We start from the raw sequence: 62,984 nt of genomic DNA on the forward strand, positions 1-62,984 counted from the left end.
TCGTCATTAAGGCAGGTAGACAACATTCCACGTATAAACATAACAACAAGCATTCATTTAGTCACGTAATACATGCGGTAACGGTTAGCGTTTAAAATGTTGCGTAGTGTGTTCGATGTGATTTCGTATAAGTAACGTATGTAACACCCAAAAGTGCTGAAAGCAAAAAGGGATCGAGTATACTCACAGCGATTGATGGATTGAAGGGAGCGCTTGAGAGTAGGGTTAGACTGAATAGTTCGATAGAATAACGATAAGTAACACTTATAATGGAAAACAAGTGTTGGAGAGTCGGACAACTGGTCGATCGGACGGTAGTCCGATCGGACGGCTGACCGTTCGGTTGACAGTCCGTTCGGACAGCTGTCCGGTCGGTCGGTAGGCCGATCGGATGGCTGTTCGAGTGGATTGTTTCTTCCTTAGAGTAGGATGTGTTTGTGTATGATGGTTTGACTTTTGAAGTTTTTGTTGTAGCATTTGAAAGCATTGAAGTATCTTTACCTTTCAGGTCGTTCGATCGGCCGGCAACCCGATCGGCTAGGTACTTTTAAAAAAACAAGTTCTCAACAGGGTGTCACCTGATCGGACGGCTGTTCGTTCGGGTGGCACTCCTAGTGCATCGAACATGTTGAAAAATTCGATTAAGTGTTGAGGTCAAGTATCTCATGATCCGAAGAGTAACCAATCGGACGGTAGTCCGATCGAACAACAGTTCGTTCAATACTTAACTTCAGAGAATAAATTGATTAAGTGTGGGACCATTATGCTAGTCGATCGGTTGACTGTCCGATCAGCTGGTTGTCCGTTCGGACATCAGTCCGATCGGTCAGCAGTCCGATCGGTCAGCAGTCCGATCGGTCAGCATCCTGACCTGATCAGCCTATTCGTCTAACACTTGGTTGTTCTGATTATTTGTCGTTTTATCGAGGTATTTTGACAACGAGTCGAACCATAGAACCCTCGTCTTTACTTGGTTCCCCTGATCGGACAGGAATTACCCAAATCCGGTCGGTGAACTGTTCGAGACGTAGTTTAACGTTCAACCAGAAATCGGTGATCCTCGCGGATAGAATCTGGATCTTAAGCCATGCAACCACCGAGTGATTTGCAAGTCGGCACAAGCTCCGTTTCTATCGGTTGGAAGGCATTTGAGTGTAAAAGAGTTGAAAGAAAGTTGGAAAATCCATCTTTCAATCCTTTTCACCGTGTATATGTTTAGATCTATGAAAGATCTTTGTTTGTTTATGTGGAAATCGGCTAGATCCAAGTGATTCTTGGTGGATTGAGGCCATAACATGAAGTTCTTCAAGAGCACCATGATGTCATCATCCTAGAACACTTGAATCTTGATGATTTCACGGTTAGAAATCAAGATTTAAAAGATAGAAAGGTGTAGGAGTGCGTGTAGATCAAGAAAGTACATGATTTAGGACGAAATCTTACCGGAATCGAGAGAAATCTGAGAAAAGGATGAGCTAAGCGTGCTGGTCGGACAGGGGTTTCCAAAAGTGGAAAGGATGACAATGACAGGGGTATTTATAGGATGCCAAATGAGGAAAGTGCTGGCCAATCGGCCAGACAGCTCGATCGGACAGCCCGTCCGATCGGACAGCAGTCCGATCGGCTGGCTGTTCGATAGGCTGGTAGCATGATCGATCAGCTGCACGATTCGAGTGTTCGGTGCGACGATTTTCGATATTTCGATTTCGTTTGAGGACGATGCGAGTACGATAGAGTTTCCTATTCAAATTACTATTAATCCCAACCACTATATCTAACATACAAGCATCTATATCTCGCACTATCTCTTCTCCACCAATTATCATGATTCGATTTCGATTGAGTTCGATTGTGTCTCGATTGCGATTCGATTGATTTCCACACGTAACATAAATAAGCATGCACAAGTAACACTTAAGGCACACACACACACATATAATAACACCAAAGTTGCATAATTTGAGTTTCGAGTTCGATGATGATTGGATTAGTTCGATTATCGGTTAATTGACTTTATCGCATTGTTACTTCCTACTATTCACAGTCGTAAAACGGTTCGTATCGAGAAATATGCTTCGATTACTTCGATTGTAATTATTTACTCCACATAATACAACTAACGTAAACGTATAATATAGACTAATTACAGTCAAAGAAGTCAAAACAGTAGTTGAGCAAGGGGTGATAGATCGCAATTAGCGATCTTTTCTTCCTTTGACTTCAATCTTGACTTTGACTTTCGGAAACACGGGGTGTTACACCTCAAATCCACTGATTTCACGGTTAAAAGTTAAGATTCGAAGGTGAAAATGATGGAGAAGTGTGTATAGATCATAGGAGTACAAGATTTGGGTTGAAAACTTACAAGAATCACGAGAAATCGAAGGAAAAGTGAGCTTGAGCGCCGGTCGAACGAGAGAGAGCTGTCACATCACTGTTGGTGATGTGACAGGGGTATTTATAGGTTGCCAAAAGAGGAAAGTGCGCATAGGTGACGAATCAGATGGCACTTCGATCGGATGGCCATCCGATCGAATGGTTATCCATTCGGATGACCATTTGATCGAATGGTCATTCGATCGAAGTGGCCCGGCGAGTTGAGTTTCGGCGTTTCGTTTTGTGTTTTGAGCGTTGCGATGCGTTTATGCGAGGGTCGATTAGGCAATGCGATAAATTAAGAATAACCACACAAATACTATATCTAACATACAATCATCCTAAATAATTTGCGTTTATTGTTTGCGATTAGATTGCGTTGGGATAGAGTTGCGATTGCGTTTTGATTAATCACCATATACATAAAGTAAACCTGCACAAGTAACACATAAATAGCACACACACACGTAAAACAATATCCAGAAGGCATAATTCGAGTTGCGAATGCGACTGCGATGCGATTAGCGATAGATAGACTAGCGATTAACATGCGATTAAACCTCGATTATTTATAGATACTCCACATAATACAACTATAGCAAATAAAATAAAAGATTTGATTACTGTTGTTGTTGTTCTTTCTCTTGCGGCGGGAGGACTTTGAAGCTTGCGGTGCGGCGGCGGTTTCAGGGTTGGGAGCAGCGGTAACTTGGTGAAGATTCTTGGAGTCTTTATCAAAGTAACCAGCCCGAACTCGCTTATCATTAATCTCGGCAGCGAGCAAGAAGGTCTCTTCAATAGTTGTCGTCTTCGCGGCTTGAACGAAATCAGCCACGCAATCCGGTAGAGCACGGATATACTTCTTAATGGTGATTTCAGGGGTAGTAACTTGACCTGGGCAAATGATACTCAGCTGCTTGAAGCGGGCAGTCAGACCAGCATTGTCGCCACCCTCCTGTTTGATATGCTAGAACTCGTCCTCCATCTTTTGGAGCTCGTGGGGAGGGCAGAACTCTCGCATCATTGTGTCCTTCAACTCATCCCACGTCAGCCCGTAAGCTGCATCATTTCCGCGCTTGTTTCTTTCGGTCGTGCACCAATCTAGAGCTCGGGATTGGAAGGCGCCGATGGCGTTAACAGTGCGAAGGTTTTCTGGACAGCCACTCTGGCACAGGGTGACTTCGATTGAATCAAACCATTGAAACATAGTCGTTTGCCCGTCTTCTCCGGTGAATTCCTTGGGTTCGCAGGCTTTGAACTGCTTGAAGCTAAAAGCAGACTTAGGAGAATCAGTCCTGGACTCTTCAGAAGACTTGCTAGCATTTTCATTTAGCTCGCTGACAATCTGCGGAACGACTCTCGCCATCTGCTTTGCGACGAGAGCAGCGATGCGCTTGTCTTCATGATTACGACGAGTAGCGCGGGAAGTGCGCGATCCAAATAATGACATTGTCTGCATCAGACATCGCCATAGGACTCAGACACAAATTTCGATTAACCCCAGTATAGACTCTCGCTCTGCTCTAAACTACTTCGTATAAAGCTCAGGAACACAATTAATCATATAAACACATATTCACGTAAACACATAACCACAGAAACACATAGGCACGTAGAGCACAGAAGCATGTAAACCACAGAAACCACACTATATTTTGCACGTATTCACCTTCCTATATTCCACGTATTCGCCTATCCTTCAAAGCTGCGTAAACCGATCGAGAGTTGCGAGTGCGAATAGCGAGATAGCGAGTAGCATAGCATGCGATTTGTTAACTTTTTGAGATAGATGTGTAGTGCGAGTTGTGTGTGTCGATCAAAGCGAACAGCGAAAAGCGTATAAATCACCAAAAATCGAAACACATAAACAGATAAAACCACATAAACATGTAAAATCCACATAAAAGCGACAAATATCAGAGTTAGTAGCAGCGAAATCCAGAATCGAAACACATAAAATCAAGAATAGATTGTCTTGGCTTTCGTCGGAACATGTCTACCAGCCAAGGTGATTCGACTATTCACAAGGACTTCGAGTACACACTTTGGCCTTCTGAACTATGCTCTCGCCCCGATTTGGGCGAACGACACACATCCTTCCTGTTACGGTGTGACTCGAGTCGTTGGAGTCCGTTGAGACCTTGGTGAGAGTTTTGTAACACCAAAATAGAGAACGGGACAAGTCGTCAAGGTTAGGGTTTCACCCCTGACTTAATAACTTCGTTCCTGTTTTGATGAGATAGAGAGGAAAATTTGCGTCGAAGTATGGATTTCACTCCTGATTCAACGCAAATTCTCTTGTTTATAGTAAAAATGCGGGTCGAACAAGCGACTCAGTCGAGAGTTTACGGTTTTCATGAGTTTACGGTTTTCACACCTAATCTCAACCTAATCACTCGTTCATTTTCGAAAATAGTGTGCAGTGATAGTGTTCAGCGAGTGCGAGCGAGAATAGCAAGTAAGCTCGTACAAAACCCCTACAGGGTATGCACAAGTCGGTCTGTTGGTACTTAGACTATAGACTAGGTCGTTTCTAAGACATCGACCCGGAGTAGGTCGAGTCTTGCCTAATTCCTTATAGTTATGGCTCTGATACCAATCTGTCACACCCCAATCGATGGGGGAAACATCGGGGCATGGCACTGAGCGAAACAGATTGTCCATGAGTATCCATAACAACTATTAATTACCAGATATTTAAACGTTATGTCCCATACCACAGCATATCCAAATAAAACAGTTATTATAAATAATTATCTCAAAAACAAACACTGTTCCGACAACTCAGATTAAGCGTGACATAACTAGACCCCTAGCTTGATTCACTAAAGCACAGCATTCCTAGCATTTTAAGCACCCGTCACATACGTTAAAATTAAAGTCAATACACATTGTGTAAAGGTGAGCATACAAGTTTGATACTATAATAGGGTTCGAAATCGTTTACGCATAACCAGCATGTAATATGTAGCAAAGTGAAAGCTAGTAGGTTATCGACAATGAAATATGCACAGACGTGACTGCGAGTTGTAGAATGCGCAACACATATCACCACTGTGACAAGTGAGAAAGCCCTTAACAACCCCTGTACACGACAGGTGCTGAGTCCAAACTATAGTACTACCGTTGCTAAGGTGTCAGGCAACAATCACTGTGTAAACATAACATACAAGCATTCATCGAATAACACGTAACATGCAATAACGGTCAGCGTATAAATAGTGTTTGCGTTGTGTGTCGATTGTGATTTGAATAAGTAACGTATGTAACACCCAAAAGTGCGTAAAGCAAAAAGGGTTTGAGTATACTCACAGATTGTATTTAAGTAAATAAACACTCTCTTGGATTGAAGGGGGCGCTGAGAGATTAGCCTGAATAGTTAACGATAGCATAAGCGATAGAACGACGCGTTAAACGGTGCGAAAGAACCTCGAAGATGATATTCCTAAGACTGCGTTTCGTACTCGATATGGGCGCTACGAGTTCGTAGTCATGCCTTTTGGCTTGACCAACGCACCTGCAGTGTTCATGGACCTTATAAACCGTGTGTGTAAACCTTATTTGGATCATTTTGTGATAGTCTTTATTGATGATATTCTTATTTATTCTAAGTCTAAAGCCGATCATCCTCGCCATCTACGTCTTATGCTTGAACTTCTACGTGGTGAACGCCAGTATGCTAAATTTTCTAAGTGTGAGTTTTGGATTGATGAAGTGCAGTTTCTTGGGCATATTGTTAGTAGTCAAGGTATTCATGTTGATCCTTCGAAAATCGAGGCAGTGAAGAATTGGGGTACGCCTAAATCTGTGTCTGAGATTCGTTATTTTCTAGGATTGGCGGGTTATTACCGCCGATTCGTCGCAGATTTCTCAAAAATCGCTGTTCCTCTTACTACCCTAACCCAAAAGGAGAAACCTTTTGTTTGGGGTCCCGAACAAGAGGAGTCCTTCTAGACTCTCAAGAATCTTCTATGTAATGCTCCAGTTTTGACTCTTCCTGATGGTAATGACGATTTTGTGGTATATTGTGATGCCTCGAACCGCGGATTGGGCTGTGTGCTCATGCAGCTGGACAAGGTTATTGCTTATGCCTCACGTCAACTCAAGGTACATGAGAAAAACTATACTACTCATGATCTGGAGCTTGGTGCAGTTGTTTTTGCGTTAAAGATCTGGCGACACTACCTTTATGGTACTAAGTGTGTGGTCTTGACCGACCATAGGAGCCTTCAACATATCTTTGACCAGAAGAAGCTAAACATGCGACAGAGGCGTTGGGTGGAATTGCTTAACGACTACGACTGCGAAATTCGCTACCATTCGGGCAAGGCGAACGTAGTAGCCGACGCTCTTAGTCGTAAGACTCATGTAAAGTCTATCCGTATATCTAGTGGCCTAATTGCTTGTATCCGTGAAGCTTAGTTTTCGTCAGCTAATGAAGGAAGTCTATCTGTTGAAGTTCTTGGCGCTAATGTTAATCAACTCGAAACTAAATCTGATGGTCTTTAAACTATCTAAATCGCATATGGGTGCCAGACCGCGATAATCTCCGTGAGCTCATTATGACTGAGGCTCACAAATCCTGTTACTCTATCCATCCGGGTGCCGGTAAGATGTACCAGGATTTGCGTACGATTTATTGGTGGCCTGGCATGAAGAGGGACATTGCTGTATATGTGTCTAAGTGCCTTACTTGCTCGAAGGTAAAGGCTGAACACCAGCGTCCTTGGACTCTTAGATCAACCTAAGATCCCAGTTTGGAAATGGGATAGCATTGCTATGGATTTTGTTACTAACTACCCCGTACCTCTAAAGGCCAAGATAGTATCTGGGTGATTGTCGATCGTTTGACCAAATCAGCTCACTTCCTTCCTATTCGTGAAGATTACAGAGTGGAGAAACTTTCTAGGATCTATACCGATGAGATTATAAGCCGTCATGGCATTCCTCTTGACATAATCTCTGACCGTGATGGTCCTTTTACTTCACGTCTTTGGCAAACATTTCAGTCCGCTATGGGTTCGCACTTGAATCTTAGCATGGCCTTTCATCCTCAGACGGATGGACAGACCGAGCGTACTATTCAAACCTTAGAGGACATGCTCCGTTCTTGTGTTAACGACTTTGGTGGTAAATGGGATGTACATTTACCATTGATAGAATTCTCGTACAACAATAGCTATCATTCCAGTATCCAGATGGCTCCTTTCGAAGCTCTGTATGGACGGAAATGCCGATCCCCTCTCAGCTGGCATGAGGTTGGGGAAAAGCAGTTCACTGGCCCTGAGATTATTCAAGAGACAACGGATAAGATTCTTCAGATCCGTGATAACTTGATCAAGGCTAGGAGCAAACAAAAGAGCTATGCTGATAAAAGGCGCAAGCCTCTGGAATTTGTTGTTGGAGATCGAGTTCTTCTCAAGGTATCTCCCTGGAAGGGAGTAGTTCGCTTTGGTAAAAAGGGGAAGCTCGCTCCTCGCTATGTGGGTCCTTTCGTGATACTTGAGAGGATTGGCAAGGTGGCATACAAACTCGATTTTCCACAGGAACTAAACAATGTGCATCCAGTTTTCCACGTGTCTAATCTACGAAAATGTCTAGCCGATGAGGAATGACAGGTTCCTCTTGAAGACTTGCAAATAAATGAAGCTGTCCAATTTGTGGAGAAACCGGTCGAAATCATGGATCAAACTGTCAAGCGTCTGAGGCGCAGCAAAATTCCCATTGTTAAGGTTCGATGGGAAGGAAAGCGTGGTGCCGAATTCACTTGGGAGCTGAAAAGTGATTTGAAGGCCAAGTATCCGCAGCTCTTCGAGCAGTCTTCATCTAAGATTTCGGGGACGAAATCTCCTAAAGGAGGGGCGACTGTAACGCCTAGCGTCCCTAAACTTTAGACTTTTGGCAAGATCAGTCCCTGAACTTCTATTAATTGGCAATTTTGATCCCTGTTGTTATGTGATGTTGATACTTTGGTAGTTTTGGTGTGAATCTTATTGATACTTGAAGCTTAACACTATGATGCTTGATTCTTTATTCTAGATACTTGATTCATGATACTTAAATTACGAGACTTGATACTTAATCTAGATACTTGACTCTTGATGCTTAATCCAGACACTTGATTCTTAATGATTAAACTAGATACTTGATCCTTAATACTATGAAATCTAGATTCTTTATAATGATTCTTGATACTTGATACTTGGACTCTTGATTCTTGATACTTGAGAGACTATGATTCTTGACTCTTGAAACTTATTTGGCGCCACACTATTGAGACTCGTGAAACTTGATTCTAGGTTAAGCGAGATACTGGAGTCTTGTCACTAGCGGAATCTATGAAACTTTATGTTTATAATGTAATCTAGTTACGAGATACTTTTACCCAAACCATACGCAACGCAACGCTTAATCTAACTCGCCAATCAAAGACGAGAACGCGGAAAGGTTGTATTGGCCAGAGTGGCAATCCGATCGGATTGCCACCCGATCGGATTACAACCCGACCGGATGACCACCCGATCGAGTGGCCACTCGATCGGAATGCCACCCGATCCGTTGCACTTTTTCTTCTTCTCTTCACTCTCACACTATAAATAGGAGCTGTCACATCCGTCCTTCACTGATGTGTCAGCCCTGCTCGACTCATACGCACAAGCACCTTTCTCCTCCATTTTCTTGACGATTTCGGTACGTTCCAAGCTAGATCCTTGTACTTTCTTGATCTACACTTCATCCTCTACATGATTCACCTTTGAAATCACCTTTTTCACCATGAAATCTCTCGGATCTGAGATCTTGAAGATGATGTCATCATGATAGTTTGTACAAACTACTAAATGATGTCATTCGTTGAAAGATCTAGCTAAGATCTAAGTGATTTCATCCGTTTTTCATCAAATCTAAACTAGATCTAAGAGTTTTGATAATAAAACTTAAGTTTTTCTTCATCTTTTACTGCAATCGGTGGAAACTGAGTCTAAACGGACTGTAGACTTGATAAATAGTCTAAAGTCGGCTTGGATCTGGGTTATTACCAGCAAGGACGAGCATGGGACGGATCCTGACATAAACTTATTAGGGACAGACGACTGACCGGACAGGGGTGATTCCCACCCGATCAGGATGCCTGTGTACTGGAAAGTTTACCATTGTCTCAATACGTGTCATGCCATCACCATTAAGCTAGAAACTTAGAGAACTTACAAAATGGCAAACCAAGAACAAGGGTCGCCCGATCGAGCGGCAACCCGGTCGGACAGCCGTCCGATCGGACAGCCACCCTATCAGGTGACACTCGCCCTTTTACTTTGAAACTTTGAAACTCTTCAACACTTAGAACCTTTTTAAACATGGAAACCTTGGAAACTTTGATCGAGTGGCAACCCGATCGGACAGCCGCCCGATCGAGCAGCCACCCGATTGAGGTGACCAAAGCACTTAACACCCGAATCGAGTGGCAACCCGATCGGACAGCCGCCCGATCAGGCAGCCACCCTATTTCCCTCACTTTTGAATTTCAAATTAAGTGGCAACCCGATCGGATGGCCATCCGATCGGGCAGCCATCTGTCTCCTCACACACATCTGTCACCCGACCGATTGGCACTCCGATCGGACAGCCATCCGATCCAGTGACTGATTTGACACTTTGTGCATCTCGTTACTCTGCCCGACTCTTATCCGTTATAATCTAATCAGGCTAATTCTAAAAGAGCTCCCTTTGATCCAATAGTAGTCTATACTGTTAAGCAATCACTGTGAGTATAGTCGATCCCCTTTTTACTTTAAACTTTTGGGGTGCAACATGTATTCTACGAAACTTACACTTGAATCTCTTGAAACTTGAACTTTATCCTATGTGTATGTGAAACTTGTGATTTTTGATTCTTGATTCTTTGTGTTATGTGACGTTTAATCCAGAGTGTGTAGTTCTGCCTTAACAATAGTAGCGCTATAGGAGATGCACCTCTCCCATTATTCTCAGGGGGTATTGTTAGGAGGATTCTAGTTTATCTTGATTCTTGGGTAAACACTAAAGCATCGGGATACTTGGACTATCACTGCGTGGACTGCAACACTAGCACGGCTGAAACTATTTTCTTGCTTACATTGTGGATACAAATTGTTTTTAATCTATTATTCTATTATCAAACTTGTATACTCGCCAATACTTTTGTTTTGATATTTTAATACATGTTGCAGGCTGATAGGTTGCTGTGGAACTCATGGAAAACAAGCTAGGATGATGCCTAGAAACGTCACTTAGCTAATCTAAGACTTTGAACAATGTTTGATGATGATGTACTTTGATACTTGTTTTTTATGGATGTTTATTTTAGACAATTCTGCATGAAATCAAATTAACTATTATCGAAATATCTCGTTTTATGGAATTATCATGAGCAATCTGAACGCTTAGTGCTCGCACCCCGATGTTTCCGCCATCGGTTGGGGTGTGACAACTTGGGCCCTTCAAGTTTAACTTTCAATTACATACTTTTTTTGGGAAAAAGGCCACAAGATTTTACTTCGCCTTAGGCCACCAAAATGGTTGAGCCGGCCCTGAACATAAGGGATCATGATAGCAAAGTTTTGGGGCATTACACATAAGGACCATCCATGTACTTTACACTACTAATTATTTGCCCCTAAGGGATAAGAGCGTTATCCCACAGTCGTATTCACATATAAAGGCGTCATATCACCCATCTTTATTAAACTTTTTTAGTTAAACCATTACATATTTTAAAGGGATTAGTTAGTTATAGTTTCAACGCCTACGTGTCAATGACTTGACATAAACATTTTCCTTCACCAGCTAAACTAGTACAAATAGTCTATATGTCCCAACTTTCCTTCAAATTTTCACACTCTACGTATGGGAAATCAGGCCCATGATCAAACCCACAAACACCGGATGAATGAACTCGTTCAAGTCTTTTTATTTATCAATGAAAAGCACACCAATACAATAACTTTAACCCTCTATTTGTACTAAACTTGTTCTAGTCCTAACCTGACTCAAACTCTAATTATATAAAGAGTACATTACAAGTTTTGTCCTTTATGTTTACACCAAATTGCAGGCGCTGTCCTTTAGCGCAAAAGTTGACAAGTTTTGTACTTAATGTTCCAAAATCTTGCACGTTATGTTCTTTAGGCCAAGCTCAGTTAGATTTTTTTGTTAAGTTTGGTCATGTGCCTTGCACTTGAGGGCATTTTTGTCATTTCATTTTCAGAGACTATTTTTGTGTAAATAACTTATATGTAAATAACCCACTCCACGCCACCACCACCACCACCACCACCACCCAATTCACCACCATCCACCCCTATTCATCATCTTTCTGAGTTAAACCCCAAAATTAAACTCTAAAAACCCTAACACAGCAATTTCAGAACCTGTTCATCAATATACCTATTTCAGAATCAAACACCCAAAATTAAACTCTAAAAACCCTAACACATCGGAACCTGTTCATCAATACACCCATTTCAGAATCAAACACCCAAAATTAAACTCTAAAAACCCTAACGCATCAGAACCTGTTCTAAAAACCTGATGCGCCATTAGTGTTCAGTAACTTCAATCATAATTAAATATACCAAGCCTTTCTTCATCTCATCCCAAAACTCCTTCTCAGCCCTCAAGTAATATGTTACATAATATGCAATGAGATTGCGCGCATCACATGATGTGGTCTAATGTGGTGCCTTTTGTAGTTTACCGGTATTTGAACAAATTAGATCTTTAACTAAACAAATCGGACTATAGATGATGAGAATATATTATATATTATATATTATATATTATATTTTAGCGTTTAAAGGTTCACAAGTTAAAATATTAGTTATATATATATATATATATATATATATATATATATATATATATATATATATATATATATATATATATATATATATATAGGCTAATTATAATGAGAAAACCCATTCCAGTTGAGAAAACCCAAAAAACTCTCACATATGGCTAGGATTGATCCATGTTTGATATTAGATTGAGAGGAGATAAGAGTATAATTGTCATTTTCTTTTAACCTTTTGAGTGTTGAAGATGTGTTCTGCAGACTTTTCTACTTTTCTTCTTCTTGTCATGCTTTTCATTTAATACCATTGTACTTGTTTATCTCTCACATGTATCTCATGTCTTCTCTTTTGTTGTATCTAGATATTCATATCTCTCATCTCACATCTCATTTATTCGAACCAGAGAGTGGAGTGAAAGAAAGAAACCATACTCACCATTGAAGAGTTTTTGCATTTAACATGGCTGATTTGAACAGCCAACAACCTCGAACTGTTGCCGGTGGTACGGGGACACTGAATGATCATCCGGGTTCACCCTTAAATGTTGTCCCACATAATCTTTTACCTGATTTTGCATTTAATGAAGATGAAGATGCATTGGGTGAGAGTAGAGTTGTTGAAGATCCTGAACCTATTTCTTCAGAGTTTCCAGGTGAGTGATACTTTTTTTTCAGTTTTATTATGCATACGAGTAGTTCTGTAAATTAAGGTTTTCTTGTTTAGATTTTGATTGGATTCTTCTTAATTTTTTTTTTGGTTTTTGGTTTTTGGTATTTTTTTTTATGTGTAGCCTCAGATCTGCATCAAAATGCAACAAATGATGATGAGGATGGTGCTCAGAATTGTACTTTTACAGAGCTGTTATCCACAGGTCATTGTTTATGTGAAAGCATGAATTTTTTTCTATAGGATTATTGTAACACCCCTAGTTTTAATGTTTGTAGTTTGTTATTATTATTATTTTTTTTTTGTTGGTAGAGGAGGAAAAAAAACAGAGGATGTGTTGGTTAGTTTGGTTGAAAATGTGGTAAACTTGTATTAACAATACCATTTTTATTTTCTATTTTTATGAAACAAGCTTTTATATTTTGTAGAAGGTAAAAACATGTGTGGTTACACTTGTATTAAGTTTTTATATTTTTTGGAAGGGAAAAACATTCGAGATTACATTTTTTTATCACATAAAAAAAATGCACCAGCGTCTACACTTTTTGGTGACATCAAAAAAATGTACCACCATGTTTTGTTTGCATTGTAGCAAAACGTGTTAAACTTGTATTGACAATACAGTAAAATGCATCAGTTTGTTAGGTTTCATGTTACGAGTAAATTTTTTTAACTTATACGTGTTAAAATTTATTAACAATACAATGTTTTCTAAAAGACTCGTGACCTTTTTTGTAGGTATTCATGCGGACGAGGAATTTTATGTTCACCACACACCCAATGGCACTAGAATGTGGTGTCCTAATGTTCCTATTATTCTAAAGCCTGTTGTTGGTTGTGTATATGAAACGTGGAAGGACGTTACACATAATGTAATACTTATTGCTCATTTTTTTTTGTTTACTGGGTGTTTACATTTTTTGAAATTATACAGAAAATGTATATTTACACGTGGTGTAACTTCATATATATGTATAATATATGTAACATTTTTTTTTGTAGTGTACGTACCAACATGTAACATCTTTTTGTAGGAATACGACTTTTGTAACAATGTGATGTAATATAACACTTTGTGTCGGAGGAGAAAGAAAAGAAAACGCGTTACACTCTTATGTATGTGGATATCCTTTAAATGGTAAAAAACAAGCATTTTTTCTTGTTTACTGGGTGTTTACATTTTTTTGAAATTATACAGAAAATGTAACGTTAATTTTTGTACTTTTTTTTGTAAAATGTTACATATAATGTAATACTTGTTGCTCATTTTATAGAATGTAACCTTAATAAGACGGTACATATAAAATAACATTTTTTCCTCATTGGTTACATTTTTTGTTTTTTTTTTTTTTGTAAAATGTTACATATAATGTAATATTTATTGCTCATTTGTAGAATGTAACCTTAATAAGATGGTACATATAAATTAACATACAATGTAACATTATTCAACGTGTATATCCAGTTTTTTCACCTAATGCTTTTACATTTATTTGTTATATACAACACCGGTTGCCCAAACACCGATAAATTAAAAAAAGTATCGTAAAACAACTTTATGAATAAAATACTTAAGTTACAAAATTTTGCCCCTACAAATGTTAAGGTGCAACATTATTATATAACCTAACAACGCATACAACACACTTGTTCCCTAAAAAACAAAATACTTAAGTTACAAAAATACTTTTTTCTTTTCTTTCAAATCCTTTGCTGGTGTGTCCGATTCACTGCCTTCCAACACTGTTACAAAATAAATTGTCAAACATAAATGTAACAAACCATCTAACAATTTAATGTTACATACCAATTAGTTTCTTTTTTATTTTATTTTCTATTTTTTTAGACACCCACTTTTATTTGTGAAAAAGGAGTTCTAACTTATAAAATAACCAAAAGAACAAAAATAAATATGACTGTTGCTTTATTTCAAATTAATTGTCAAACATAAATTAATCTTTTCTTCCCAATAGAACAATTTTGATCATGTATTCACCCAAAAAACCGTTGTATCCAAGCGATTAAGAAGTGAGATTATTCAAAAGAAAGTAAAAACCCTAACTTAACTGATTAAACGAACTGAGCAGTTTGAAAACTCCTCAAAAGAAAACCCATATGGGTATAAACGAACGGAACAGTTTGAAAACTCTTCAAAACACTATAATCTGTATTTAACACAACCCTATAATCTCTATTAAACAAAGAACCCTATAATCTCTATTAATCAAAGAACCGAAGCACTTAAACCGATGCACCTGAACCCTATAATCTCCGGCGATCGTTGATTTTCTCCGGTGATTGTTGAAGATCTCCAGCGATCGTCGATTTTGTGCGGCGATTGTTCAATATCTTAAGCGATTTTTCACTCGATTATGCTTTTTGTCTGAATATTGAGAGGGGTTGATGAAGTTATGAGAGAGAGTGAGTGTCCGGTGATTGTTGAAGATCTCCGGTGATTGTTGGAGATCTCCAGCGTTCATCGATTTTGTCCGGTGATTTGGGGGGTATATTGAGAGTGGTTGATGAAGATTATGAGAGAAAGAGAGTTATTTTGTGGTTTTTGAAATTTTGAAGACTGATGTAGTGATGTAAGGTTTCTTACACATGTAGAGTTGTGTCTCTTTGTAAGAGATTATATTAAATCTTTCCCATATTGCCCTCTACGTACATCAAATATATTAAAAAATAGAGATAAAAGGTTTCAAAATCAACTAATGGCCCAAAATGAATCTTAGCCATCCATCAAGCTTAATCGATGGTTATTAATGGGTTTTCAGAGTTTCTTCAACTCAAGTAGGTTTTCAATTTATCCTTGCCCTATATATATATAGGACAAAGATCCGTTAGGAACCGCCCTTTATTGCGAGAACCGCGAGAACCAATGCGAACACAACCAAAAATACCTAAAAATAGCTAAAAAATACACAAATTTTTTTAATACTTTTTAATAAAAAAAATCGCTACTTTTAGTAGCAAAAAAAAAAAATTAAAATTTAAAAAAAAATTGGCTACTAAAAGTAGCGATTTTAACTTAAAAAATATTAAAAAAAAATTTGTGTGTTTTTTTTTTATTTTTTTTATTTTTTAGGTTTTTTTTTGGGTTTATTTTTAGAATTTTAGCTTGTGTGTGTGTGTGGGGGGGGGGTTAGGTTTTTGGGGGGGGTGGAGGAGGGGGGTTTAGATTTTTTTTTTTTGGGGGGGGGTGGGGTGGGGTGGGGGGTTAGGTTTTTTGGGGGTTTTAGTTTTTAGCATTTAGCTTGGGGGGGAGGGGGGTTAGGTTTTTTTTTAGGGGGGGGAGGCGGGGTTAGGTTTTTTAGGTTTTTTTAGCTATTTTAGGTTGTGTTCACATTGGTTTTCACGGTTCTCGCAATAAAGATGGTTCTCGCATGAACTTTACCCTATATATATATATATATATGTATAGGGTTGGGCACTATAAGAAACCCCATCTTTTTTAAAAAACTTTGGAAACTCTATGTGGTCCATTGATCTTGTTTCATCTTAATAGATTAAGGGTCATGATTTGTTTAGACAACTTTTAGCATTTAAAACATTAAAATACTCCATGCTGGTACAATTATAAGGGCATTTTGGGTAGTGAAGAATCACCTTTTGAATTAGAAGTACTATCAGTGCAATCAAATCACCATAACACTCCTCATCTTTCTCTTACCTCTTTCTCTTTCTCATTTCTTCTACCCCAATCTTAAAGACAAACAAACATGAGAAACAACCACCACCAGCAACCACCTTCTCCAGGAGAAACAAACAACCAGCACCAGCAACCACCTCCTCCGGCGAAACTCACCGGACTTCTTCTCCGGCCCTCTCTCTCCTCAATAAACAACCACCACCAGCAACCACCTTCTCCAGCGAAACTCACCGGACTTCTTCTCCGGTGCTCTCTCTCCTCTCGGTCTAATTGCTCTTGGTAATTTACTATTTTCCAATTTGGTTCAATATGCTTTTAGTTATATTCATTTTCAATAGAAAACTTGGACCAAGATACTGTCGAAGAATCGAAGAACCAAGATCCTGTCAATAATAAGTTGGTTTTGATTTTTAATTGTCATTTACTTTGATTTTCGTTCTTCACAATTGGTTTTATTTTTTCCAGAATTAAGAATGTTGCCAAAAGATTAATTATTTTTCAATATCATTGATTATTGTTTCAAAAAAAAAAAAAAAAGAATGACGTTTATAGGTAATAAATTTCAATACTATTGATTTTAGTTTGGTTTTCATTCTTCTAGTGTTTATAAATTTTGATTTTGATTCATGGATTACTTGTTTTGGTTTCAAACTCGTTTGATTTTGATCCATGGATTAGTTATTTTTGTGTTAAAAAAATGCGTTTGGTGGTTTGGGGATTTTGATCTGAACAGTAACTGTTTTTTTGTTGGTTTGGTTGCCTTGTTTGGTGCTTTTTGATCTGAATAGTATTTGTCCTTGTTGGTTAGGTTGCTTTGTTTTGGGCTTTTGATCTGAATAGTAACTGTTTTTGTGCGTTATAGTACAGAAACAGACCCATAACATGTGTTAATCCCCTGTTAGAATGATATATAACGTGTGTTGCTTTACAGAAACAGACCAATAAAGATATTCAATCGACAAGCTGGATGGATGTAGGCGACGTTAATGCGGGGACATGTGTTAAAAAAAGATATTCAATAGGTCACATTTTTTTGGGAAGGAACTCTTCGTTCATTTATAACATGTGTTAGTGGTTCATGCTGTAACAGAACACCATGATGTAACCTGACATCTGTTCATGTATAACTTGTGTTAAGCCATTGTTAGAATGATATATAACGTGTGTTAACCTTGGTTACTAGTAATATGTAATGTGAGACTCTTATTATTTTATCTAGGACGTGTTGTTAAAAATGTTCTGGCCTCCCGAACTTCTGCCTTGAAGTTGACCTCAGCATAGTTGGGTTGCTTTTGGGCTCTATGCATCCATTTTGTGTGTAACTTGCTTGTAGGCACTGTAGCTTTTTACAAGTTTACCAGTACATTAATCTCTAACACATGTTATGTGTAAAAGAAACTTTTTTCTTTCGGCATACATGCATCCATTCTATGAGTATTGGTGTTAATAGGGCCTTAACACACGTTTGTTATCTCACGTAATATAGTAACTTGCTTCTACGCAATCTAACTTTTGACAAATTTACCAGTACATTAATCTTTAACACATTTACCTATATATTCTTATGTTTCGGTGGCCACACGTGTTGTAATTCACTACCAAGCAATTCGTTCACAACCCGAGCACACCCCGTATAGGACACGAATTTGCGTATAAATGTCCCGTGCTCTTCAAATGGGGTCATCACAATGTCATTGGTACTCCTGTTGACTTACCAATTTCATGCAAAGGACGAGTCAGCAAATTTAGCAGATAAACAGCAAAGACAGACCATCAACGGAAGCTCCATCCCTTCTTAGTCCGCCATGAGACTCACCAACAAGCAAAAAAGGATATTTGTGTTACTATTGGGCTCTATGCATCCATTTTTGTTGTAAACTCACCAACAAAAATGTTTTGTGTTGGAGTCACCCGTTTTTGACGCATGCTGACATGTTAACAAACGTTATATATCATATGTTCCAGATGTTAATGAAAACAAATGTGAAAACAAACGCTGACATAAACGTAACACGTGTTAATGAAAACAAATGTGACCTTACATGTACACTAACACATGTTAGTATCTGACTAACTATTGGGGGCAGTCATTTTTCCATCGTGAGATCCATTCGGCCTTAGAGAAACAAAAATGATATTTTTTGGATTCAACAACACGTACCAGTAACACATGAACCACCTAAGAATTTATACACACGTGCCAGTAACACATGAACCACCAAATATCCCCTGGAAGTCATTGTCCATCGAAGGAAAAATTATTGCGTTTCATTTTATTTATTCCCAAGTTACCTATACATGTGTTACCATACATGGTCCGCTATTCATATTTCACGTTACCTGCCATCCTCCTGCTGTCTGTACATGTTAACACACGTTATACACATGAACCACTAACACAAGAGCCACCAACTATCCCCTGGTACTACTGGGGAAAGTCATTTTTCCATTGAAGGAATAAATACGGTGTTTCATTTTATTTATTCCCAAGCTACCTATAAATGTGTTACAATACGTGATCCGCTAATCATATTGCACATTTACATGCCATCCTCCTGCTGGCTGCACATGTTAACACACGTTATATTTCGTGTATATCGGGAACTTAACACATGTTAATGAAAACACGTATGTTACACACGTTATATTTTTGTTTGTGTGTACCATGTGCCATTCTCAAATGTTGCTGCTTTTGCACTCGTACTCAGTCATCCCCTACGTAATTTCGTCATTGTTGTACACTCAGCAAAATAAAAAACAAATGCAGGAATCTCTGTTTGGAAAACTACAAATAAAAGTTTTGTGTGTTTGTACCATGTTGGCGCCATGGTTCAGGATGTTTGCTTTTGAACTACTGGTTTATATAAATGTTATAAATATACCAATTAAATGACAACCATAGATCTAGTTAATAAAACATAATCAATGGTTGATGTTTGGCTTCATAGAATTTCACAATGATTTCGAATGTCAATCTAGTCAAATGAAATAAAATACATGGTCTACATTTATCCACATGGTCAAAGAAGTAATCATGTTCTTTTTGTCCTTTGTACATACTTTCTAAATTAACAAAGGTTAACACACGTTATATATCATTCTATCAGGGGCTTAACACATGTTATACATGAACACATGTCAGGTTACATGATGGAGTTCTGTTACAGCATGAACCACTAACACATGTTATAAATGAACGAAGAGTTCCTTCCCAAAAAATGTGACCTATTGAATATCTTTTTTTTAACACATGCCCCCGCATTAGCGTCGCCTACATCCATCCAGCTTGTCGATTGAATATCTTTATTGGTCTGTTTCTGTAAATCAACACATGTTATATATCATTCTAACAGGGGATTAACACATGTTATGGGTCTGTTTCTGTACTATAACGCACAAAAACAGTTACTATTCAGATCAAAAGCCCAAAACAAAGCAACCTAACCAACAAAAAACAGTTACTATTCAGATCAAAAAGCACCAAACAAGGCAACCAAACCAACAAAAAAACAGTTACTGTTCAGATCAAAATCCCCAAACCAACAAACACATTTTTTTAACACAAAAATAACTAATCCATGGATCAAAATCAAACGAGTTTGAAACCAAAACAAGTAATCCATGAATCAAAATCAAAATTTATAAACACCAGAAGAATGAAAACCAAACTAAAATCAATAGTATTGAAATTTATTACCTATAAACGTCATTCTTTTTTTATTAAACAATAATCAATGGTATTGAAAAATAATTAATCTTTTGGCAACATTCTTAATTCTGGAAAAAATAAAACCAATTGTGAAGAACGAAAATCAAAGTAAATGACAATTAAAAATCAAAACTAACTTATTATTGACAGGATCTTGATTCTTCGAAAGTATCTTGGTTCTTTGATTTCTTTTAAGAAATTAACATGTAAAGTTGAATTAGGGGTGTAAAAAAGAAAAAAAACTCGAACCCATAAAAAAAAGGATGAAAAACCTTGATCATTCTTGTCCTCGTCAGTAGGGAACTCGTTGTGAATGACGTTCCCGTCAGTGGGGATCTTGAAATGGAGGTTTTGAAATGGTGGATCTTGAAACCGAAATGAAGTTCATGGAAATGGATCTTGGGTAGAACTTGAAACAGATATGAAGTTAATGGAAAATGGAGGTTTTGAAAGGGTGGATCTTGAAACACAGAGATGAAGTTAATGAAAAAATGGAGGTTTTGAATGGTGGATCTTGGGTTTTGAAAGTAGATTTGGATGTGATGGGTATTAACTATTGTCAAATCAAATAGGGGAAGATATCTATGATAGATGTGAAAATACCATAATGCCCTCAAGGACAAAAAGAATATGATATTTACTGTGGACACGTGGCAAAATCTAGACCATGCATTGGGTTTGCAAAGTTTTCTTAAATTCAAGGGTTTTTTATAGAGCATTCCCCTATATATATATATATATATACCTATATATATATATATATATATATATATATATATATATTGGAAGGTTCATTTGAGAAAAAAATTTAATTGAGAAGAAAAAGAACAAAGGGTAATTTTGTAAAACATTCAATAGTTTTTTCACTTATCTCATTTATTATCATTTTGACTAATTAATTAGTCATAAAGATTATTATCCTCCACATTAACTTTTTTTGCCTACACACATCAAAAGTTGTCCTACATATTTCGAAATTCATCCTACACATTGAAATTTATCCTACACAACTCGTAATTTATCCTACACAACTTCAAATTTATCCTACACATTAAATTATTTTATTTTATTTTTTGAAAAAATATATATTTTGAAGATAAGTTACAAAAAATTTAATGTATTAGCTATTAAAGAGGAAGACTACAAATTAATGACCTATGTAGATTTACCAATGTACCCTTAGGGTGAAGGGGGCACCCCCCTAATTAGGTGAGTGAAAATTTTTTTTAACCCAATCATACGTTGCCATGTCATTTCCCCTCTAGAACTCCCCTCTTGTCCAAAAACGTACGGGGTGCACCCCTCTTAGGGGACTGATTTTTTTATTAAAAAAAATGTCATTGGTTGAAATAAAGGCTGACCCACATCCTCTCTCCTTCCCTCTTCGGTGCCTCCACCCCCAAATACTTCCCCGATTTCACCCCCCGCCTTAATGGTGGCACCCCCCATTTCGGCAAAACCGGTCCCCGAAGGAACTCCCCGAGAACACCCCGACTACCCTTATAGTAACATTAAATACTTATATTAAATGAAGTAAAATAAAGCATTCTTATTTGTTGAAATATGTTCTTTTTTCTTCTTACAAAAAATTTATTCTCATTTGAACTCTCCACTATATATATATATATATATATATATATTATCCTTTTTAGAACAACAACTTTCATAGGACAAAAACTAGCAAGAAGCTAGAAAAAACAAAGTACCGACTTACAAATTGAAACCAACCCAATCTTTCCACGAAAGATCGGTAAACGGAGACCTATTTTTAATCCAAAGGTAAGCTAAGGATTTTATTTCCTCCAAAACTTTAGCAACACTTGCTTTCTTGTCTGCAAAAACCACTTCGTTTCTTTCCTTCCAGATGCACCAGCAAGCCGTAAGAACAACCCCATTTATCACCTTCTTTTTGCGAGCTACCAGATTGAGGTTTTTATGAACCATACACAAATCCCGAACTTCAAAAGCAAAGATAGGCGGAATCCGGCACCATGTACTCACACCTTGCCAAACCTGAGCAGCAAACTGGGAAGAATTCAACAAATGATCTACCGTCTCCTCGATGTCTCCACATAGCTTGCAAGAACCATCTTCTACATGAACATTTCGTTGACGCAAGGCATCAATAGTTGGGATCCTCTTTTTCTCTGCACGCCACAAAAAAAATATTGAGTTTTTTGGAACCCAATTGTTCCACTGTACCACGAACGGAGCTGCAGTAATAATTGAATTCGACAATTTCTTTTTCATGGAAGCAACCGAGAAATCTTCACTCGCTTCCGGTATCCATATCCAACGATCCGGAGTATCCTTCACGTTCACTCTACTGATCAAAAGTAAACATTCCTCCAACTCTGTTAATTCTAATTGATCTAAATTTGCTTTTTTCCATCTCCACTTCCAATTCACCATGTTATCCACTCTATCCATACACTCATGAATCAATACTTTTTTGTGTTGTTCTATGCGAAAAAAATTTGGAAACCTCACACAAAATGGTTGATTTGTAACCCAAGGATCTAACCAAAAACTAATTTTATCTCCCCACCCTACTTCCCCTTTTATAAGATCAAACATCTTCATATTATAATTCTCCAAGATAGCATCGATATGAACTATATTTTTCCACGTACCCGGCAAATTTTTCTTGCAAGGTATGAAAGACTAAGAGCGTTTCGTCGTATGTAAAGCTGTAATAACCCTCCTCCATAAAGCGGTCGGTTCGTTCTTGAACCTCCACCACCACTTTGAAAGTAATGCAATATTAGCTTCTTTTAAAGAAGTTAAGCCAAGATGTTCTTAGTAGACCGAAACGGCAGATGATGTGTTCCCAAATGAATTTCCTTGTTATCATAGCAGTAGTTGAGGCGAGTGGTTTTGCCTCTACCCATTTTGTGAAGTAATCGAGAGCTACTGTGATAAACTTGACCGCACCTGGTGCGTCTGGAAAGGTCCGACCACGTCAATTGCCCATTTTTGAAAGGGCCATGTGGTGGTGACCGGGATCAAGTTGTTCTTGGGGCGCAAAGTCTTGGGAGCATGTTGCTGACAATTAATACACTTGCGCAATTCTTTGACGGCATCCAGGTGCATGCCAGGCCAGTAATACCCAGCATTCATGATTTTAGCCACTACCATGCGTGGCCCTGCGTGTATGCCACACATTCCCTTGTGTATCTCTCTGATGAGGTATGTGGCATCTTGGGGGTCGACGCAGCGTAGGAGTGGGCCCAGGTATGATTTACGGTATAGGATACCGTCTCCTATTTGATAATGGCACGCTTTGTATTGCAACTTACATGCCTCTGACTTGCTTTCGGGAGTCACACCTGATTGCAGGTATGCAATGATTGGTGTCATCCAGGATGTTGTACCGTACTGGATGACATTGACTTGGCGCAGGGGTACCGAGGGATTCTGTAGAATTTCAATGCGTATCTCCTTTGCCAAGTGCTGGAAGCTGGTGGATGCGAGTTTTGACAGTGCATCCGCGGATTTGTTTTCACTTCTGTTGATATGACGGATATTGAAGGAAGTGAATTTTGATTTTAGTTGTAAGGCTTGCTCTAGGTAGAGGATCATGATATCCCCTTTTGCGGTATAGTCACCGCGTACCTGCCCTGCAACTAACAAGGAGTCGACATGTGCCTCCAGATGTTGTACGCCGAGCTTGACTGCTAGACGTAGCCCTGCCAATAGGGCCTCATACTCTGCCTCGTTATTTGTGCTTTTGAAATCAAGGCGGATTGCATAGGTAAGCTCTTGGCCATCGGGGCTGACGAGTCGCAGACCTGCGCCCGCACCTTCTTCGTTGGACGCACTATCGGTAAAAAGTGCCCATATTTCTGAAGAAGGTGGTGGTGATGTAGGGTTTTGTTCTTCCTCGCATTCTTGGATGCGATTTGCCGGTACCTCGACAACGAAATCTGCCAGGACCTGGCCCTTGATTGCGGGGCGCGACTTGTAGCTTAGCGTGAGCGCGCCCAACTCGATTGCCCATTTTTCTAATCTCCCAGAGATGTCAGGTTTGGATAGGATCGGGCCGATCCTGTAGTTGGTTAACACCGTGATGACGTGATTTGCGAAGTAGCGTCGCAACCGTCTTGATGCGTGTACTAGTGCTAGTACCAACTTTTACATTCTTGTCTCTGGGTCGTTGAGCATCTTGCTGATGTAGTAGATGGGTGTTTGAACTCCCTCCCGCTCCACTATTAGTACCGCACCTACCGCATTGTCTGCGGCGGATAGGTATAATATAAGTGGTTCACCTTTGCGTGGTGCGGTTAGAGTTGGGAGTTGTATCAAACACTCTTTCATTTCCGGAAAGCATTGTCAGCCTCTGCGGTCCATTGGAATTGTTCTTTCTTTAGACAGTGTCGTAGGGTCTTGATGAAAGGATAAGACTTAGCTACATGGTTGGCTAAGAGTCTGTTTAGTGCGGCTAACCTGCCGGCTAGTCGTTGCATCTCTTTCATCGTTGAAGGCGATGGCATGCGCTCGATCGCCTGAACTTTTTCCGGGTTTACCTTGAATCCATCTTTTGTTACGATGAATCCAAGGAATTTGCCTTCTTCCATTCCAAACGAGCATTTCCCTGGATTGAGCTTCTTATTGACGCTTCGCAGAGTTTGGAATGTTCTTCTGATATCGGTGAGCATGGTATCATCTTCCATGCTCATGATGACTAGGTCATCCATGTAGATTTCGATACTTTTGCTGATTTGCCCGCGGAAAGTGTCGTTCATCAGTTTTTGATAGGTTGCGCCCGCGTTGCGCAACCCAAACGGCATTTTTGTATAGCAGTAATTTCCGGTAGGGGTGCGGAATGCCGTTTTGTCTTCATCCTCGATTGCCATCTGTACCTGGTGGTAGCCTTTGTAAAAATCGAGGAAACACTTCCATCGAAATGGTGCGAGGTTATCGACCTTTTCGTTGATTTCCGGAAGTGCGTAACAATCCTTGGGACAGGCTTTGTTGAGGTCTTTATAATCGATGCACATGCACCAGCCCCTGGATGGTTTCTCTACCATGACTGGGTTCGACAACCAAGTCTGGTACTTGACTTCCCTCAGGATGCCTGCGGATCCAAGGTGGCGTTGGCCTTGGATCACCGGCTTGATTCCTGGCAAGGTATTCAAGAAATGTTGCGCGACTTCGCGTGGGACCCCAGTCATGTCTGCGGGTGCCCACGCAAAAATATCTTGGTTCCTGAAGAGAAGTTGTTTCAGGTGCGCTCTGGTGTTGGGGGACAAGGCGTGGCCCAACGTGACCTTTTGTTCTGGGTATCTTGCGTTGAGGACCCATTTTTCTGGTTGGTTGTTGGGGGTCGGCCTTGTTATCTTGGTCGGACGCAGTTCGTCCGACGTCATAACTTCCCTGCGTGCATAGATTATCGCGACCCCTGTTTCGGTTGGGAAACCGATTGCAGAATGGGGTACGGACGTAATCATGCCGAAGTCACCTTGGGATTCTCTCCCAAGGAGCACGTCATATTTGGAAGTATGAGGTAAAACATGAAGTTTACCTCTTCTGTTCATGTGTGCCTTCCGCTGGTGAGGCGCACAGGAAAAGTAATTTGGCCAAGGGGAAAGACAGTTTCCCCTGCGAACCCGGCCAACGGGTAATCCACTGCTTGCAACCGATCTTTGTCTTCCTGATCGAACTGGTTGAAGCACTGCTCGTATATGATATCAGAAGTCCTGCCCGGGTCGATGAATAATCGCTCGGTGCAGTAATGAGCTAGTTAGCCTGTAAAAACGACGGCGCGCCTGTCGCGCGGACCGCCTCGGACTTTTGGGAAAACGACTTGCTCGTCTTTCCAGTCATTGTCCGGTCTTTTCGCCGCCTTGTGCGGCCTTCCTTTGCCTCCGTTGATCATATGGGTTGAGGCCACATACATGGTCCTCTTCCCTGAGGAGGTGCCCTCGCCATGGGGGGTGATGCGTTTGGTGGCTTTTTGCCCACCAGGCAACAGGTGTTGCAGCTTCCCCTCCTTTTGGGCTCGCTCAATCTCCAGTCGGAGACTGATGCAGTTGTTTGTTGTATGGCCCTGGTCCTTGTGATACTCACAATAGAGAGAGAGATCTTGATTTTTCTTGGACTTCGTTGGTTGGGCCGGTCGCAGGTACTGCGCGTCCGTAAGAAGGACTTCGCTTGGCGACTTGGTGATCTCGGTCCAGTTGCGGTCCCGAGATTCTTTCTTTGACGCCCAGTTGTCCCGTTGGGCGTTAATTGTTGCCCTTGCGTCAAACTGGTTGGTATGCGGGAAATATGGTTTGGGATCGCTGCCGCGATTCCCTGTGTCCCAATTGCGCTTATTGTTGCGCTTGGGCTCGTAGCGGGAGGTTTGACCTTCCGCTTGGGGCTGTGCCTTTGCGAGATGCGGTTTAAGGGACCGTTGAGTTTAGGCGTATGTCTTGACCGCAGCCATGACATCTTCCCATTTCTTTGGCAAGCCATCCTTGCCGGAGATGGTCATAACCATCTGTTCGTCTCTGACGGCTTTGATGAAGTGGTTACGTGCCATTTGGTCTGCCACGTCACCTATCTCTAGGCATTCTTTGTTGTATCGGACGACGAACGCTTCAAGAGATTCGTCGTCTCTGCGCCAGATATTCATGACGTCCATCGAATCACGTTCGTGACGTCGCTGCTGGCTGAAATGCGCGAGGAACTTTGCATGTAAGTCCTCAAATGAGGCCAGTGATCCTACTGGCAATGAATCGAACCAAGCCCTGGCCAGACCTGTGAGGGTCTGGGGAAAAAATGACACCAGGTGGGCTCGTCCCATTGGCCGTTGCACCCTGCACCCATGAAGATGTTCATGTGGTCGTCCGGGTCGGACGAACCGTTGTATTTTCCTATGTTAAATGGGAATTTTGTGGTGTTGACATGGGCGTGGGCTATTTTTGGGGCAAATTTGGAGTTTTCTGCCGCAGCTTTTGGCCTGTAGGGTCGGCTCTCAGGGCGCTTTGCAGTGCGGAGGTATGTGTTTCGGGGATGAGTGGAAGGAGAATAGTTGCGTCCTCCCGGTCTGCTGCTAGTGGCATGAGATTCTCCGCAATATGTATAGTCTTCCGGGTCGGTATGGCCATATCCTTCGTGATGGGACTGCGGTCCCAGCCGGCTTTGGATGCCGGAGCCATGGTGGGCTGTGGATTGCCGCCTGTTATCGCATTGAGGGCCCAGGCGGCTATGTACTGGGCCTCTGGCGCGAGACCCATATGAGGAGTCGTCCTCATCAATTGTGCGGACCTCACAGTAAGAGGATCCGCGGTCCTCCCGCCTGCTTCGGGAGGCTGCGCGTGAAGGAACCCTGCCGTCATATTGTAAAATACGACCCGCAGGGGTATGTGGTGCCGGGGTAAGCCCGGCTTGTACTTGTGCTTCCGCACAAGCTCGATTGTATGTTGCGGCCAGCAGGGCTGCCTGCTGGTCATACCAGGCATGAGGATTCATGTCTGGAGGGATCACAAATGCGTATTGTGAGAGATCGTGTCCAAACATAAGGGATGCGCCCCCTTGCGTTGATGTGCCAATGTGGCTAGGATTTGGGATTGGCGGAGTGATCCTCGCAGGTCCTGAGTTGGTGGGGTTTAGGTTATCCCTAGCAGTGTTATTCAGACGAATAGACATGATCTTTTGAGAGGGAGAGGATGGTAAAAAAGTGCTAAGAGTAGCTGTGGGCGCCAATGATGAAACAATGGTTAACCGGGCAGGGTTAACACACTGGTCTTGCCAAGAAGGGTTAATCCCTTCCTCTCGAGGATCGCTGGCTAAGTCGTCCGCTGGTTGATCTCCTGCACAAGGAAACAAACTGTGACTCGTAACAAGGAGGATGGGGTGGGGGGTGCTCCTTGTTACCACTCTCCGGCGTGAGAATTAGTAGTCTGCTTGGGAAGCAAAGTATAATAGTAGTATTAGTGAGAGAGTTGTGAAGAGATACCTCAAACCTGGTTTGGGGTTGGTATTTATAGCCGAGGAGTGAAGGAGAAGGTGGACGGATAGAATGACGACATGCTGCACCTTTGCAGGTGTGTCAGGCATGTCGGCTGTGGAGGTGAAGCCACGTCAGTCTGTCGCTTACGTAGACCTGACAGGCGGCTGTCATTGGTGCTACTTGCTCTGTGGAGTCAGTCCCACTTGTTGAGTGCACAGGATGCGGTGCGGGTCGCATCGCTGTTTGCGGTAACTGTAGATGTTCCCGCGTCTCACTCTTTGATCAAGAAATACGCGAGATGCAAGCCGCATCGTCGTCTATGGTGACTGTTGCTGTTATTCAGCTCCCTTGTATTGATAGAAGTGTTCACTGGATGCAGTGCTAGGCCGCATCGCTGTGAATACTTCTGTTTTCATACACCAGATGCGGTGCCATGCCGCATCACTATACCGTTCTCATATTCCAGGTAAGTCCTCCTCCATCATTGGGCAGATTGGATTCAACCACTGTGTTCGCGCGTTCCCGCACGGACACAGGTAAGTTGTTAGCTAGTGGGGGTTTTGATAAGGGTAATGGTCACTCGCGGTCGTGCTGACGCGAGATCTGGGGCCATACCCCTTCAGCGCCGGGGCACGATCCCCACTACATTCCCACACTGCCTCTTTGACTTCAATCCCAGAAAATGGCAAAAGAAGAGAATCGGCTTCTATATCATTAAGCTTCTTCAAACCGGTACACCTCAACAATGGGCGAACAGACATTGGTTCTTTGAACCAGTTTGCAAAGAATTTTAAAGCTTCCCTTTTAATAATCTTCGGGTTATTACACCATGAACCATTTAACTCCAATCCATGCATCCGCATTTTAATTTCCTTACTTTTTATTACCCCATGAAAGAAGGCAGAATTGTCATCGCCAAAAGACGCCCATTTCACACGAGTTATTTGTCTTAGCTCCTTTATTTTAGTCGAATCCTTCTCCAATAAGGTAGCCTTACATTCTGAATAAACCCACTGCTCCTCTTCGGTTAAATCACGAACTTCAAGAACGTCATCCAGGTAAAAAAGATCTTTGGAAGCGCATTCACGCTCTTCTTCCTCCCTACTGCTTTTTTCAACCCTCCATACTTTTAAACACTTTTTATAATATTTCAACTTGTTAAACAAAAACAAATCTGGAGGACCTGAATAAGAAAAAGATTCGTTCACCTCTTTAATTACTTTGTCAATACCTTCCTTTTCCAACCAAGAATCAAAAAAGCAAAACAGGGTTGGACCAAAATCCACTGGTTCAGAAGCTAAAACCAATGGGGAGTGGTCCGATAAATACCTGGGTAAAGCAGTTAAGCAAGCATCCGACCACATCTCTAACATACCTATTACATACAAAAAACCGATCTATCTTGCTCAATTTAACTTTAACACCTTTACCTTTACAAAAGGTGAAACTCTTTCCTTTCATAGCGAATTCTATGAGACTTGAAGAGTAAATAAAATCATTGAAATCTTTAGCACAAGTAAGATTAAACACTGAGTTTCGTCTCTCTTCTGGTGTTCGCACTGCGTTGAAATCACCAAAAAGAACCCAACATCCTTCAAGCGAGGACTTTAGAGCCTTTATTTCTTCTCATAACACCCGTTTAGCCACTACCCCTTTAGGCGCATATTAAGAATATGAAAAACTGAATTATATCCTTTTATCTTCCCAAAAATCAACAAGTAAAACCTGTTTTTCACAACATTTGTTTTTGAGAAAATAGTAGGATCCCAAAGACTAATGATGCCCCCGGACCTACCTTGAGCTTCTACAAAATCAAATTGAAAATTTGGATTTCCCCAATACGCTTGCAAATTTACCCCGGCCACATCTCTGAATTGTGTCTCTTGCAAACCCACAAAATTTACTTTATGATTCCTTCTTATATCTCTTACCCATCCAGGCTTAGCAGCACCCCCTAAACCCCGAATGTTCAAACTAAGAAAATTCATTAGCAATAGAATCGGACACCTCACCTTGTACAACATTACGAACCTGAGCATCGAACCTAAACAACTCGACTCCCAGCTTAGCGCCGACCGATATAGTACGCTCAACCTCAGCTTCCACATCTCCAGCAACTTCTTCCTTATCTGGAGCCCCTGTCGATTGAGGCGAACCAACTGATGTCTCAGCGCTTACATCAGAGACTATCATTTATTTTTTATTTCTTTCTGGCGAGCCCTTTTATGCCTATTCTTTGATGTTGATTTCCCATGACCTCATATTTGATAAGTCGACATTAAGGGCATGTTTGGGTAAGCTTATTGAAACAACTTATTGACTTATTAGCTTCTTGGAAAAGGCAGGATTTTGTGACTTATTGACTTATTGGCTTTTCCCCCTCACATACACTCTCTTTGCCAAACATCATTTTAGAGCTTATGACTTTTCAAAAAGCCAATAAGTCAATAAGTTGTTTCAAAAAGCTTACCCAACATGCCCTAAATACCTTTGGAAAAGCATTTAAATCAATATTGGGCTCCTGCACTTGAGAAGCGAAGCTGGACCTAACTCCTCCATCAGCCCAGTCATAATTATCTGGAGAACACATCCTTGGTCTTTTCCTAGAAGCAAGCCATAACGCAAGTCTGGCCCAACTGATTTTTGACTTATTTCCACCGAATTTAGCATTTCTTTTTCTCCCAGATCATTATTTTGTATTGAATTAACTCCTACAATTTCGGGACCATAAGGGATTTGATTTTCAATCTGATTTTCTTCCAAATTCTCCACCTCCATAATACCCGCACTTTCTTTAAAAAGTTCTTGCGAGATTTCCGGAACCCGATTAACCGTTTCCGGCACCTTACCCACTAGAGCTTCTTCGCTAGTTTCATGTTCACACAGAAACCTAGGTGTCCAAGGTTGAACATCTTCCTCCACCTTAACCAAGTAGGAATGCGATTTCCACTTGATAGTGACCAGCTCATTAATATTGTTTTTCACTTTCGTGAGAATCGCCAAACGATCGAAAGTAAGATTTCCATCAGTATGAGACGCCTCAGATGGACGAATTATAGAATCGAAACTCTATATATATATATATAAAGTATATCATACATTACGGCTTAACGTACTTCACGTACAACAACATGCGTGATTTGTTCTATAACATGCGTGATTAATGTTTTCAATATGCATGATTATTGTGTTTCTACATGCGTGATTTTGGATTTTTGAGTTATGACGTGCGTGATTTTAAAATGAACGTGCGTAATTACCTGTCGTACGTGATGTACGTTAAGCCGTAATGTACGTTAACCTTCCTCTCTATATATATATTTATAGGAGAAGGATCCGTTAGGAATCACCCTCTATTACGAGAACCGCGAGAACCAATGTGAACACAACCAAAAATACCAAAAAATAGCTAAAAAAATAAACAAAAATTTTTTTTAAATATTTTTTGTAAAAAAATCGCTACTTTTAGGTAGCCCAAAAAAAATTAAAAAATATAAATTTTTTTTTTGCTACTAAAAGTAGCGATTTTAATGTAAAAAATATTAAAAAAAAAATTGTGTTTTTTTTAGTTTTTTTAGATTTTTTGGGGGTTTAGTTTTTAGCATTTTAGCTTGGGGGGTTTGGTTTTTGGGGGTTGGGGAGGGGGGTTTAGGTTTTTTTTTTTCTGGGGGGGGGGGTGGGGTGCGTTAGGTTTTTTTTAGGTTTTTTGGGGGTTTAGTTTTTAGCATTTAGCTTGGGGGTGGGGGGGGTTTGGTTTTTGTGGGGCGGTGGGGGTTAGGTTTTTTTTAGCTATTTTAGGTTGTGTTTACATTGGTTCTCCCGGTTCTTGCAATAAAGGTGGTTCTCGCATAATCCTTACCCTATATTTATATATAGGGTTAAGATCATTGCAGTACTCTATATATTTGCAGAACTTACAGAACCCTTTGTAGCCAATCATTTTATTTAATTTTTCTTTTCTTCATTTTATTTAAATTTTCTTTTATTCTTTAGTAAAGGGTAAAAAAGTAAATATGAATATCCCAAATTATCATATATGTTTAAATCTCCTTATTTTTCTCAATTTCAAACGTACAATAACAAATTATTAATAGTTTATTTTGAAAAGTCAATTTAATCAAATCTTCCATTTTTTTATTAAATCATTTAATGGAAAATGTAAATCAGGGTAACTCTTTTCTATTATTTTGGTTAGAACATCCTTGTTCTATTATTTACAACATGTGTAACTCTTTTCTATTATTTTATACATATATATGTGATCGACGTATTTACATCTATATATTTGACCAGTTTGCATGTATGTAATTTGCATTTTACATATGATCCATCCGATTAATTGTATGTAATTCTTTATTTTTAACAGGTATAATTAACCAAATTATATATGTGCAAGTGTCCTATATAATTATAGTATATTAACATATTTAAATCTTCAAACTTATCATAAATATCTTAAAAGACTAACGTCTATTTACATACATGAAAATCTTTATAGGAGTCATACTTTTTTTCATACTAATCCTCCATTTTTCAAAGTGAGTGTCGATTTACATATATAATCTTCATATCAATTATCAAGTTTTTAAACTAATTGTATATTTAAATACACGTAAATCTTCAAGTTGGTCGTCTATTACATATATGTAAATTGTTACATGTATATACGTACATCTTCAAGTTGGTCTTCTATTACATATATGTAAGTTAACTGTTTACATATATGTAAATGTTACATGTATCTATAAGTGAACTATTTACATATATGTAACCATACTATTACATGTATATAATATTTTTTCTATGCATAGCTACCAAAATAAAATGAAATTCTAAATAAAACTTCAAAAGTAATATTTATAACTTACTGGATCTATATTCACTAGATCCACCCAATTAGTTACTTTAATGAAAGAAACAAAATGGATTAAAATCCTTTTTGAAAATAACTTTTGTACCGTAATCTATATCTATATATATAATAAAGCAAACCATTGGGAGACACATGTCACCCAATGGTGCAAGCCAACTCAGCAACCATGTCATCATCCATGTGGCACACCTCATAATTGAGGATTGAACCAAGACTTCTCATTTACGCTATACTCTCTCTCTCCTCTCAAAACACTATTTCGATCTCTCTTTCTTCTCTTCTCTGAACGAAGACGGCGAACACAGGAGCCAATAATTTTGATCAAGAATCAATGGATTTGAAGATAAATTATATACGGTAATATCTAATTCGAGTATTTCATGATCGATTATAGGGTTTAATTAGATCTAATCTTGCAGTAAATCAAATCCTCGAGATCAAATCGGTGATTTAGTGAAGAGGTATAATCAATCTTCATTAGATAATAGTCTACATCGACGGTATTGATTCTTGATTCCGATATCCCCATCTTTTACATACGATTTCGTTTTATTTTATTGGATGTTTCAGATTCAATGGTTTTGAAAGATTCTTTGTTTGTTAGATTATCATAAGCGACTGATGTTATTGTGGTGCACAGTTTCTTTTTTAGGGTCTGTTATAGCCGATTTTGATTTTGGAAGGATATATGTTTTGTGGATTAGGGTTTTAATTTTTTTTGTTCATGTATTGTAATTTGTTGATTTTTATTAGCAGTTTTGGGTTTGTTGTGTGTGTATATTTGATTTTTTACATGAATTCAATTTGTAATAACTTAACCCTATTTTTTAGGGTTTGAAATCTGATTTGTTGTTGTGGAATGGGATCAAATACAAACACTTAAGTTTGTAAGAACCATAAGAACCAATACATAATTGACAAGTGTCCATCAATAAAAAATTAGTTTAGGGGTAATTTAGACTTTTTGACCATATTTATTTATAACTAATTAAAAATAATTACAAAAAATATAATCAGCACAACACTATATAATTAGCACAACATCATTAATCGTTCTTCATTATCAGCACATCGTCCTCGAATCGTTCTCCATTATCAACATAAACGACATTAGCACAACATCTTCAATCGTTCTCCATTATCAGCACACCAGATGTGCTGATTATATCTACTTTTGGTGTTTGTTTGTATTATTTTGTAATTAACACATAATCAGCACCTTATTAGCACAAATATAAAACACCTTTTGTTAACCTTTTTTAAAAAACACTTTTATAAATACAAAAAGGTATAGCAATATGGTACTCATATTAAAGATAAAAAAATACTTGATTTTATGGTATATATTTTTAAAAAAAAATAATGAAGTATATAAAAGTTATTTTAGTTTAAAAAACCTTGGTGGAATTTGTATTTAATAGAAAATGGTCAAATGACTAGCAATTTTACAAAATTACCCCTAATTTGTTAGTAGTAATTTTTAATTATAAGAGTTTTATTTATAATCAATATCAACCCTTGATTTAAATTAACAATGGTTCAGATCTGTTCTTACGGTTCTTATAATTAGCACTGTTTGTACAGGATCTCAACCCTTGTTGTTGTTTTGTTATATGTTTTTGATTTTTACATGAATTCAATATGTAATAGCACTTTTTTATTTTGTTACAGGTTTTGATTATGTAGTTAGGGTTCATATGATTTAGGGTTCGATTTCGTATGTGATTTAACCCCTGTATGATTTTAGTCAAATGTGTGTCTATTTGTATCTTCACCCGTGATTCCATTCGTTACTTGCTGAATTGTTTCTTTAGATTTCCAATCCATTGTTATAACCTCAAGTATTTGAACAATTGTGCTTATTTGGAAAGTTAGGTTTCTAGAAACCTTATTTGTTGTTAATTTTTTAATCTGTATGATTTCATTGTATGGCTTTATAGATGATGATGATGATTGATTGATGATGATTCTCATCTTTAGTGTATCGCTTTTATATATTCTGTTCTATAGCCGATTTGTTTGTACGGTGGTAGTTTTTAGGGTTTTGGAATAATCATAGTGGAATAATTTGTGTTGGGGCTGATTTATGTTGTATTGAGTGTATTTGTTAATGATACACGTTAGTGGTTTGTTTACTATGTTTATACATATTTTTTTTATCATTTCGATTTCATTACAGATCTTTCAGTATCATACAGTTTGATATATGGTTTTAATATATCGTTGTTTATGTACTTAAGTGGTTATTGAGTATGGTAAATGGAACTATATGGTTTTATCTAGTATTGTATGATGTTTTGTAATGGTCATTTGTTCATTTATGCTTTGTTTTTCACTTTAACTCTTCTTATGAAACTATGAAATTTTTTATTTATCTGTTTTGAATATCACAAAGAAGTAACATTTAAAGGGTTATTTACGCGTTTTTGATCTTCTCAAAGAATATGATTATTTAACAGATTTATTATGTTTTTATATGTTGATGTAATTATTTACACATGAAGTTTACCTAATTTATTTTGATATTGTTTTATATTTTATTTGATGTAAAAGTTGACGGCCGTTTGTTACCTATATTTGTTACATGTACCTGTTTTGATATACAATTTGGGGTTGTGAAAGACAACAACTTTGGAAGCGAGATGGTGTACGGATTCGCTGCGCGTGTGTGGAAGTGTGACAGAAAATCGTTGGTGAGTGTTGAAATTATAATCATTTAAAGAAAAAAAATTTAAGATTTTTTAATATAACACTTTGTGATTACTGTTATTATAATTGCATTTAACGATACTTATATTTTCCGTTGCAGAAACTTCCTGCTGACTATGGTGACTGGATTACGAAGTTTGGTTATCCAGAGAAAAATGCAGTCATCAGGACCCTTGATGGGAGGACCTTTGAAGTCAAAGTGTTCAAGCTTGCAGGCGACTATTTTTTTTTTTACAATGGCTGGTTTGATGTTGTCTCATTTTTGAAATTACCGGACGATTCGTGGGTTGTTTGTCAGTATGAAGAAGCTTTATCTTTGTTCCGCCTATTCCACTTTTATCAAGACATTTCTCTAGCACCATCTAACTACTTCTACTACAAACCTAAAAATGATTTTAAAGACCGAGAAGACTGCATGGTAATTGAACTATTACGTTTTTAAATTATTTTATTTTTTGCGTTAATTCGTTTTTTTCTATTTCGGCTATACCATTGATCCTGATACTGTTTTATTCTTTGAGAAGATCGTGAACAGGTTGTTTGTTCATCACTCTATGCTGAATATCAGTCCTTCTGATCCGGTTTTGATTCGTTCTGCTGGAAACCATAAATGGGTTGTGAAGATGGAAATTTTAGACCATAACATTTATATTACCACAGGTTGGAGTCGGATCAAGGAGGAGATGTCGATAACTGATGATCATCTGTTGGTATTTGAAATGATTGATCGTAAGACGTTTGAATTGAGTGTTTTTTGTTGTAAGCCTGCCCTTCTAACTTACCCGCCTGAACTTTCTGTTATCAAAAAAGAACCAACTGATGGCGTAATTGAAGTGTCTGATGATGAGATACCTGATGCGGTTGTTGGACCTGTATTTAAACAGAGTGTTGATGACGAAGTACCTGTTACTTCTGTTGTTGACAATCATTACGTAAGTTTGTATTATTTACTTCTTCATACCATTAATGTATGTTAAGTGAATCCAGTTTAAATCATTAGTTGTAGGAAAAACAGTTTTAATGGTATTTATTATTAACATTTATTATATTCTCATATGTAGTGTCTGAAGAAGAAGTGGGCTCAAACTCATGGTTTAGATCGAAAGATGGATTCGATCATTAAGGACAACGCTGGTCGAACATGGGATGTAGCTATTGGTAAGGAGTTTTCGCAAGGTTGTCCGCGATTTAATGTGACCGGTATGAGGGAGTTTGTTAGAGACAAACGGTTGGTATACGGTTCTTCGTTTCAGATGGTTTTTGTTAAAAGTAAAGGTATGTTGCTTTATAATTGACTTGGTGAAGGTTCATGGTATGTTTTGGTACTATTTTCAAGGTGTGGTCGTTAGTATACATTTAATGGTAGGTTTTTGTTGTGGTTGTTACGTTAAACATATGTGATGGTAGAATTGCTGACAGTTTTTTTGGGCCGTTTATGTGTGGCCGAAGAACTTAGTTGTTGAACATATTTGACTATAGATTGGTAGACGTTAATGTTATTTGTTTTGCTACATGTTTGTGGTTAATATTCTATGTTTTTTTGAAATAGTTAGTGATTCAAAATTCTATGTATCTTAATTTAGGAAACAAGTAAAGTATTAATCATATTAAACATCATTTAAGTACATTGTTTGATTAGTGCCAACTCTATTATTTTATTAAATATTATTATAATAAACCGTCAGTTTTTTAAAGATTTACGTAAAACAAAAATTTAATATTATTTTGTTTCCTTTTTTAAATTGTATAACTGACTATAATTAATTTTTTAATAAAACCGTTTCATTTTAATCAATTCAAAGTTTTCTTAAGCTTCATTGAATATCTACAATTGGAAATTTTATTTTAAATATGCTACTATTTTATACATAAAAAGGTTTGGTTAGTGAAATAAAAATTGATAAAGGAAATAAAATAAGGTTTGTACACTGAAATAATTGAAATATTTTTTGCCATACAGTTTAATTATTTATTTATATCAAATTGGTATTTTTTTTATTTTAATGAACATTATTAAGGTTGTTTTATATAAATTTGTAAACTAAAAACAAATTTTCAAAGTTATATATGTAAATTTCTTAAAATTGTTTCTGACATATAGTATTTTGTATTTAATCAATTAAGTTTAGTAAAAAAAATCCTAAATTAACCACAAATATATTACCAAAAAAACTAAACAACCGTATGCTAAATTATATGGAATTTTTTAATTTTCTTTGGTTGGTCAAAAACCTGAATTTTCAATTGTTTTACAGTTTGAGTTTACCTTTTTAATATTAAATTTGATGTATACGATTTGGTAATTTTTTATGGTGGTATTTCATTTTGTATTGTTTTTCATGCATTCCTTTTAGGTATACGAAAAAGTTGGTGCCTAATGTTTTTGAGATTTTTTTTTTAGAAATGTCAATCCATTTCTAAAAATACTAATTTCTTAACTTAGGTAACATATTTTTATAATTCTCAACTGATATTTCAACTTGAAAGAAATTATTAAACGAAATTTGCATATATATTCATTTAATTCATTCAATTTATTCACTTATAAATCTTTTTTTGACTTCAATCATCTATAGTTGGTTTTGAATATTTTGAATGACTGATATGTTGAATTAGGGCTGAATGTGTCTATTTAGTGCCTTTTTGCCTTGATTCGTTTTATATAATTTTATTACATTTTTTTAGTAATTTGCTTAATTTTAGAAATTATACATCTAATTCTTGTATTTTGATTATATGTGGTGTTTTCAGAATCTATACTATCTATTAAAGGAGATTACAGGATGACCTCTATTTGCCTACGTGTCATGTTTTTAGTTATTAATGAAGAGAGGAAGACACAAAGGATGTGTCAAAGACAGTATAGATGATACATGTTCAAGGTAATAAGGAGAAACCCTTTGTTGAAGAAGCAATCAGTGAGAGTGTTTTGCTTGAAACATGTAGGCATCGGTGATGTTGTCGAGGAGTGTCAGGAAATGCTAAGTGATAGCATTTCCTTACACTCCTCAACAATGTCACCGACCCCTCTTAAAAATTCCATGAAAACTCTTTCACTGGTTGCTTCTACAACAGAGGGTTTCTTTTTGTTACCTGAACCTGTACCATCTCAACTGTGTTGACTGACCCTGTATGTGTTGGTACATCAATATTCAATTAAGATTTATTCATCTGAAATACTGTTTTGAAAATTGATCTATTTAGTTTTGATCAGGACAGATGTTTTTGTCATCTGAGGCTATGATGGCTAGAGCTGCCGTGTTGTTGCAACATGACCTAATCGTTGCTTGCTGTCGTTCGCGGCTGTTCTAGGCGGCGTTGGGTGTAATCGATGTTTGGTTGATGATAATAAGATCGATGACACCTAAGGGATATTTAGTCAATGATGTTGATGAGATGCTTCTCACCTGAGACTAAAACTATGATGAAGCAGACGTCTGCCTAAATAACTGAGGTTTGACATTTTGAAATCATTTGAAATACTTAAGCAAATCATTTAGTGTTGACTGTGAAGGTGAATAAAAATGAATTCAAAGTGCATTGTACTTTGAACATAAGGCTATGATGATTTTGTAGATCTGAGTAAAAATTGAATGAAGATAGCATTATGGTATGGCAAGGTTGTAGGATGGCAGTTGTTCATGCAACCTCTCTTGCAGCCATGGTGTTGTCATCTTTTTTCATAATCTGAGCCTGACAGTCTGACAATATAAATGTTTTGCAACTTCACCATGAATATAGAAGAAAGAGAGAATTGTATCTTTGTGATATTGAATATAGAAGAAATAGAGAGTTGGATGGAGATATGAATACTTCTGAGTGAATTAAATTGTTAAAACAAGTCCATTTGCATTTTAATTTTTGTCTCATAACAAAACAGATTATTACATGAACCTGTGTCATTTGAAATGTGTTGAATGACCCTGTATGTGTTGTTACATTAAGATTCAATTAGGTTTATTTTGATTTTGAAAATTGATCGGTTCAATTTTGATCACATTAGATGTTTTATTTTATACTTTGACTAATTCACATGATTTGCTAAATTATGAAGTCTTTCAAAAAGACTAAAGAAGGTATATTATTTTTGTCATCTATTTTATATGTTTTTATGTTTGGATTATTCTGTTAAAAATTGTTTGTACTAAACGGGGCGAGATTGATTGTTTTATGCTTAATGGATACAACTGGTTATCCTGGTCTGGTTGGTTATATATCACTATGGAACTTTCGGATTGATGGTTGATGAGGACAACTGGTCATTTGAGTCGGCTCGGGTATATGATTTGATCATTCAAGTTGATGGTTGATGTGTACAAGTGATCACCTGGGTTGTGCTCGGTCGCGTTGGTTATATTATGCTGCAACTTTTAGGTTTGATTTATTGTTATTTTGAATTGATTACTTGCTCTTGAATATTAAAGTTTTCCGTTTTATTATTTCTTTTTATTGTTTCTTTTAACTTTCAGGATGAAATCAGTTGTGTAGCCATCTTAATTGAAATGTAGGTTTCAGCTGCCATTTTCTGGAAAATGATATGTAAGTTTTTGCAACATTTTTTTTTTTATTCATTTACCTTTCATTTCATAGATGTTTTACAATTATAAATTCAATTCTTTTATATCACTAGATTCATTATGTGTTTGGTTAATTTTGGTTATATTAGGTACCAAGAAGAAGCCGAATGATTTCAAATTGTCAAGATTTTCAAGCAATTAGCAAGTGTTTAGATGATATTAATTTTTTTTATCTAATGTTGTTTTTTTCATCCATATATTACATTCACATTTTATAACATTTGGTTCATATTTTGATAATTTCTTTTTTACTCTACCGGTGTATATTGATCAACAAAATTTTTTTATGCAATAGTACAAGACTACATACTACTAAACTTTACAGACCTGTTATACAATATGAGATTATATATTGATTTTAATAGTTTTTTATGCGTTTGTACAAAATATTATATTTCAAAGTGAATAATATGGTTTTGGATGAAGCCGCGCATCGCGCGGGCATCAACCTAGTGAAAATGAAAAGCAAAACTAATCGGAACACTACAATTCATTTTGAAAAATAAAAATCAAAACTAAATATTGTAGACATTCTTATCATTTAGACTTCCATTTTGAGATTGCGTTTTTAATCCATGAATAATTTTGCTACCGAAGATAGAATTTAGATGCACTATGACAATAATATATGTTGTAGTTTCATCGGAGAATTAATATGTGTGTTTTTCGATCTCATTTTTTCATCTGTGGGTGATAGAGAGCAAAACATGAAGAAAAAATAGGAAATGACTTTTGAAATCTTCTAAATATGCCCTTTTTAGTTTATTAAAATGTGTCTCCAAATTCTATTTATTACGATAATGCCATTATAATTTCGAACTATTGATCAAATAATCTAACGTTTGTAATTAGTTCTGAAAGTTCGTTTGTAATTAGTTCTGAAAGTTCTGCAAAAAAATTGAGTTCTGAAATGATCTTAACTCTCTCTCTCTCTCTCTCTCTCTCTATATATATATATATATATATATAGTATTTTTGAATAGAGAACGCCTCGCATACATGATGCATGCGCTTCACGCATCGGATTTTAGGATCAAAACGTATCAAATCACTACACGCATTTTAAAACCAAACTTATATCACAATCGCATCTCCGTGGCTTCAAACAAACATTTATTTTAATTAAAACGGTTGATTAAAGTTATTTGACATACCAATCTTTTTTCTTTTTTCTTTATCTTCGAATTTAACCACCAGCCACAGCCGTGCAACCCCGCGAGGGGCTGCTCCCTTCTCGGAAAGTGACTCTCTGATCGTTGGCACCAAGCTCTGATACCAATTGTTGGAAATCAAGCCCTTGATCGAACACACAAACACTAGATGAACGAACTTGTTTGACTCTTTTTATTTATTTATCAGTGAAAAGCACACCAATACAATAACCTTAACCATCTGTCTATACTAAATTTGTTTTAGTCCTAACCCGACTCAAACCATATTTATATAAATAAAATAATCAACTAGATATACCTATAAAGACTCAATAAATAATTCATCATAATTATCTATAACTCACGTTTATCTTTCCAGTTACCACTTGTAGCATCTTCTATTCTCCCTTCTTCTTCTCAGTTACACATTTCTCTATGACAGAAACTTCTACGATGTGCTCACTAATAATATGTATTTTTTGATATTTAATTTATTTTTTAGAAAAAATATCACTTTATATTTATCGAAAAAGTGCATAAACTTGCATTGTTACATACATATATATATATATATATGATGATAGGGGAAGGTTCATTTGAGAAGAACTTTAATGTGAGAAGAAAAAGAAGAAAGGGCATAATAGTAAAATATTATTTCATTTATAACTCATATCATTAATTTTTCTCTCTTTAATTAATTAGTCAACTAATCATTAATTATCCTACATATAATCTACAAAACCTACACATATCAAAATTTTCCTACATATACCATACACATTATAAAATTTTATCCTACACAGTCGAAATTTATGCTACACACCTCGAAATATATCCTACACAACTCGTAATTTATCCTACACAACTAATAATTTATTCTACACTTTAAATTAAGTTGTTTTTTTTTTTTAATTTGGAAAAAGTATATATTTTGAAAAGGAGTTACAAATTTAATTTAGTTAGTTATTAAAAGGGAAGAACACAAATTAATGATTTATGTAAGTTTACCAATATACCCTTATATTAAAATTAAATGGAAATATTAAATGAAGTAAAATGAACCATTCTTATTGGTTGAAACTTCTTCTTTTTTCTTCTTATAAAAAAATTCTTCTCATTTGAACCCTCCACTATGATGATAAGCACACATGTGACTTGATAAGCTATCCCATATTTCAGCTTGCCAACTTTATAAATTAATTTTCAGGGATGATTAAAGGCATGTGAGGCCGTGATATGGGATTTGCAAGAAACAAGGGTATCCGTATAACACGTGCCTTTGATTACTTGTATGCAACCCAAATACCCAATCCATTTCATTACCTTATTAATGATAAAAATAATATTATTTCATCACTTTCTCCCCATTACCAAAATAATATTAGAGTCGCTCATAGCTTTTTAATACCAGCTAGTTAAAAGCTTTATTTGTGCTAATGTTAAGCTACCTCAGATTTAAGATGAGATTCTCTTTAACAAACAAATATGAGTTTCATGCATCAAACTTATTTTATTACGAGTTTTATATAGATCTGAATTTATTTATAATATATAATATAATACATAACAACAAACAAAAGCATATGATTATATTTATATGTAAATATACATGAAATAAAAATATAGAAAATAATAAATAAATATTAAAATAGTTAAAAATCAATGAGTCGAGCCAAGCTCTAACTTGTAAAGTTATTCATGAGCGAAGCATTAGACATAGAGATAAAACGAGTTAATTAAGCTCAAACACTCATGAGTTACACAAGTTGATCTCAATCTTAGGCGAGCCACGATCGACTTGACTTGGTTACTCTGTTGATTGTATTATACATAAACATTACGTTTGTAAAATATCTGTTGAGTAGAACAGTGTAAACGATATATATTGAACTTAACATGTATTATGTCACTACTAGAAAAGAGGGTTTTTGTCATGAAACTTTTGGTCACAAAACAGTAGCAATTTCCCTGTTGTCACCATTTCGCCACCGAAAATGCGGTGACAAAAACACCCGTGTCAATTGCCCTAATGCCACCAAATAGCCACCATTTTTATATTTTGCCACCTTACTTTTGCCACCACAAAATTGGTCAAAATTATTTGCCACCGCTTCTTGTTTGCTACGGTCCACCTTATTTGCTACCGATTTTCCACCATTTAAACACCATGTTTGCTACCAATTTGCCACCATTTAACCACCATTTTCATTAAAAAGTTTGCTACGGTCCACATTGTTTGCTACCGATTTGCCACCATTTAACCACCATGTTTGCTACCGATTTGCCACCATTTAACCACCATTTTCATTGAAAGGTTTGCTACAGTCCACCTTGTTTGCCACCATTTAACCACCATTTTCATTGAAAATTGGTGGGTATTTAGCGAGCTTGTTGAATTATTTGCTACCATATTGTGATTGCTTGAATATTGGTTTTTTATTCAGCTTGATTTTCCATTTTTCTCTGCTTTTTTCATAAAAATTACATAATTAATAATATTACAAAATTATATAAAAAGTCTAATAAGATCACGAAAACCCAAAATTATATAAAACATATGTGTATTGAAAGCGTATAAAACATTCTAATTGAAATACCAGCTAAAACATCAAATAACTAAAAAAATCCTAATACGATAAACATTCAAAACCAAGTGTTTGTAGCCTATCTTCAAATTATACTTGTTAACGTAGCTTCAATTTGTGACATCGTATCTAGCATAGCATCTTTATCCACCTTGTACCATGTCTGGCTTGAACATCGACTCACAGGCACCATACAGAGACTCAGAGACTCTGATGTAGTACCAGCCACCACAAAATCTTTTGCAAGCTCCCTATGATTATTGATTTATTAAGAGGAAAGATAAAAAGTTAATGCCAACGGTTAATCAAGCTCATCAAACAGTCGCAGCAGCAGCGCCACACGCAACAGTCGCGACTGCACCACACGAACGCCTCAGCAGCAGCACTGTATTCTACGCACACCACAGCAGAAAAGCCGCACACAGCAGCAGCGACTACACCGCACGCACGCCTCATCAGCAGCACCACACTGCACCGTACGCATGCACGCCTCATCTGACTGATACTGCAAAACAAAACAACAATGTTTTAAAATAAAGACCAAGTAGAATTAATAAAAATGAAGAATACATATATGATACCACCAAACTGTTATCATTTTGAGACATGTAAATATGGATGAGGGTCTATAATAGGGTTCGTTAGTTCTATTGGGTACATATCACAGTTCAATTTGAAGCCTATGACAGTGCTGTAACATTAGTGTATAAGGTACTATCTTGAATATATGGTTTGACAGTACGCCGCATTAAAGATTATCCATCCACTGGATAAAAGGTATTCTTAACAAACATCCCTATATGCTAATATGTCTTTTTGGGTACTAATTCAAATGTATGAATGTGTTGTAGTTACAGCACTGTGATATAGGGATGGCAAAAATACCCGAACCCGACGGGTATACCCGAAACCCGACATAAATGGGACGGGTATATCCGTCGGGTATTAGGCCGGGTATGGGATTAGTTTTAAAAATTTCCGCGGGTATGGGTCGGGTACGGGATTGGTGATACCCAACCCGATTACCCGAAACCACATAATACCCGTTTACACGAACTATATACTCGACCCATTGCCATCCCTACTGTCATAGGCTTATGAATAGAGGGAACATACAATACAATACTATGCTTCTCGAGTCTAAAAAACGCTAAAAGAACAACATAGGTTGCAAGAAAGAATGATTTTGCAATCGTAATTGTTAAAATAAATAAATTGCCACAATGTTAGAAAACAAGTATGACAGTTATAAGTGCCAATCAATGGACAATTAACTACAAGTGAAATCCAGTTGTCTTGAAAAGGGGCCAAACTTGGTGCTCATCAAAGCCATCAATTTAGTCAAAATACCAAAAAATGTTTTGAACTAATTGCATAAATGTAATTATGTAAATACAAAAAAGCAAATCTTGTAATAAGCTTTAACTCACCTAGGCTCCAAATGTCAAAGAGGGAAATGGATTTTTAATTCAGTTATATGCAGTTTGACAGTCTAATAAATTAACTATGTGGAATGGTTATTTTGCAAGAAAGTGACATGTTTGGTTTAAGAAATAGCAAGCTTCTCTGGATCTTTTACATTTTCACAAAACTTCAATAGTTGAAATCCATTGTAATGCATGTTTCCATAATGTATTTGTTAATAAAACTACCAAGAACATAGCAAAAAACAAAATTATAATGAAAATAAAAATACATAGCTGAAAATAATTAACAATGTAAGAGAAGAAATCGAACCATGAAGAAGTGCAGAAAGACTTCCCATTGGCATATAATCGTAGACAAATTCAATGTTCTCCCTAAACTCAGGCTCCGACACTGTAACATCCTTCAATCTCTTCACCGCCACCATCATCCCGCCCTCCAACACTGCCTTGTACGCAGTCCCGAACGTCCCTTTTCCCAAAACCTCCGCCGAAGCTCGTAGCAAATCCTCAAATCCTCGAAATCAAATAATCTAGAAGCACTCATACTTGCAAACTACAATATGTTTTCTTTTTCTTTTTTTGCAATACGTCATCTTTGTTAAGATTTAATAATTTACAAAATATTTTTAATCAAATGTACAGAATAACTTACAAACAATAATAAAAAGGGTTGGTATAATTTACAAAATATTTTTAATCAAATGAAGTAAATGAGCTACTAGAATACCTCTGCCTCATTTTCAGATTCACTGTTTGCGTCGATCGACTTCTGGGCACATCTTTTCTTCCAAAGCCATGTTTTTTGGTCCATAATTTGCTGCTCTGGTCACAACAATCCCACACAAATCAAATAAACACAAACTGAAGCAAAAAAAATAATAAATAAATAAAGAAAAAGGAAAACAAAGTAAGGCCTTTTGAAAGAATTACTCTGGTTAAGAGAAGGCTGCGTTTTTACTAGGAAACACTGGTAATTTGCTAAAGGAAAAATGGAATTCTAACTTAAAGTTGAAAAAATAACTAGAAATATATAAAGAATGTAAAGAAAAAGAATATGTGTTTAAAGAATTCTCATGTTTGTCCCCACTGCATTCATATGCATTTATTTATATACAAAACATGTCATTTTTTTTCAACATAACATCACTTGATTTCAATTTTCACCTCTGCAGTCCACACTTCTTATATTATTATTTACCATTTAAAGGTTAATCTTTGTTCCACATTCCAAGACTAGATTGAAATCTGTATTACATTTGTATTGCAAATTAAAAAAACATTTAATCTTTATATAAAAAAACAAAGCACACATAAAAGAACTCAAAGAAGAAAGCTAGAAATGCACAAAAATCTCCAAATTTTTGGCCAATTTTGACGATTTTCGGTAGTACCGAGCTCATCGCTACCTTATTCCCAACACAAGAACATTTGAGCAACGCTTAATCACCATCTTTAGTAGCAACCCAAATGCCAAAACTTTCAAAATATACACCAACAAACAAACGTATGAGCTTGCTCAAAAGTTCTTGATAATCTTGCAAACCCATGAGTGAAAATGAAAAGAAAACAAACCAAAACCCACAAAAGCTTACCTGAATAACCTCAGAGCTTCAAAAAACAAGCATATGGAGCAATGATAAAAGGGAAAGTTGGTTGGGGAATTTCAACAAACAGGTTGAATGCAGAAGAGAAATTGGGGAGAAATGGGACAAAGGCACCGATAGATAACAGAACAAAAAATCTTCGAATTAAACTCTAACAAATGAACCATTAACTCGCCGAAAGCCTCAATCAGATCGTGAATTGCAGAGATCGAAATTAAGAGGTTTGGTGGCTGTAATCACTAGTGGGTTTTTTTCAAAGATCAAAACCCTACACAAAACAACTTGACAATCAAGCAACCCAAATCTAAAACCTTTTAATGAGCATTTTTTGATGGTGGCATAAACAAAAAGGTAAGGTAAATCACAGTTTGGTCACTGTTTATAATATTTGGATTGAGGTTTTCAAACTGAGTTTTGAAAAAAAAAAAACCCAAATCAGATAATAAGTTAGGGCTTCATCTCAAGTTTCAATCTTTTTAGGCCAATATGGTTAAATTAACCCTAAATATTAAAAAAAATTAACAATCAAAATCAGATTTTTCCATGCCCCCCATATTACAACTTTGTTCGATCATTTAAAAAAAATCAATTCCTAGGGTTTTTTTCTGATCATTATTTGAAATTGTTTTAAACAAAATCCAGTAATGATCTAAGAAATATGACAGGATCTAGGGCAATTTTAAGGATTGAAGTTGGGAATTCGAGTGATTTGACATAAGAAGTTTGTGATTATTAATGAACATGTTGCAGAAGGTTCATGTGTTTGAGATTAACTTACAATATGAGAAGGAGACAGTTTGGACCTAAGTGTCGATTCCACCTGCTCTTTCAAAACCCCCATGATTCGCTCGCTCTCAGTTGAAGCTTGTTGACGACGCTATCAAAACTGCATCAACAGCACCATGTAAGTTGTAAGCTACGAGCGATTTGAAATTAAGAGCGGGACTCTAAAAATTAACCCCCTTAATTTAACTTTTCATCTTGCCACCACTAACACGGTGGCAATTAAAAAAGGCCCTTTTATTTCTAATGTATTTTCTATGTTTTTAATTTTGTTTAGTATTTTTCCTACGGATTTATCACCAAAATTAAATGGTGACAAAATTTCCAACCATTTAGCCACCATATCATAACAAGTACGCTTAATTTCAATTTTGGGGGAAGCGGGTTGCTAAATTTGCTACCCTATTTTTTTGGTAGCAAATTTTAGTAACAATTGCCTAATTTTCTAGTAGTGTGTGTATAGTGTTAAAATCTTTATTTCCTAGTTCATCTGATGTACTTAGGTGAGCATGAATAGCGTCATGTAGGCGTCATACGTGTAGGAGATATGCCCCCTCACACTCATATGAGGGGAGAATACTTGGTGTCACTGTGAATGTGAATGGGGTTTTAAAAGAAAAATCGTATTAATTAGAAAAGAATTGCCTTTTGCTCTCACGCTCCTCTCACACTCACCAGACATCATATTACCGTGAATGTGAGCTAATGTGGGGAGAGGGGATCCCTAGCACTCACGAGTCACGAAGGTATGTCGAATGGCTCTTAAATATTTAAACATCTAAAATTTTACTTATTATGTATCAAGTGAGTTTAACAATCATTCTTTGTTTTCTAAGTGTTATTTTGAAGAAAAAAAAAACTGATAATAATAATCATAAAATCAACAAACTTTGTTATTTTATACTAGAAGGGTGTCTGTGTGATACAACAAGAAAACAACTATTATCAAGATGTACATTGTTTGGTTGGTTCGGTTATTATCCTCAATCGAAATCGAAGTAATCGGTTAGTCTATTTTATTAACCAACGGATTTTCGTTAATCAGATCGAAATCAAAGTCATATGATTAAAGTATAATATTGTTTGAAAGACTATTTTACCCTAGTTTAGTTTAATCTTATTTCTTAAAGCAAAATAAAAAGGTTTTTAACTTTTGGTATTTTAAAATTTAAAATGTCTTTGTTTTATACATAGATTATCTTTGTTTTTGAATTATTAAACTTGTAGAAAACATATAATCACTATTTCAGATAACATCTGAGTTCTAACATTATCTTTTAGGTATTCGTGCTTTCGAAACGTTGATTAAATTGTCTTCATCAACCACAAATACCATGTAGAAACGTCAATTTTCGCTAATTTATTTTGAGAAAGTCGAATATTAAGGTAGATTTTATTTTAAATAAATAGAAGTTAGCGCATAAGCTCATGTGTAATACAGAGGCGTGAAGAGGTTTGATAACGTTTTCATAGGCGTTATATGGACTAGGGGTGTGCAATAACCGAACCGTTAACTGAAACCGAACCGAAATTAACCGAAACCGAATTAACCAAAAGTCGGTTAACGAATATTTTTTTTTACCATCGGTTAACCGAACCGAACCGAATCATTTATTTTTTTATATATTTCTAGCTTTTATACCTCTATTTCATGTATTCCATGTTTTAGACTTTCATTTCATGTAATAATATCTCTATTTCATTTATTTATACCTTCATTACATTTATTTATACATTCATTTCATTTATTTTTACCTTCATTTTATGTGTTTAAACATCTATTCATGCATTTATACCTCTATTTCATTTATTTATACATCCATTTCACGTATTTATACATCTGTTACATGTATTTATACCTCCATCACATGTATTTCTAAGCAAAAAAATTAGCCCTTGTTTGAATTGGTTATTAACCAAAAATTAACCGAACCGAACCGCAAAACCGACAAATTAACTGAACCGATTAACCGATGACTTCGGTTACGGTTACGGATAATACTAATAACCGAACCGAACCGTGCACACCCCTATGGACATGAAGAGAGAGGGACGTTTCTAGTATAACACTAAATGATGATGTGAAAAAAAAAGGAAAATAATGATTGAAAGGCAATAAGGGGCGTTAACCATTACATATTTTTAAAGGGGCGTTTTCGCCACATCAGCATCATAAAGCCCTTCAAAATTGTGTAACGATTAATGCACGTTAATGCCATTTGAATCATTTTTTTGAATGACGTGCCAACCACCGTGATCAGACGTTGTGGCCAAGGTCGACTACTCGACCGCCGCTTGCCCCTTGACTCTCCCATGTGCGCGGAAACCCGACCTCCACCCGCCCGAAGGCACGGCAGTGGAATAATCGGTAAAACCTCGTCTCCCATCCAAGACGAACCGGCGCCACCCATATTCGCCCTTCACCTGGATGCCGCAGAAAATAATGGGGAGAGTGGGAGTCAAACCTGAGTCACAACACCAAATTTTTGCGAGTTGAAGTCTCTCGGGTTCTTGTGGTTTAAGCATAGATCTAGAAACAACCACATCTCGTGGTCGGATTGGTGTAATTTTTCTGTGATGTAGCTTTTTTGATGTTTTCTGTTTTGTTGTTGTTTTTTTTCCGGCTCGGTTTTCGAGTTCGGGCGTGGTTTTAATGAAGTTCTTCTTTCAAAAAAAAAAAAAAAAAAAAAAAAAAAAAAAAAAAAAACTCCACCACTACCTCATTGGCCTATTTCAATCATTACTTTCCATTTCCTTTCCCCTCATTTAGCATTATACCAGAAACACCTCTCCTTCTTCATTCCCTTATAACACCCTGGGAGGTCGTGTTTGGACCGTTATCAAGCCTTTTCACGCTCTTATAATGCTCATTACGCATAGCATTACAGACATTAACCATTACATATAATCTATAAAATATGTATTTAAATGCTTATCAGTTACCACTTAAACTATTATTCGAATTCGAATACAAAAGTTATAAAACGAACCAAAACTAGCCATGCCCATTAGAGTGTCAAACAATTCAACTGAGACAATGTTATATTTTTATTCAAAATTTAGATTAAAATAAAAAGGAATCCAAGTAAATGTAAAGACATTAATGTTGGCCTAAAAATATGGCTTTAAAATCGGAACAGCACCACCAATTCCATGTTTGAAGGTCACGTTACCCCGGCGTCTATGGATCCTATTCCTACCTATCATTGCCTATGAGTCACGTATAGCTTCTAGTTTCGAATTCCATATAATACTAGTTTATTTATAAATTTCTATAATAATCCTTTTTTAACATTAATATGTTTATAATTCAAAACCTCTCACATGAGTTGTTATGTTACTACACCAAAATTTTCAACTGTCGATAACAACACTTATTACTACACCAAAATTTTCAACTGTCGATTACAACACTTATAATTGTCTTTCGTATTGGATTTTGAACAAGCGCAACCCTAACTTAAGGTTGTAGGATTGTTTGCTACCAAAACGAGTCGTTCAGAAGAGTTCTAATCAATACGAGAGGCGGAAACAAACATATCGACTTTGAATCAGCTTGATTTACACAGAGAATCACTTTAACTGTCTTGTATATTGATATAACAACGTTTTACAGGCAGTAGACACTTCGACAGCACCTCGGTACCGGAATCAGAACTATTACAAACAAAATCAAAGCTCAAGTATTTATAGGCGATGCATTTCGCACGGAATGACTATGAACTATTTCGTGCGAAATGGTTTCACATCTCTAGAACCCTAATTTCTTGTACTTTGAGCTTTGTTCTTTCTAATCTAGATACAAGACTCGATACAAGACGAAGTCGACAGACATATGCACCAACAGACTCCCCCTTAGATGTTGACGAAGTCATCAGTGTCGAGTCTTCGGTATGTCACATCTTCAGTCTTTATCAGTCTCCGCTCTATCCAAAACATCTGACAGTTTAAACATCCTTCAATCTCTTTTTTCTTCTTGAATCTCAATCTAACTGTATCTTCTCTTAATCAGATCCCTTGATTCCTTAAGTTCATCAGCATCAGCAGCTCATGTAAACAACAGGATTCACCCTGGCTCTCTACCATTCAAACTCCCCCTTGAATGATGATCCATAATCTGTATCTAGCTCTTGTTCTACGATCGTGACCTGGCTCACACTCTGCTCAGGCTTAGACATGGGGTCCTGCACAAATCTCTATCTCAAAACATAAATTTTATATTATGACAATTTTTTTTTTTAATTTTGGCTTATCACTTGTAAATATGAACATTCAAATTTGTCATTTTCAATATTTTGAAACCAGTTAATCATTTCAAAATCTTTTCTCTTTTCAAACAGACTCCCCCTTACCTGTTGTTCATCATGTTTAGCACTTGGAATTTTGAAAATCAGCTTTCCATCACCAGTTGTCGAAAATAAGATGAAATAAAATCTTTTTGAATTTTCAAAAATTTATGCTAAAACACTCCGAAAATCTTTTTGGATTTTTGTTTTTAACGGGAAGCAATAAAGAAATATTTACAGACAATATTTTTGTGAGTTTGTGTAAGAGGATCATGTCAGTTTTTGAGACAAATCACTAACACCATTAAGCTTTAAACATTTTAAGTTCTAAACGATTCACGTAGATTGTCTGTATACTGATCCACTTAAATTTTCACACAAAGTTCAAATGTATCGAGATACGGTATTAGAGTTTTAAATGTCTTAAACTTATTCGCGTGTACCACCTCAGAATATACTCCCGTATCCAGACTCCTATATTCAGTCTTACAGGTGAATGTACACTAATGATATCTGTAAATGGGTAATGCGAGACCATGAGAGCTCAGGTTAAAACTTCCGTTCAGACAAAGAGATGATGGCTCGTCTTTAAGGTGTGTCCCGTTTGGGGATCTTTTCTTCAACAGCACATGATTAGCATTTTGCAATGTTTCATCATTTTTTATGCTGAGGGTGAGCTTTTAAGAATAAAGCAGTGCAAATTATTATACTAGGACTAGGTTATTGCTTCCGCAAAATCAGAAGTCCAGGTATAATACCCCAGATATCATCACGCACAAAGACCTAGTATGTCAGAAAAAAGCCCTTCAAACAAGATTTCAGGTGTTACCTATATATCCAAGAGATGTTCCCTACGAAATAAACAAGTTTGATATTTAGGTTTGTATCTCAAAAACAATCTACTAAATGTGTAAAAACCTACTAGCACATCCTCAGTGAGATTGCTTATCACATTTGACTTTCCAATTCTTTAGCGTGTTGTGATAGTCTACTGATGTACTATCATTTCCTCTTTTTCACAACAAAACTCGTTTTTCATTTTTTCATTTCTTACTCCCCCTAAAATTCAAAACCATTTAAAGAAAATTTGACAAACTGGTGAGAAATGCTTCAAATCTCCATTCACTTGGCATAAACAATCAGAACTCCCCCTTACAACAAACTATTTTCCCATTATGATTTCAAAACACTTAAGTTTGTTTTAATCAAAATGGTTTTTCCGGAAAATAAGTTTTGTTGTTACCACTTGTAAGATCGGGGATAAACTCATCATTTTGTTCTTTCAATCATTTTGAATGAATAGTTAAATCAAGTTCAACTCAATGACCTTGATTAACCACTTGTCGGTGAAAACCCTCTTTCAACCACTTGTAGGTTCAAATATAACAATTTTGAATTTTACCACATGTAGCTTTTCAAACAAACTTATTCAAGAATGATGCTGATTCCTGCTCCACGATTACCAACTTGGAAGCTCCGGCAAGTCAGGATTTTAAGTAGAGAATGATGTCACCCAAGCCTAACCAGCCTTGGGTGATTGTTCATCATCGTTAACCCACCATCCTTTTGATTTAAAAAACTCTTTTGCCCCTTTCACCTTCCTGTCAATCATCTTCCCAAAAATATGTTTTACTTTTCCGTTAAACGCCTTTTCAGCATCAAATTCTTCCTTACCAGGGAAGAATTGATCTGAAATCTCAATCTTTCCAACTATTAACATCAAATTATCTTTTGACAATGGCGGAAAGTTTTCATCGTTCATTTCTGGAACGGAATTCTCATCATTTTTCTCAACAAATGACTCCTCTGACTTTGACGAGTCAGATTCATTGTCAGAACTAGTTTCAGATTTAACAACCCATTTTTGTTTGTTCAAATTGACTTTTCTTTTGTAATAAAAATTTCGAATTTTCACCAATTTCGAAAGTAGAATTTTTTAACACTTTGAATTTTTCTGCGGGTTGTTCTGTTTTACCAACACATTTTTCTCTCATTTTCAAGTTAGAAGAAACTCCCTGTTTTGTGTTGTAGGGCTTTGGGCAGTTCCAAGCTATGTGTCCAACTTCTTGACATTTGAAACATGTTCTTTTTTCAACTCTTTTCTCAGATTCTTTTATCATATTCTTCTTCTTCTCAGCAAGAAACTCTTTGTTTGACTGTCTCCAGAATGGTTTCTTCTCTTCTTCTGAACTTGTTCCAATATCCTTATCTTTCGTCTTTTTATCTTGAAAAGCTTCAAGACCTGCAACAATAAGATAAACTCTGTCAATCAAATAATCACAAGTTGTATAACTCAACAACAATCGTTTGATTCTTTCATTTTCAATTTTTTCGAGTTCTAAATCCTGCTTCAGCTTTGCACAATCTTCAATATATTCGTTGATGACCTTCTGCTTCGTCATTAATGCTGAACTCATCATCGTTTGAGTATCTCCCATTTCAAGGTTTGTTTTGTTCAAATTATCAACTGTTCTGTTCAGCACATCATATGATTCTTTTACATACTTCACATCAAACAACAATTTTTCTTTCAACTCTTCTAGCTCACTATACTTCTTGTCTTTTTCTTCACAATGTTTGCATGGTTCCAAACATTTTAGACAAGGTTTAGTGACCTCGACAATCTTTTCAACTTCAACTATCTTTTCAACTTCGATGATTTTTTCAACTTCAACGATTTTCTCCACCACCTTCTCAATCACCTTTTCAGACATTTGTTCTTCATCAAATTCTATTTTTATCTCACACTCTTTATCTTCGACCTTCTCAGTCGAATTTTCTTCAACTTTTTCTTTCTCAGCTTCCATTTTTGCCTTTTCTTCAGCGATCTTTCTTGATTCCAATTCTTCCAATTCTTTCTTCAGTCGAGTAGCCTTTTCTCTTTCAACATCTCAATTTTATCTGCAAAAAACAAATTAAAACTAAATGAGTCTAAACTTTTTCTAGCATTATTAATGTACTCTTCCACATCATCAGTATCTTCATCACTTTCTAATGATCTAAAAATCTTCGTTCTTTTTGGCTTAGATTTGATTGCTTCTTCTTCCAAGATTTGAGCAACAAATGCTGAATCAGCCGGGATGTATTTGTCCCAGCTAAAACCCTCTGCCACTTTTTCATCATCTTGATTAACAAGATAAGCTTTCTTCTTTCCATCTTCAATAGCACGGGATGATGACGATTGTTGAGCTATTTGATGATAAATTGATTTTCAATGATAATCGTTGTTTCCAAACGGATCTTGTCTTCCGGTTGCTTCTTTATTTGTACACTCTCGTTTAAAATGCCCCTTTTCTCTGCAACGAAAGCAAGTAACCTTTGATTTGTCAAACCCTAACGGAGATGTGGCAACATCACGAAAATCATCTCTTCCGGTGATTTGTGTGAATTTTTCTGCTCTTCTTACAGCACTGGCTAAACAACACTTGATGTCCATCAACTCAAGTTCCTCAGAATCAATCTGGTCATAATCCTCTTTAGTAAGCATTGGATTTTCGATTCTTCCAGCAACTAAGCTTTCGTAAGACTCTAACATAGTAACAAGTGATGCCATGTATTGCTTAGCCACTTCTGGAGAAAGATTTTGACCATTTTGAATATTCAATGTAACATTGCATTGCAGATTTGTTGAACTCTGTCGTTGAGGACTTGGTGTTGTAAAATTTGGATCAAAACTTGAATACGATGATGAATATCCACCAATCTGAGTTGTAGTGCTAACATTTGTTCTAGAAGAACCATCAGCACTGAAAGCAGTCTTAATCTTCGGACTTGGAGTAGTCTCAAATTTGCTTCCTCTATAGTATAAACTAACATCTTGTTGAGCATTTGGATTATTCATGATAGCAGTTTTCTGAACATCCAATTCATGTTCTTCAATCTTCTGAATGAACTTACTCAAATTCATACATTCAGATTTTCTCATATGTTTCAAAATCAACAAATATGTTCCCCACTTATTCTGTGATAGTGCATCAGCAAGCTTATAAACCCATTCATCGTCTTCTTTCTTGATCTCCAATCTTCTCATTTCCTGAACAAGATGACAATATCTATCGATAGTCTTCTTAGTCGTCTCATCTTTAAAAGCTACTAACATATCAAATGATTTCTTTAGTAATGCACGTTTGTTTTTTTATCATATCAGTGCTTCCCTTAAACTTGTTACACAACGCTAACCAAATTGATCTAGCAGTATCTTCATGCTGAAGCAAGACAAAGATATCTTCTTTTACTGCTTGTTGAAGAATACTAATCATCATTTTTTCACTGGTATATTTCAGTTTCTCATCCGCTAAATAATCACTCAAAGATTTTTCATTTCCACGTTCATATTTCGGTTTTTCGTAATCTTTGTCCAACGAAACCCATCCATCAAAATTATAAGCTTGCACCCATGTTTCAAAACGATTTTGCCATCCTTTAAAATCCTCGATGTACATAAGCTTTGGAGGCTTTTGAGACGTTCCCATTTCATTCTCAATTTCAATAGTTTCGGCAACTGTAATTGGAGCAACTGGCGTTGCAAACGCATTGTAAAACTCTTCTTCCATGTTTCGGTAACAATTTTCACAAGTTTACAAAGTTCAAGCGAAATGGAGTTTCAAACGAAATGGTATCTCAAACGAATTGGACTTTGGTGCGAAATGGCCTTTTCAAGCGAAATGGCACTGTTTAAGCGAAATGGACAACTTTCAAGCGGAATGGGTCATTTCGTGCGAAATGGGAGGTCACAAGGTTCAATTCGTGCGAAGTGAAATGTCTGTTTCACACGAAATGGTCTATTTCGTACGAAGTGATGCTGACGTCATAAAATCGGACATGATTTTGGTACAATTGATCAAGTTTTAGGTCGATTTTAGGTCTAATTCTTTCAAGGATTGATTAAAACAGTGTTTCGTACGTTATATGTGAAATTCAATTGTAACACCCCGAAAACGGGTTTGGTAATTAAACCCCGTTAATACTAGGAACAGGTAAAATACCGTTAGTGGTAAAACTAACCCGGTGAAAAATTAGGATTTTAATAAATAATTTTATGTTAATAAAATTAGAAAGAGAATAAACGCTTTGAGAAAACAAAGCGTATATAAAGCCCGACGGGTTAACGGGACTTAGAAATACTACGGGTTATGACTTCCCCAAACCCATTAAGTAACTAGGGATATCAACCTAGTTGGTTAAGTGTTGTTAAAACAATAAAAGAAACAAGAAATAGATAACCCTTTAAATAACTTGGGTAAATTGAGGGACTAAACCTGGGCAAATGAGATAAGCTTTTATCAAAGCAAAATAAATAAATAAAACACACACATACGTGTGTGTATGTCTGCGATTTTAACCAGAGTCAGGAAGGCTCTCTTGCTCAAAACCCTAAAGTGCCAAGAATCACCAAATTGAAGGGCAGAACTAGCTCAAATCAGATGCATGAACACGAATTCATGATCACCTAGTCATGGGGATTACAAGGTATGTCGAATTTTACGATTTGGTGACACTTTGAGATTATGATGAATAATCAAAATCGAAATTCTGGAATGAATGTTGAATCCATGAGTGTTGTTGTGATTATATCTTAGTCTAGAAACAAACCCTAGTAGAAAGCTTGATGAATTGTTGTCAAAACTAGGGATTTGATAATTAACCTATTTTGTGCTAAGTGGGTTTTGATTATGTAGTGAAGATGATGGTTTACACATGTTTAAAATCATCATAGTTGCTAGTAGAAACAAGATACTTGAACAAATTGCAAGTTTGAGTGTTTAACATACATGACTTGAGATGGGTTTTTATGATATGATGATGTTAGTGTCAAACTTGTGATTAGAATCATCATATTAGTTAGTAAGACAAAGTACTTGAACCATTTAGGTGTTTGGGTACATAAATCATATTTACCATGAAATGGGTTGTTATATAATATAGAGGAATTGATGTTAAGATCGTGATATAGATGCTTGAAATCATGTTACCTAGTTGTAAAATGTGTAAAAACAATGTATGCACATTAGGTGTTTGTTAAAATGCCTAAATGAAAACTAAGGTGTTTGAAATTAGAGTGAAAATGTGCAATGAATAAGATTGATAAGTCGATTGACTTTAAAAAGTCAAATCGACCAAGTGTATGATCGGATGGTAAATTCGATACAAGAAGAGTAGGATGGAATAGTCGTAAATGATTATGACTAACCTAACCGTCTTACAATTACAATGATAGTTTGACGATCAACAAGCTAGGTGAGAGCTTGGGAACAAAGCGGGTCAAACGAAGCAAGAATGACGGGAAAAGCACAATTCGGATGCAAGGTAAGTATAGCTTACACTAGTCATATAGTTTAGAATGTCCTTTTGTTGTTTTGATTTCGAACAAGACAAATGGGAAATTGAGATATGGTGTTTCCGGCGTGTAGTCGTACGGAACAAGATAACCATTAAGGGTAAAAAAATTGAAATTTGGACACTTGTTGACAATAATTGTCGATTTTTGAAAGATACATATTTCGTAAGCCTTAATAGGCCAAAAAGCGTTAAGAGGTGAATTATAGTTAAAACGACCGTGCGGTGTAAATTGGAACGAGTCATGTAGACGAGATGGCAATAAGCTTTATCTCGCCAATATCATCGGTCATTTAGACCAACGGGTCAAAAGGTGAAAATATCACATTTTGACAATATCGACTAATGGTTTGATGAGTTGTTTGATTTCAGAAATAAATATCGAGTGGATATTTACATCGCTATTACTTAGTAGATATCGAGGCAAGGTACTTAAATGGGTCAATGTAATGATCCGAGCCAGGTACGCATAATAAGATAACTCTCATTTAAAAGTAAGACTAATGAGAGTTAAACGAAGCCTAGAATAAGTTTTTGATTATCCTAATAGGTAAACCAAATGTTACGGACGATGGTCATTATATTTGAAAGGCCTAGTGCCCTTTTAAATAAAATCATAGTTAAAAGATCGGAGTTTGGGTTAAACAAGTAATTAAAAGTCATTCGTCGTAAATGAAGGACTAATGTTGACCAAAACGCCCTTGTAGGCTAAATTGAACAAACAACCCTTAAAGGTTGTTTGGAAACGAGTTTTACAATTAGATAATTACTTAGGATGAGTATAGAAGTTGAAGGATGTAAAACGTTAGTCAAATGGCTCTATTTGAGTCTTTGCCGTAAAATAACGCTTTGAAGGGTAAATTTTGATATATATAAATCACCACATTAAATCCACCACAAATATAGTTGTGGTGGAAGATCCTTTGATAAGAAATGTGGACTTATATATTCGGAAATGAATGAAAGCAAATGGTGCTTAAAATATGCTTAAATACCTCAAACGGGTCAAAATAAGCATATGGGTGAAAATGGGTTAAAGAAGTTATATAATTCTATAATTGGAACCTAATATGTTAGGCATCATTGAATTTAATAGAGTTATGAGAATTAAGGGTCAAACAAACTTGTATGTTTGATAAAATCACGAACGGGTCAAATTTTGGTAAAAGAGTAATAAGCCGAAGACTTAAAAGTCTTAAATTTTATTCAAGCCGGATGTCGGATTTAACTCCATATGATGGAGAATTAAATTACAATCATGTAGGAAGAAACGGTAGGTCAAACGGATAAGCGGTTTGAAAGATACGAAAGATTTCGTGCCAAATACGGTAAAATGGAAAGCTGGAATGCAGAGACCACCGTAACTTACGGTGCCACCGTAAGTTACGGTGGAGATGAAAAAGCTACGGTAGATTCCCCCTGTTTTACGATGAGAGAATTAACATTCAGAGGCCACCGTAAGTTACGGTGGAGGCCAGGTTGAAATTTTTGTTTTTCTTATCAATTGTTTCTCGGACTCGTTTAGACACGTTTTAAACCCTGTATGACTAAAGCATTTCATGTTTATGAAATGTAGGTACACCTTGGATGCCGGAAAACGATCAAGCTCAATGAAGAACCGAACACGATAAAGACACATGCTTCCGCACATTGCCTCGTTGTAAATTTTAACGACGAACCCGATCACGTTATGTAGAATAACTTATGATTTGTAAAAGTTTTAATAAACCCGTATTTTTGTAGTATGTGTAGTCTTAACTACACATCTAATTGTTGGTATTACATATAAAATCGCTTAATAGTAACTAGGGTGTTACAAGTTGGTAATCAGAGCTCAAGGTTGTTGACAAATGTGTTCGGTTCGAGGCTTGATCGCAAATCCGGTAAGTGTATGTATGTTAATCGTTTAACGTATTAAAGTGTTGTAAACAACACATAGGGTTATCGTGAAATACACGTTACCCCAAATTAAATGATAGATATGGTTAACAACATTTCGTGCGTTGACACATATAGTACAAAAGCCTTGTACTATGATACGGGCATTTAGTAAAGTTGACATTACTAACTTTGTGAATGTCTTGATTGAAGGACACTTACATTTAAAGATGACAAAGGTTAAACAAATGCAGGATGTGATAGAGGAACAGTCCGAGGCATGACAAAAGGAACATGCCCATCAAGGACTAAATCGCGTAACGACCGCGAACAAGGCTAATGGCAAGAGAAGCCCGTTAGGGCAAGCATTATCAGGTGCACGTTTTAAATTATTGCATAAATAGTAATATGCAACAAATATGTAGAGATTGAAAGTTGCATATGTAGATTGAAAACTTGGAAAGACCTGAATAGAAAACCTATCCGGGATATTGTTTCCAAGAAAAACAGATAGAGGTATTACTTACATAGGGCGTGATGTGAAAACTATAAAAAGGTCATGCGTGTCATGTGTTAATCGCTTACTCTGGCCAAGTAAGTAGCGGTATATGATACCATGAACTTCTTATGGCGGACACGTTTACATCCGATGTAGTAAGGGTGGGGTGAATGGGACTAACTTAAAAGTACCCAAATGAATCAAATGAGCAAAAATATTTGATAAAAATGTAAACGCACAGCCGGGTGACGGGAGCGTATTACATCAGAATAATGAGCCTGGGTGAAGGGACAAAGAAGCATGTAAAATGATTTAGACAAGTATTGGGAGGGAGTGATACTTACACTCGAACCCAGAAAACGCAAGCATGTAAAATGATTTAGACAAGTATTGGGAGGGAGTGATACTTACACTCGAACCCGGAGAACGTAAACATGTAAAATGATTTAGACAAGTATTGGGAGGGAGTGATACTTACACTCGAACCCAGAAAACGCAAGCATGTAAAATGATTTAGACAAGTATTGGGAGGGAGTGATACTTACACTCGAACCCGGAGAATGTAAACATGTAAAATGATTTAGACAAGTATTGGGAGGGAGTGATACTTACACTCGAACCCAGAAAACGCAAGCATGTAAAATGATTTAGACAAGTATTGGTAGGGATGATACTTACACTCGAACCCGGAGAATGTAAACATGTAAAATGATTTAGATATGCATTGGGAGGGGGTGTACTTACACTCGAACCCGGAAAATGCAAATATGTCCCTTAACGGGTCGTTTTTGTAAAACGTCAAACTTAAGGACAAAGTCGGAATATAAAAATGAAACCTTAGACTACGGTCAAGGTCAATTGAAGTTCAAGAGCGAAAATAAACGATTCCAAACATAATAAGAGATACCTTGAAGCTATATATATATATATATATATATATATATATAGGTTTAGGATCCTGTACAAAGTGCTTAATTTGTAAGAAGTGTAAGAAATATTCCTGGAATGACAAGTGTCCATCCTCTTAATTAATTCAAAAGGGTAGTTTTGTAATTGTATATTTTTGTCATTTAATTCAAATTCAACATAACTGATCCAAAAATAACCGTCCATGAGATTGTTTAGGGATTTGAACGAATTTTGTAATTTCCTGCAAGATACAATACGATTGTGTTATACGTATCTTTCAATCATCATTAATTATAAATACATAAAGGATTATCAAATCGATATCCCCATTCCAGTTGTTTAACGTCTGCGCCTTTTTTCGATTCTGGTGTTTTATATCAATTTCAATGGAGTCCAGCGATGCAGGTTAATGTGTATCATAGTGTTTTATTCTGGTGTTCTATTAAGTTGTATGGTGTTATATTCATAGAAGGTTGCTGGGGATTCCAGATAAAACACCATGACTTGAATCATGGCGTGGTGTTTTATCTGGTGACACTGTTCATTGCATAGTGTTTTAAACATCTGGAGACAAAACACCACGCCATGAACAATGTCTCCAGATAAAACACCACGGCATGAATAATGTCTCCAGATAAAACACCACACCATGAACAATGTCTCCAGATAAAACACCACGCTATGAACAATGTCTCCAGATAAAACACCACGCCATGAATAATGTCTCCTGATAAAACACCATGACTTGAATCATAGATGTTTAAAACACCACACTATGAACAAGGTCTCCAGATAAAACACCATGACTTGAATCCTAGTCTTGGTGTTTTAAAATCTGGGAATGTTTTGTATTTATAAAACACTACGCCATGAACAATGTCTCCAGATAAAACACCACGCCATCAACAATGTCTCCAGATAAAACACCATGACTTGAATCTGCGATTACGTTTTAAAAATCTGGGAATGTTTTAAAGTATGAAGAAATTCGCTGATTTTTTTTGGAGATTGATGGCGGTTACATATAATTCGCTGATCTTTAGGAGTTTGATGGGTGGTTTTGAAACGGTTACCATATTTGAAATGTTGGAAAAGTCACTATTGCCCTTCAATTTTTACATAAGGTCCTTCTAATTAAAACACAATTTACATTTTATACCCTATTGATCTCAACCATTAGATCAAATATCCAATG

At 36.7% G+C, this 62,984-nt stretch overlaps 2 protein-coding genes across 9 annotated transcripts; both read right to left on the minus strand.

The window, feature by feature from the left end:
• Positions 1–21,943: 21,943 nt before the first annotated feature.
• On the minus strand, positions 21,944–22,645 carry LOC110931604. The gene has a single exon (XM_022174991.1). It carries the CDS (start codon positions 22,643–22,645, stop codon positions 21,944–21,946), a length of 702 nt encoding a protein of 233 aa, XP_022030683.1.
• Positions 22,646–44,005: 21,360 nt separating this feature from the next.
• On the minus strand, positions 44,006–48,275 carry LOC110878499. 8 transcript variants are annotated; one of them, XR_002558040.2, is made up of 4 exons: positions 47,877–48,275; positions 47,096–47,366; positions 45,805–46,316; positions 44,006–44,572 (listed from the first exon to the last, which is right to left on the minus strand). XR_002558040.2 is itself a non-coding variant. In XM_022126814.2 (3 exons), the coding sequence occupies exons 1-3, from the start codon at positions 47,937–47,939 to the stop codon at positions 44,441–44,443; spliced, it is 285 nt and encodes a 94-aa protein (XP_021982506.1). In that variant the 5' UTR covers positions 47,940–48,272; the 3' UTR covers positions 44,006–44,440. The 8 variants fall into 8 exon arrangements, 2 of the variants coding, with proteins under 2 accessions (XP_021982506.1, XP_021982505.1); XR_002558038.2 differs by having other exon boundaries at positions 45,805–46,355; XR_002558048.2 differs by having other exon boundaries at positions 47,087–47,366.
• Between the last annotated feature and the right edge of the window lie 14,709 nt (positions 48,276–62,984).

Source organism: Helianthus annuus, chromosome 1 (assembly GCF_002127325.2).
Source record: "Helianthus annuus cultivar XRQ/B chromosome 1, HanXRQr2.0-SUNRISE, whole genome shotgun sequence".
Taxonomy (NCBI): domain Eukaryota; kingdom Viridiplantae; phylum Streptophyta; class Magnoliopsida; order Asterales; family Asteraceae; genus Helianthus; species Helianthus annuus.

Bases quoted from the DNA above. Each gene is read 5' to 3' on its own strand.
- LOC110931604 (XM_022174991.1), bottom strand. From the start codon at position 22,645: ATGGTGAATTGGAAGTGGAGATGGAAAAAAGCAAATTTAGATCAATTA.
- LOC110878499 (XM_022126813.2), bottom strand. From the start codon at position 47,939: ATGGGGGTTTTGAAAGAGCAGGTGGAATCGACACTTAGGTCCAAACTG. The intron at 46,317-47,876 runs GTAAGTTAATCT...TGTTGTGACCAG, and splicing joins AACTGTCTCCTTCTCATATT to AGCAGCAAATTATGGACCAA. The intron at 44,573-46,221 runs GTATTCTAGTAG...TTTGTTTTGCAG, and splicing joins AATCTGAAAATGAGGCAGAG to TATCAGTCAGATGAGGCGTG.